The sequence below is a fragment of the Nuphar pumila genome, chromosome 8 (assembly GCF_984573655.1).
Source record: "Nuphar pumila chromosome 8, dmNupPumi1.hap1.1, whole genome shotgun sequence".
NCBI lineage: Eukaryota > Viridiplantae > Streptophyta > Magnoliopsida > Nymphaeales > Nymphaeaceae > Nuphar > Nuphar pumila.
This window is the reverse complement of record NC_143256.1, coordinates 70,961,910-71,033,998: the sequence shown is the minus strand read 5'-3', so window position 1 is coordinate 71,033,998 and position 72,089 is coordinate 70,961,910.

The following is a 72,089-nucleotide window of genomic DNA, read 5'->3' as shown; positions in this document are numbered from 1 at the left end:
CTATCTATACGTATGTGTATATATGTATATATATATATCTATATATATATACATGTATATATACTTATATATATATATATCCCTTCATGTGCACTTGTTATCACATAAATTTTCTTTTCTTTTATTTTTTTGTGAATATATCTTCATTACTATATATCATTTATCATAAATTCAAATATTTCTATGTCTACATATATATCTTCGTTGTATATAGTATATATACCCATTTTCTGGGTTATCTTGTACTAACTCTCATTTTGCAGGAAAATATAGAAGATGCTGATTCCTTGGCTCCATTTCATTTTTTTTTTTACTTTATGATATGCAATGTAATAATCCAATGTAAACCTTGGAATACGATTTAATTTTACTGCTTAGATTAGGCCGCATCTCATATAGTTTTGATTTCAGTAATATCTTGATTCTATGATGCATATATCTCAATTTTTCAAAATTCACCGTGGATGAACACGAATGGCACGTGCACCAACTCTTAGAGAGTTGATGAACTCGGTGGAGTCCATATTTACGGCCCTAGTCGGAATATGGACGAGACCCAGATCCATCATCTCTCTACCAGTCACATTGAGCCTACACTCTTAGGCTATCTTGAAAATGCACCTCATATTTCCAATGTTTTCAAAATATTGTGAATTAATTCAAATAAACCCTGAATATATTCATGGTCACAGTCAGAATATGTGAAGGATTTACTTTGGTTTAATTCACATTTTTTCAACAAATTTTTCAGAAAGTTTTTCAAAGTGCATTCATTCATTCAAATCATCTGCATCATTCGTTTTTCTCATGATTTTCTCAAGAAATTTTTCACTTCATGGGAATCGATTTCTCAAGAAACTATGATGATATTCGGAGTTGGATTTTCCAAATCAAAGTTTTCCTGTGATTTTCCTTGGAAATGTTATTTTCTTAAGATTCTTTTCAAAAGGAATTTCTCATCTTTCTCAAGAATCAAAGTTGATTTTTAGACATTTCAAAGACAAAATTCTCAGGATTTCAATTTCCTTAGGTCTAAGTTTTCTTCTCCAATGAATTTTTTTATAAATTTTCTATCCTTTTCTTAAAAAAATTCTCAAAATCCGAGTTTTTCCAACAAGTGCTTTCCTTTTCAAATGTTCATTTTTTTCAAGAATTCTTACAGTTTTCCTGAGATTCTCATTTCTTTAGGGTTTTCTAAGTCTTTCTAAACTTTCTCAAAATTTTCCTGAGATTCTCATTTCTTCATGGTTTTCCAAGCCTTTATCAACTTTCTCAAAATTTTCCTGAGATTCTCATTTCTTCATGGTTTTCCAAGTCTTTATCAACTTTCTCAAAATTTTCCCGAGATTATCATTTCTTCATGGTTTTCCAAGTTTTTATAAACTTTCTCAAGATTTTCTCGAGATTCTTACTTCTTCAAGATTTTCCAACTCTTTATAAACTTTCTCGAGATTTCAAACCTTCTTCGTCTGAGTTTTCCTGAGAGATTGATTTTCATCTTTTCCTGATAAATGCTTTTCAACTCCAAATGTTTTCTAATCATACATCATATTTTCCAATTTACATTTTCCAAAATTCTCATAGCACATGCCTGAATTCTCTGTGCATTTAGGATAGAACACAATTTCAATGATTTTACTAAGTTAAGCACAATTTTGGTCCTTGGTTCGATTACCCCTGTTAAAGGCGGCAGGAACGGTCGAACCTCATACCGACAAGTCGAGCCCCATCCCATGGATTTTCCCGTAATTTTCAAAACGGAGGCGAGTATTTCAAAACCATTTTCCAAAATCTGGTCAAGTTTGAATCGCGAAAGCCTTTCCATCTCTCTTCCGCAAGGAAGGGAAGACGGAAAAAATTTCGCGACGATAACACATATGCAGGCAGGATTAGACGAAAGCTCTTTTTCTCAAATTCTGTTAATTCTCAATTGATCTTGCGGTCTTTTCATTTCATTTGGTTTACTTTTTTGTTTGACTGAATTTTCATCAAGCTATTGCTCATCTCTGTCAAGTTTTAACAAATTTTTCAATCTTATTAAAATTTCATCTACCGTTATCTTTAAAATTACCCCTTCAGGTTAAGGGATAAACCTGATGCCTCCTGTCAATGAGGTATTCTCTTTTTTATTTCCCCCGTTCAGGACAAGGGAACAAAATCCTAAAAGTCGACCACATGCAATTAAACTATGATGGTCCATTAATTTTTACCAAAGAATCTTTATTCTCTGAAAAATTCACTTTGTTTAGCTCATCTTTACAACCCAATCCTCGCACTAGGGTATTTCCCAAAATCTTCAAACATACATTAAGCTCATTTGGAGGATCCGACCCTCGCACCAATAACTTTCTACATTCAATCTTTTGATCAAAATCTTTTCTTCTACAAAATTCAAGTTCTGATTTAAACCTCCCAAAAGTTGATGTATTTCAAACGTCCCAGTTTTTACTGGTCAGGTATTTCAAACGTTCCAGCTTTTTACTGGTCAGGTATTTCTGAAAAGATCCAACACTCGTTGGTCATATATTTTCAAACGTTTCAGCTTCTCGCTGGTCAGGTATTTCAAACGTCCCAGCTTTTGCTGGTCAGGTATTTCAAAAGATCCAACACTCGTTGGGCATGTATTTCAAACGTTTCAGCTTCTTGCTGGTCAGGTATTTCAAATGTTCCAGCTTTTTGCTGGTCAGATCCAACACTCGTTGGTTATGTATTTCAAACGTTCCAGCTTCTCGCTGGTCAGGTATTTCAAACGTCCCAGCTTTTGCTGGTCAGGTATTTCAAAAGATCCAATACTCGTTGGGCATATATTTCAAACGTTCCAGCATTTCGCTGGTCATGTATTTCGAACGTTCTAGCTTTCGCTGGTCAGGTATTTCCAAAAAAGATCCAACACTCGTTGGTCATGTATTTCAAACGTTTCAGCTTTTCGCTGGTCAGGTATTTCAAACGTTCCAGCTTTTCGCTGGTCACGCATTTCAAACGTTCCAGCTTTGCTGGTCATGCATTCCCAAAAAAGGACTCAGCTTTTGGTCGTGTATTTCCAAAAGACCCAGCTCTCGCTGGTCATGTATTTCAAAAAGTCCCAGCTCACAATTGTCGAGCTCCCAAAATCAACCTATTCCATAAATCAAACCTTCAGGTTGTAATTTCTCCATTCGCTGATTACCAAACCTACGGGTTTCAATCTCTCAAAATCTATCCTTTCAAAAACCTTCATATCTCTAAATCTCTCAATTCTATCAATTCTCCAAACCTCTGGGTGCAATATTTTCAAAATTTTACCATTTTCTCAACCCTCGGGTTATAATCTCCCAATCTCGATTATCCTCAAAACCTTCAAACCCTTTTTATTAAAACCTAGTTTTTCATAACCATTCGTGTATTTCCCAAAAGACACAACACTCGTTGGTCTTGTATTTCCAAAATGTTTCAGCATTATTGCTGGTCATGTATTTTAAACGTTCCAGTTTTACTGGTCAAGTATTTCAAAAGGTTTCAGCTTCTCGTTGGTCACGTATTTCAAAGGTTCCAGCTTTTGCTGGACAGGTATTTCAAAAGATTTCAAACATCTATTGGTCAGGTATTTCAAAGGCTCCAGTTTTCGCTGGTAATGTATTTAAAAAAGATTCCAGCTTTTGCTGGTCATGTATTTCTAAAATCAAAAGATTGCAACTCAAGGTCTCATCAAAATCTATATTGAGTGATTACTTCACAAAGAATTCGTGAAAACTTTGCCAATTTGCTAAAAGCATTTGTTGATTCTAAAAAGTCTGACTACACAAAAAGAATTTCCTCAGATTACCTTCTGTATTTTCTTCCAAAAGGTGAAACTTTTTGGGAAAAAGAGGTAAAATTCAAATCTTTTCCTGTTGATCAACCAAAAGGATATAAGAAATGTCCTCGATATGATCAATGAAAGAAATCTTCAATGATGTTGAAAAGCCAGAAGCGAATTGATATTGATCGTGGCTATGGCGCATGTTTTAAAATGACTTTCTGGCAATCAGGCAGTGGAAATATCTTGAGCTATAAAAAGAATCCACTCAATCCATATCTTCTCATTTTCGTTTAAAAAGTTGCAATCAAATATCCGCAAAAAGGATCTCTCAATTGTCGTCAAGATGAAGGCGAATTAAGCGAGTAGACCCCCGGGGCCAAAGAAGATTTGAAACATCTCCAAGATGACGGAATTTGTGACGGATCCTTCCAGGGAAAGTTCAGATCACCGTCGAGATGAAGGCGAGTGTGATGAGCCTACCAACAAACCCTAAAAGATATTTGATTTCTGCTATCATCTAAAGACCTTTTTCGAGCCAATGTCATTAATAGAATCCCTGAGATGAAAGAAGGATCAGAACATCTCCAAGATGAAGGAGTTTGTGACATACCCTTCCCTAAAAAAGAGAGAAAAGTTAGGACACATCCAAATGAAGGATGATGTGAAAAACCGAGAAAGTGCAACGACTCAAAAAGAGTGCAAATAGATCATCATGGGAAACACCCAGATATCAAACTGCCAAAGTTGCCAAAAGTCATCTTTTCTCATGAAAAATTCTTTTATCAATATCTCTTCATTTCCTGCTTTTATGAAATTAAGAATATTTCTTCTATTCTCATATCAAGGAAATAAATAGCTTCCTTGAAGAAAATCATCAGCGCTAAAAATTTTGAATCTGACTCTTAAAACTGAGGAGTTAACCTCATTTGGGGAAAATACTCTAGGTAAAAGAAGGAATATCTTCTGCACATACGCGCACATTTCCAAGCATTTGAATCAGCTACAATTTTATCTCATTGACAAAATTTTTCTAGCTATTTCAAGAATGAAATAAACATTCAATATCCATTCTGATGCAACCTAGCGTTGTTTATATCTTCCAGAAGAGTTGCCTCATTCAGTCGAAGTATCTCTTCCTGTCCCATCGCGGTTCCTTCAGTCAAGGATTCCGTATGGTGGTTCCCGCTCAAGTTAAGGGTCAAAACCTGAATTTTCTGCGAGAGGTCATTGATTTCAAAAAGCTATTTCAGTCTCAGCAAATGAGACGCCCAAAATCATTCCTTTTTTCAAGCTTTAGGGAACCCTATATTTTCCTCCTTTCGCAAACCCCTTTCGGATTTGTTCATCCAAATTCCGAAGGTCCCATTATGGTTTCTCCATTTGAGAAATTCGTATGGTAGATTTCCTATCCAGGTTAAAAGTTAACCCGGAACCTCGCTTCGCTAGGTATCTGTTGAGAAACTCGGTTTTGATGTCACATAATATGATACACTGTCTCATTTGATTTTATATGATATGATAATATGTTCTCTTGAAATAATGTTATATTATGACTGAATATGTTTTGCCTTAAATCTAACGAGTATTTGATGCAAGGATATCTCACCCAATAAGGATGGAGACTTCCTGTTCAAGTACAACTATGGTGCAATCATACTCCTTGAAGAAAAGCTTGATGAGCCATGCTTTCCTAAAGTTCAAATGAAGAAATCGGCTACCTCAAGATGAAGATTTTTTTCTTCTTTAGATTCATATATAACAGAACCTTCAGGAACTTGCATATTGCATATTACATACTCATTCATAAAAACTATATCATAAAAGTATACAATAGTTTCAAAAAGCTCCTTTTTTGAAAACCAATAAGTGTACCTTCTTACAACCTTTTATGAAAAAGATATTTTGTCATATAATAATTGTACCTTCTTACAACCTTTTATGAAAAAGACATTTTGTCATTGTACCTTACACTATATACAAGACAACCTAAAAAAAGGAATGTAGGAAAAAGACAAAAAAACATAACATCGACTATATGGAGAAAACAAATAAAAACGACTACAAATAAAATATGTTTTTGAAAAGACTTTAGTTATCCTCTTTAATGAAATGTTTCTTAATACAAGAAGAAGACAAACATAAATCGGCTACACATAAGAAAAACAAATATTATATGTTTTTAAAAGGACTCTAGTTACCTTTTTTCATAACCATAGAATGTCGACTTACTTGAAGTCATCATTCTCTCTACAAAGCATTAAATGCCTTCTGTAACAAATCCTTACTAAATATCCTTCTCAAAGAATGTCGACCTTCTTTTGGTCCTCATTCTCTCTGGAGACTTTAAAATACACAACATAAAGAAAACACTTGACATGACTATGTACAAATAAATATCTCAAAGCACTCATAGTACTTACACTCATTTAAAGTAAAGAAGTACTAATGTACCTCAAATCATTAATTAGAATAAAGACAAAACTACAACCCAACGTTCAATGTACTATTATAAGAAATAGACTTTTTACATAAAATATGTATTACCTAAAAATAATACAACGACTAGTGTACCCTCTATTTCACCTTTATGGAAAAAGGCATTCTCGAACTTCTCTAAAAAATGTTTTTGAAATGACCTAACATTTCACATTTCAAAAAGTTACAATTCCAAAATGTAACGACTACTTTTTATAAGCTATATAAACACACACAAACAAACTATTCAAAACAATGGAATGAAATAGACGTGTGAGCATACAAAGAGAAAAATTTCTATTCGAGATTTGAAAAGAGAGCCTTGAAAAAGAAAGAGAAAAAGAAAAAGAAAGAAAAGAGAAAAAGTCAAGTCCAGCTCTTTGACAAAGAGTATCCTCTGAGTGACAAACAGGACATTCTTAGAATCCTTCATTCGTGCATTCATATCATTCTGAAGGTTCTATAGGAAGTATTGTAACTCTGTTGTTCACTGTATTCCTTCTTTGTTTAAAGAAGTAGACCTCTGTGAAAGAGGGTGTTGCCCTTCTCTGTTGAGAAAAGAAGACCTCTTGGGAAGAGGGTGTGCCCCTTCTCTGTTGAGAGAAGAAGACCTCTTGGGAAGAGGGTGTTGTACTATTTATCCGGTGACTCGGATGTTATAGTGGAAATCTCAAGTGGTTTGCTTGGGGACTGGATGTAGGTCTGGATATTGACCGAACCAGTATAACTTCTGTGTTTTATGTATTGTGCCTTATTGCTCAATTATTTTATTTTATCGATCATTATCATATTTCACTATTCACCCCCCCTCTAGTGGAATTTCATTTGGTATCAGAGCAGGTTTGCTGGTTTCGACGTAACAAGTCTTCCAGCACAAATGACATCTACCTCTTATGCTCGTGATATTGAAGGTCAACACGCATCTCGTCCTTCTTTCTTCAATGGCTCCAACTATGGATATTGGAAGTGCAGAATGGCTATCTTTCTCAAATCCATAGACTTTGCTGTATGAAAAATTGTTGAGCATCCATACACATCTCTATCCGCAGACTATAACTTATGGTCTGATGAAGAAAAGAAAATGGCAAACCTAAATGCAAAGGCTATGAATGTCTTATATTGTGCCATTGATCAGAATGAATTTAACAGAATATCTATATGTGAATCTGCATATGACATTTGGCATTCTTTGGAGGTTATTCATGAAGGAACCAACAAAGTTAAAGAAGCCAAAATATCATCTCTTGTTAGAAAATATGAGTTGTTCAAAATGAACAAAGATGAACCCATCACAGAGATGTTTACCAGCTTCACCAACATCACCAATGATCTAAAATCTCTGGGTGTAACATATTCCCAGACTGAAAAGGTGAAGAAAATCTTGAGATCTCTCACAACTGATTGGGAGAAAAAGACTACTGCTATTGAAGAAGCTCAAGATTTATCTAAACTTACATTGGACGACTTAATAGGCAATCTTATGGCCTATGAAGTCCATATGAAAGAAAGAAGGGAAGAAGAGCAACCAGTAAAGAAAACTCTAGCTTTCCCAGCCCTATCTGAGAATGAAGACTCAGATAAAGAATCAGAAATTGCGCTACTTACCAGAAAATTCCAGCGCTTCATGAGAAGGAACCAGCTTCCAAACAGGCACAAGGAAAGAAAAGATCTTAAAGAAGATCCCATGTGATTTCAGTGTAATAAGCCAGGCCACTTAAAACGTGACTGTCCCCTTCTCAAAAGAAAGTCCAAAACTGAGGAACCAAAGAAGAGGTTCTTCAAGAAAAAGGCTTTGCATGCTCAATGGGATGATTCAAAACCATCCACTAGTGAAGAGTCAAGTGATGATGAAGCCAAAACTGCAAATATGTGCTTCATGGCAAACGAAAGTTCGGTAAGTGAAATCTCTGATTTTTTCTTTGAAGAACTTTTAGATGCTTTTCAAGAATTATTTGAAGAATCTAGAAAATTAAGTTTCAAAAATAAAGTTTTAAAATCTGAAAATTTAAAGCTTTCTCAAGAGAATGAAAAACTCAACAGTGAAAATTCCGAGTTGAAAAAGAAAAATCTTATGCTTATATCTGAAATTTCTTCTACTAGCTCCAAAACTAAAAATATGCAAGTAGAAATTTCAGAGCTAAAAAGTAAAACTGAGAACCTCATGAAAACGGTTTTCAAGTTTACTAAAGGTAAAGAGAACTTGGATAAACTCTTATCCTCTCAGAAGGTCTCTTTTTACAAGAATGGTATTGGCTATTCTCATTTCAAAAAACCTTCTTGTATAAATCAAAAGACCACGTTTGTGAAAAGTTCATCTGAACCAAATAAGGAATATTATAGTGATAATCTTTTTAACTCCTCTAAAGAGATAGACAAACCCAAATCCAAATGGATATGGGTTCCAAAGTCTAACAAAAAAGGACCCGATTGGGTACCAAAAAGGAGATTTACTTAATGTTTTGCAGGCTCCAAAGAAGAAGAACAGATGGATACTAGATAGTGGATGTTCAAAGCACATGACAGGACATCCAGACCTTTTTGTTGTTCTTCATCATAAAGAAGGAGGAACCGTCACCTTTGGAGATAACAACAAAGGTTTGATAATTGGTATTGGAAATATTGGTAACATAGACACACCTCTTATCAAAGACGTTCTCCTTGTTAAAGGCTTAAAACATAACCTACTAAGTATCAGTCAAATGTGTGACACAGGTTATAATGTTAGCTTTAATCATGATGCATGCCTCATAGCTGACACCAATGAAAACATCATCCTAAAAGGTATAAGAAAGAATAATATATATGAACTATACCTAGAAAACATCACAGAACATTGCCTTATAGCTAATAATGACACTCAACATCTATGGCACATGAGAATGGGCCATGTCAATTCTAAATACATGTCTAAACTAGCTAAAGATAAGTTAGTACGTGGGTTACCCAACATATCTTTTAAAAAGGATTATTTTTGTGATGCTTGTCAATTAGGAAAATTGTCAAAATCTTCTTTCAAATCAAAAAATGTCATTTCAAGTAAAAGACCTTTAGAGCTTCTCCACCTAGACCTTTTTGGTCCTTCTAGGGTAGCTAGCCTTAATCATAATAGATATGCTTTTGTCATTGTAGATGATTACTCAAGATTTACTTGGGTAATATTTTTGAAAAACAAAAGTGACACGTTTTGTCAGTTTGAAATCTTTTGTAACAAATTACAAAACGAAAAATCTTGTTCTATTATTAAAATCCGTAGTGACCATGGAGGAGAATTTGAAAATGAACTCTTCGAAAATTTTTGTAACTTGCATGGTATTTCTCATAACTTTGCCTTTCCTAGAGCTGCACCTCAAAATGGTGTAGTAGAAAGAAAGAATAGAACCCTTCAAGAATCTGCCAGGACTATGCTCCAACACAATAATCTTGCAAAATCTTTTTGGGCAGAAGCTGTTAATACTGCATGCTACATAACAAATAGAGTTCTCATTAGACTCTTATTAAATAAAACTCCCTATGAACTATTCTATGACAGAACTCCAAGAATAGACTATTTCAAAGTCTTTGGATGTAAATGCATTATCCTAAACACAAACGATAGCCTGGATAAGTTTGATGCTAAATCTGTTGAAGGTATATTCTTAGGATATTCAAGTCATAGTAAAGCATACAGAGTTTTCAATAAGAGTCATAATACTATTGAAGAATCTATGCATGTTAGTTTTTGTGAATCTATTGATCAATCTGTTCATATACAAACTAATGATGATGATGTTGAAAGTACAGATTTATTTTTAGATAACACAGCTAAGTCTAATGAAGATGATCACCAAAGAACCTTTGTCGATATCAAAGATCATCCTCAAAAGCAGATTTTGGGAGAACTAACAAAGGGGGTTCAAACTAGAGCTCAGCTAGAACGGATTGCAAACATGGCATTCATTTCTCAACTTGAACCAAAGAAGATTGATGAAGCCATCATTGATGAGTTCTGGATGCTAGCCATGACTGAAGAACTGAATCAATTCTAAAGAAATGACGTTTGGGATCTTGTACCTAGACCAAAGGATCATCCAATCGTTGGGACAAGATGGATCTTCAGAAACAAGCTAGACGAAACAGGTAATGTTATAAGAAACAAGGCCAGACTAGTAGCTCAAGGATACAACCAGGAGGAAGGTATTGACTTTGATGAAACATTTGCTCCTGTTGCTAGACTTGAATCTATTAGAATGCTCTTAGCATATGCAAGCTATATGGATTTCAAATTATTTCAAATGGATGTTAAAAGTGCTTTCTTAAATGGTTTTATAAATGAAGAAGTTTATGTAAAACAACCTCCAGGATTTGAAAATGAACAATACCCAGATCATGTTTTTAAACTCAAACGTGCTTTATATGGTTTAAAACAAGCACCTCGTGCTTGGTACGAAAGACTTAAAACCTTTTTATTAAAAACTGGTTTTTCTGTTGGCAAAGTAGATTCTACACTATTTGTCAAAGTAGTGAATAATCATACCCTAATTGTTCAAATTTATGTCGACGACATCATCTTTGGATCTTCTAACAGCACTCTCTGTGAAGATTTTTCTAAGTCCATGCAGAATGAATTCGAAATGAGTATGATGGGAGAACTCACCTACTTTCTTGGACTGCATATTAAGCAAACCAAGGATGGAGTTTTCATCAATCAATCTAAGTATGCTCGTGAACTTCTGAAGAGGTTCAACATGAACTCAACTGCTTCAAAATCTACTCCTATGAGCACTACTACTGTATTGGACAAAGATGAAGATGGTAAGTCTGTTGATACAAAGGTATACCGAGGTATGATAGGATCACTTCTTTATTTAACTGCTAGCCGTCTAGATATAATGTTTAGTGTTTGCTTGTGTGCTAGATTTCAGTCAAATCCAAAAGAATCACATCTTAAAGCTGTAAAAAGAATAATGAGATATTTAAAAGACACAGTTGGTTTTGGATTATTCTATTCAAAATCCTCTACATTTGATCTAATCACATACAGCGATGCTGACTTTGCTGGAAGTAAATCTGACAGAAAAAGCACAAGTGGAACATGTCACATGCTAGGGCACTCACTAGTATCATGGTTCAGTAAGAAACAAAACTGTGTATCATTATCTACTACTGAAGCCGAATACATTGCTGCTAGCCTAGCTTGTACTCAAGTCATCTGGATGAAACAAACTTTAAAAGATTTTGGTTTAAATTTTGAAAATACAACTATTTTCTGTGATAATACGAGTGCTATAAACCTATCTAAGAATCCTATTTTACACTCACGAACTAAGCACATTCAAATAAGACACCACTTCTTAAGAGAACAAGTCTTAAACAACATAATTAAATTAGAATTCATACCCACTAATCAACAGTTAGCAGACATATTCACTAAACCATTAAAACATGAAGACTTCACACGAATTAGAAGAGAACTAGGAATATGCAAACTAAGTGACTTATAAATTAATCACACTTATTATAATACTTCTTATAAGTCTTGTTTAAATCTTATTTTAATTTGCTTTCCTTCTTATCGATTTTAGTTAGTCAAACTAAGTTTCCATATTCACGTATTCTTATAAGACTCATTCTTTATGTCATTTAACTTGTCATCTTTCAAGTACACATCCATTATAACTCCTTGTCCTATCTCCTTTCTCTCATATCCATAAGAACTAATTATATTAAAAGCCATCATAACAATGTTCACATCACTCAACTCCTTTATTATTTTTGTCCTTTTATAAAAACTTTTCTTACGGTAAATGGTCCTACTTAGTTTATGAGAACTCATACTCTTCATTAGTTAAAATCGAATGACTATTTAGTTCCTTTAAAAGATCTAGTTGCTATATTCTCACGTAAATTTTTTTTTTTTTTACTATATCATCTGTTATATCATAGCCCTACAAACTATCTATTATCGTCTCTTTCGTATACAAATTAAGCCTCCATTCTTGTCAACTCTTGTTTAAAACTTAACCTTGTCGAGTTTCTTTAAGAATATAAATAATAATTCATATCAATCATAACTTCATGTCTTTCATCAACCTTTTTTTTACTTCTTTATCCTTCACAAAAATCCATATATGTCATCTCACTTCTCTCTATGACAACTCACATTTATTACTCTTCATTCATAAATATTTCTTTGTCTCCTCATTTCATCTCTCGAATACGTTTTTTTTTATTATACATTTTTGAATCTGACTCCTACATGTCTATTCTTATTTCAATTCTTATATATTTTTAACTCTTTCTCCTTCTTGTCTCATCATTTCTCTTACCACTAGTCAAAGTCAAAATGTGTCCTTCTCATATCCACGTATACTCATAAAAATTACAAATATTAATCATGAAACATTTAAAAAAAAAAAAGGCACTCTTTTCTTTAAAATGTCATATCTTTCAAAGTACACATCACATGATCACCCTATGACCTTTCTTTCCATCCGTGACCTTGCTTCTCTCTTATTGTATATCCCTCTAAAATCAAGAACCTTTAAAGTCTTGTCTCCAAGCAAACCTTTATTCTAACTTTACTTTATGTCATATATAAATCAAGTAAATATTGTCCTTTATCATCTTTCTCTCATCTCTAGATATCCACACCATCTTTTTATCTTCATTCACGAATTTAGAATCCCTCCACATAGAGTAACAAGTTGTTTGTTTTGTTAGGCCATTATTTTCAAGATCAATCATTTTTTTTATTCAACATGACACCCCATACTCTATTAATGGTTTCCCTCACTAGTCGATAAACTTATCCATAGTAAAATCTATATTTTTCAATAACTATGTCCTCCTCAATCTAATATAATACACTATCCTCAAACATTGATTTGATTTGTCATTCACAAGTCTCTTAACTTACTCCTCACGGATTTCTTTATTTAGCTAAAATCTAAAAATCACTCTCTTCCAATGTCATTCATTTCATATCAACAATTATTTTCTTCCTTCTATTTAATCAACTGGTTCATCTCTTACCATTCCATTCGAACTTTTCTATCCTTATACAAACTTTCTCTCTGTTCTAGCTCCTTTCTCTCCTAGTGATTTATTTTCAAGGCATTCGATAATGGCTTCCTCCTCCACCAATCTGATCACCTCTGCCGATCTAAGGTATCCTGATTTGTTTCACACCTACAACTCACTCTGCTCTCGCCCCATTCATGAAGGAAAATTGATCAACTTTGACGACTTCATGTTCTTCGACTTAGACACCTATCTCCCCGAACTCAAACCTCTCATAGGATCTTCATCCCCAGCTGCCTATTATCCCGAACTAGTCCGACTGTTTTATACCAACTTCTCTTCTGATCATGAACAAACCTCAATCACCAGCAAAGTTCGAGGACAACTGATGATTTTCGATGCTTCCGACCTAGGTAGAATTCTAAATCTACCTTCCACCGGTACCGACCTTAACACCATAGTACCAATCGACCGATCGGTACTTCGAAAAATACTTCTCTGCACCAACTGCTACCAACTTCCGTGGCACATGAGGAATCTCCAACCTCATGCTCAGCTACTTGCCCAGATTCTTCTCCACAACATCTATCCCAAGCATCCCCGCCAGGGATTAGTTCCTCGAAAAATCTCTCTTCTTATCTACGCAATCCTTTCTTCTCTTCCGATAAATTGGTCATCCATTATTTTCGACCTCTTTATTCGTTATCAGAAATTTGAGCCTCTTCTTTTTGGGTGTTTTATAACTCCCATTCTCAAATACTTCCAAGTACCACTTCACAACGAAGTCATCCTCCGTCCCTCTCACGTCCTCGATGGTACCACCTTCAATCTACGGTCCCTGCACATGCCCGGCTCTGATGAAGCATATCCAATGTCCTCCTTCAATTACTTTTCTGCTATGATGGATATCAAACAAACTCAGGATCGAATCCTTCGTAATCAAGCCCTGTTGCAGCAGACTCGCAAGCGGAATCGTGCCAACCGGACACCTTCACCTTCTCCACCTTCGAGATAGACTCATTTTTTATTATATTTGGTCTGTAATAACTTTTAAATACTTTCGGTCTGTAATATTTTTTTTACTCTACTCCCTCCTTTTTGTCCATGACAAAGGGGGAGAAAACCTGTCTCCATTATTGGAGAAATATTCTCTCTTTAAACATTATTTCACTTTTTTATCATATTATTATTTCTATGCATAATGTCTTTTTGACAGGGGGAGTATATTTTGTCATCATAAAAAAGGGGGAGAATGTTGAGAAACTTGGTTTTGATGTCACATAATATGATACACTGTCTCATTTGATTTTATATGATATGATAATATGTTCTCTTGAAATAATGTTATATTATGACTGAATATGTTTTGCCTTAAATCTAACGAGTATTTGATGCAAGGATATCTCACCCAATAAGGATGGAGACTTCCTGTTCAAGTACAACTATGGTGCAATCATACTCCTTGAAGAAAAGCTTGATGAGCCATGCTTTCCTAAAGTTCAAATGAAGAAATCGGCTACCTCAAGATGAAGATTTTTTTCTTCTTTAGAGTCATATGTAACAGAACCTTCAGGAACTTGCATATTGCATATTACATACTCATTCATAAAAACTATATCATAAAAGTATACGATAGTTTCAAAAAGCTCCTTTTTTGAAAACCAATAAGTGTACCTTCTTACAACCTTTTATGAAAAAGATATTTTGTCATATAATAATTGTACCTTCTTACAACCTTTTATGAAAAAGACATTTTGTCATTGTACCTTACACTATATACAAGATAACCTAAAAAAAGGAATGTAGGAAAAAGACAAAAAAACATAACATCGACTATATGGAGAAAACAAATAAAAACGACTACAAATAAAATATGTTTTTGAAAAGACTTTAGTTATCCTCTTTAATGAAATGTTTCTTAATACAAGAAGAAGACAAACATAAATCAGCTACACATAAGAAAAACAAATATTATATGTTTTTAAAAGGACTCTAGTTACCTTTTTTCATAACCATAGAATGTCGACTTACTTGAAGTCATCATTCTCTCTACAAAGCATTAAATGCCTTCTGTAACAAATCCTTACTAAATATCCTTCTCAAAGAATGTCGACCTTCTTTTGGTCTTCATTCTCTCTGGAGACTTTGAAATACACAACATAAAGAAAACACTTGACATGACTATGTACAAATAAATATCTCAAAGCACTCATAGTACTTACACTCATTTAAAGTAAAGAAGTACTAATGTACCTCAAATCATTAATTAGAATAAAGACAAAACTACAACCCAACATTCAAGGTACTATTGTAAGAAATAGACTTTTTACATAAAATATGTATTACCTAAAAATAATACAACGACTAGTGTACCCTCTATTTCACCTTTATGGAAAAAGGCATTCTCGAACTTCTCTAAAAAATGTTTTTGAAATGACCTAACATTTCACATTTCAAAAAGTTATAATTCCAAAATGTAACGACTACTTTTTATAAGCTATATAAACACACACAAACAAACTATTCAAAACAATGGAATGAAATAGACGTGTGAGCTTACAAAGAGAAAAATTTCTATTGAGATTTGAAAAGAGAGCCTTGAAAAAGAAAGAGAAAAAGAAAAAGAAAGAAAAGAGAAAAAGTCAAGTCCAGCTCTTTGACAAAGAGTATCCTCTGAGTGACAAACAGAACATTCTTAGAATCCTTCATTCGTGCATTCATATCATTCTGAAGGTTCTATAGGAAGTATTGTAACTCTGTTGTTCACTGTATTTCTTCTTTGTTTAAAGAAGTAGACCTCTGTGAAAGAGGGTGTTGCCCTTCTCTGTTGAGAGAAGAAGACCTCTTGGGAAGAGGGTGTGCCCCTTCTCTGTTGAGAGAAGAAGACCTCTTGGGAAGAGGGTGTTGTACTATTTATCCGGTGACTCAGATGTTATAGTGGAAATTTCAAGTGGTTTGCTTGGGGACTGGATGTAGGTCTGGATATTGACCGAACCAGTATAACTTCTGTGTTTTATGTGTTGTGCCTTATTGCTCAATTATTTTATTTTATCGATCATTATCATATTTCACTATTCACCCCCCCTCTAGTGGAATTTCAGTATCTTCCTTGCAGGTTTGGGTTAAACCTGAGTCTCGTTCCAACGAGATTCCTCGTTTGGACGAGATGATTTCTTCCAGTCCCATCATGGCTCTTCCCATCAAGGAATCCATGCTTTGTATATCCATCCAGGATATGATTCCTACTTGAGCTTCATTTCACGAGGCATTTTTCAAAATGTCCCATCAAGGTTCTCATGTACTCCTTTTCTCATTCAAAACACTTTTTGATATATCTTCATCCCATCCAGGTTAAGGGCTAAACCTGAATCATTCCAAAAAGAGTATCTTGTCTCATCCATGAGACCTGATCAAAATTCTCATTTCCCACCATTTCGGGATTTTCACCCAAAGTCCTATCACGATTTTCTCATTTCTATCATTTGATCACACCATCTTCGAGGATTTCATCCCCCCAAAACCATTCAGGATAAGGTTTCAAAGCCTGAGAATCCATGTTTCCCAAACAAATTCTTCCACACCCAGTTCAGATCTGCTGACTAGGGCATTTTCAAAATTTGGAGTGTTATCTTTGCCACTAAGCTCGGCTTTCAACTGGCTTAGTAGCAAAGAGGGGCATCTGTGAACACCCCAATTTTTTCAAAAATTTGTAAAAATGACCTTTTTGCCCCTGGCTTCATTTTCTGAGAAAACCAAAGCTAAATTTTGATCATTCTTCAGATTTTCTGAATTAAAATCCATATTGATATATTCAAAATCAACTCTGGATCCGAATCCAGTGTTTTAAATCCATATTTCCTCAAAATCTGGATTCAAACTCATTTTCTGAAGAAATTTTCTCAAAATAGCTTTTAAATTCTCAGAAAAATTCCCTTTTGTAAATATTTTTGCAAAAACACAAAAAATTAGTTTTAATCTTCGTCTTCTCGTAAGATTTTAGGATTTTATTCTAAAAATGCAAAAAAAATAGAAAAATAACATAAAAACTAAAAAAATTGAGAAAAGCTACAAGGAAAATGGATGATTTTCAAGCTTTTGAAGCCGTTTTTACCAAAAACCTCATTCCTTAACCATTTTTCAAAAATTTCTTAAAAGGGGAACCACCTTTTTGAAATAGGCAAAAGCTGCAACGGACTCCTCCCGCGCTTCCCTCTTCTTCTCTCACCACCGTCCAATCTGCAACAGCCTGCCCATTCTTCACCTTCCATCTCCAACGAGCTTTTCACTCGAACCTTCCACCTCTTCTTTAAGAAGAGGTCTTCACCCATGATCGAGGCATCCATTGTTTTCCTTGGGATCGATCGACTTTCTCTCCTCTGGTGTCGATCATCCATCTTTGTTATTAGCATCTCTTCATCTCCATTATCGATCGAGTTTTTTTTCTGCAAAAATCCATTAACATCCATTTTCCATCCCATTATCAAGGCTTTGCTGAAGGATCCATTGCCGATATCCATCCCTCACTTGATCAAGGAAGTTTCGGCTCACCCATCATCCATTGTCGACCATTGATTCCAACATAGCCAGAAGGCCTTGTAGCAGAGGACTCAATCACCTTGCCTCTTCTGATAGACGGTAAAGGACCAGGCTGATTTCCTCTGTCAGTGGCTTCCTGCAAAACCAAGCATCCACTGATTCTTACAATCAGGTTGGACTTCTGAAGGATTGGTCATCTCAGCCACCATTGATCCAGGATTGGATATCGAGCATCCCACCTTCATCCCTCTCCTCCATTTTCTCGGCTAAACTCGGAAATCCTCGCAAGAAGAAAAGCCCCTTTCTACTCCTGCAAAACGCAAAGTGATCAGGTAAGGCATCCACAACCCCTCTGATTTTTCCTTTCATCGCAATTTCGTTTAACAGCATTGCTTATTTCACTACTCTTCCTTCTATTATATTTCTTATTTTCTCTCTTTCTTCTTTTTTTTTTCTCTTTCTTTTCTTCTTTCTCTATCCATCTTTTTCGGTTTCTTTTAAACTATCTGTTTCTTGCACCATCAGAGCATCAGCGGTAGCATTGATTTGCTTATAGCAAATCAATCTACCGGAATGCAACATTGACGGGAGGTATTCCAACATTTTGGGTTTTTCCTTTTGTCTTTTTTTTTACTTCCTACTCAATGGTCGGCCCATCAGTTACTCATGGATGGTCGGCTTCTCGGTTGTTCTGATCATCTGCCGATTGGAGGATCGAGGACCAGCCAATCTTGATGGTTGCGATGATCTGGCTCTCCTGTCCTGCCATGAGAAATCCGCTCTTACTTAAGTTTCTAGCCCTTCTGATAAGTCTGGTTGGGTTTCCCGCTCTATAGTGGATAACTCACATCGGATTTGAAAAGAAGGTTTCTCATAGATCACCCATCTAGATATTCTAATTCAAATTCCTCCTGCATAATCGTTGCAGAAGCTAAGACTGCCTGTAATGGAATGAGTGTCATCATGTGCATCATTCTTATTTTTTCTTATTTTTTTTGTTTTTGTTTACAAGGGTCTCGTTCAGGGCATAGGTTTCATGTTTCTCGGTTATAAAGAGTCCATTGCATTAGATAGTCTCTCTGAGATTGTTCTCTACTTGGATTTTAAATCTATGATTCCTTCTTTTGGTTCATGTTAAGCATTGGAGTGGTTACTAAGCCCCCAATATTCTAATAATCATTTGTCACCCCTCCCATTGTTGAAAATATCCCTGGCCTTAGCTACTCTGTATCAAAATTCACATAACCATATGACCCTTCATCTGCAACATTGTATGATATTCTCAAATGAAAGCTTAGCTGGAGGACTAGTATAATACAGGAAATATACTTCTAGACCTAATGCCCCTGTAAGCAAAAGCCTTCTCTACAGATGAAAATTTACAGATAACAAGTTGAAAGAATGTGATATAGAGTCAGACTAGCCTCTTTGGTGTAAGAAACACTCCCATAAAGCTAAAAGTTCTGGAACTGGCATCGGAGGTGCATTGTTCCCTCTTGATGCTACACGAGCGGTAGCTCTTTTAGACCAATCGACAAACCATAAAGGAGAGTCTCTGAATTTTGTCATGAGTCTCGTTGAAGAGATCTTGAATGGAAATGCTTCCTTGGATGTCCTTCACGTTGAGAATAATAGCCAGAATGGTTCTAAGGGGGATGCTCAATTGATTAGGGAATTTATATACAAGCAATGTGATATTCTTAGAGGCAGAGGAGGGTTGTCTACAAATCCAAGTAGTGGCTCTACTATATTGGTGATTTGGCTCGTTACTAAGGATTTTGTCATGTCCATTCAGTTACTATTAAATGTACAGTCTGCACTGGTAGCAAAGGTTGCTTGAGGAAATTAATGTGCTTTGTCTAACGGAGGTCATCTTCAGTCGTTCTTCAGGAGATGGAGCTATCTCCTTAAGTGTCATTGCTCAGTAAACTAGGCTTTCCACAAGAAGCCATGAAGTGTTTACTTATGAAGAGTCTCTCTAATTGGAAGCATGGATCAGCAGGATGCTGGACCCTGAAAGCAAAAGCCACCCATGGTCTGAAGCAGAAATGTAATTGCCCATACTGAAAGAAGAGAAGGACTAGCAAGGGATTTTTCAGGCGGCATCCACTGCAAGCGCTGTTAGCAAATTACAGGCGGTAATCTAGCGAGAAGTCATAATCTAGATGGGTCAATGGCAAATGAGCACGAAGAATCCTCGGGGTTCCTATCATCTCCCTCATTCCAAGTAAGCTCCCAAACTTGATCTAATGTATTTTTCATTATCTCATTATGGTATAACCTGTAACAAGAGAGGTGACGAAGAATCATGTACATATAATGGAAAAGCTAAGCAGAATAGAGCAGATATTAATATTGCACCAGATCTTACTAGTTCTGAGGGTGGATTGCGAAATCCTTGTCCAAGATTTTGATAAAGCTATGGTTCTCCTTTCCAAACTTTTTGAAGTATTTGAAAATCGGTTGCAAAATTTAAACACTACCAGGAGATATGGACATAGCAGAGCAGGTTGTTAATCCTGTAGAGATATTCCGCCATCTTACAATTGCTAGTCATGCAGCCCGAATGCTGATATCTCCTCATTTCTTCCAATTGGGATTGAAATTTGTGAAAACCTTCAGCTTTTGAAGTTTGCCAGATCATTCTGATGGTCACGTGATGATGATCCTTTCAGATATGTGGATTCCACTTTAGTTAAAGAATCGAAACTGAAAGAAATATGTTACTGGGCCCCCAAGAGGAGCGTTATGAGGAAAATCACTATATAGTTTGATTTGATAAGCTGGTTGAAGAAGTATTTTCAGGACCAAGTATAAAATTGAGACTTGTGGGCAGTAAGGTCGTCTAGGTTATGCAGCTGTGATGTCCCAGAAGATGGTGCCAAAGGTGATCTTGGTTAAAACCTGTTGGGGGTATTATTAAGTCAAATTTTAATTAACTCAGCCAAAGTTATGCTTCTTATGTCTGTGCCCCACTTCCTAGTTCTCCTACCTATTGTTTTCTATACAAAGTCCCACTCATCATCATCCTTTCAATCTTCACAGCTCACCTTATAGATACCTATAGACCCCTGTATACCAGTTCTTCACAGCAGCATTTAGTATTTCATTTCATTATGTATGTTTCCTGCAAAACCTGCATATCATCTATAGATCATGTTAAATTTCACATATTCATCTTGACACTCACCTAACATACTTAAGAGGTCATTCAATATATGCCTGTGTTTTATCATATTAGCATTTATCCTTCATAGTCATCTCCAAAAGTGTTGACTATTAAAGACCCATTTCATTTCCAACACTTTTCATTGGCTTTACCCATTTACCTTGAATGTATGTTATACTCGAACATATGTATGTATGTGTATAAACTCTCATGTCTATATATATATACGTATATATAGGTATGTATGTCTCTTTCTATCCTTTTTATCTTAACATATGAGCCTTTTCACTATTGATTTTCATATGATATAGGTGATTTTCCTTCTCTTTTCATTACTAACCCGTTTGTTTTGTAGGAAATATGTGAAAGATATCACTACTTGGGGGTTGTAAAATTGATCTTATATGTTGTAATAGCTTGATTTGAATGAAAATTTACGTTTCCTGCTTTAGGTAGAATGAATGAGCATTGTAAATATCATGAATTACTTGTTTTTCATGCATTTTGGCCTTTATTTCTCAAATTCTCACAAATGGCAACACGAATGACACGTACACCATTTCGTAAGAGGTAATTGATACTAAGTTGATGATCCACATCAATGGCCATAGTCAGGGTGTGGACAAAACTTAGTATTTTTATATTTTACAAAATAACACTGGATCCGTTTCCAAAATTCATCATATTTTCCTTAAATATTTTCCCCTTTTATCAGAATTTAACTTAAAATTAACTCAAAATTTATACCAATGGCCATAGTCAGGGTATATTGAGAGTTCATTTCATTTTAAATTCTATAAAAGCACCAAATGTATTTCATTCTTATCTTGAATTTAAATACAGATTGTTATATAATACATTCAATGACCATAGTCAAGGATGTATTATATCTTCAATCTTATTTTAATTCATCTAAAGAATGAAATAGCTTTTCAAAATCCAATTTCAAAAAAATTCTTTAAATTCATTCATCATTTAGGATAGAATTGCATCATATTTTCAAAAATTCATTTTTCAAAAAAACTCCAAGTAATGTAAATATCTTCCTCAATCTATCTTCAATCCTTATCAAATCCGATCCATCCTTTCATTTTTCAAAATTCTATCTTATTTTTCAATCTCAAAGTTTCAATTTAACTTTGAGATTTCAAATTCATTCTATATTCAAATTCAAATCAGATTTCAAAATCCAAATGTGACTTTGAAATTCCAAATTCATTCAAAATTCCAAACCAATTCAAAGTTCAATTTAACTTTTGAGATTCTTGATTCATTTTCTAAAAAAATCGAATCCAAATTCAAATTCAAAGTCCAATTTGACTTTGAAATTCATCCTCAAAACCAATTTTGAAATTCCAAAATCCAAAGTTAAATCCTAATCCCAACTTGGATCCAGATTTTCAAGTATGAATCCAACTTCACTTTGGATCTCAGACTTCAGATCCAAAATCCCTTTTAGGATCCAGATCCCCATTCCACTTTGGATCTCAGGTTTAAGATCCAAATTCCATTTAGGGTCTAGATCCCAATCCTACATTGGATCTCAGATTAGAGATCCAAATTCCATTTAGGATCCAGATCTCAATTCTACATTGGATCTTAGATTACAGATCCAAATTCCACTTAGGATCCAGAATCTAATTCTACTTTGGATCTCAGACTTCAGATCCAAATCCATTCTAGGATCCAGAACTCAATCCCATTTGGATCTCGGATTCAGATCCAAAATCCATCTTAAAATCCAGAACCCAATTCTACCTTGGATCTCAGACTTCAGATCCAAAATCCGTTCTAGGATCCAGAATCTAATCTCATTTTGGATCTCAGATTTCAGATCCAAAATCCATTTCTAGGCTTCAGTATCTAATTCCATCTCAGATCTCCAATTCTTAAATCCAATTCCATTCAAAATTTCAGATTCAAATTCCATTTCATTCCAAAAATTCAAATCCAATTCCCATTTAGGATTCTAAATTCAGAATTCAATCTCCTCCTGAATTTCAACTCTATTTTTTTCCAGACTTTGGATTCAGATTCCATCTTGAATTCTAACTTTCAAATCAATTCTATTTAGATTTCCCACATTTCATTTTGATTTCAAACCTCAAAGTTAGAATTCAACTCCATTCCAAATATTCATCCAACTTCAAACTTCTAGATTCAAAGTCCATTTATGACTTTGAAATTTCCTTCTTCTCTTTTATCTCAGTTTCAAGATCATTCCTTTCGAAATCCAGATTTATTTTCCCAAAACTCTTGATTATTCTAAAACTTAGAACTTTAAATCTTAAGTTCTAAGTTAGAAACCATTTCTTCACTTTATCAGATTCATCTCAGAAACACTTGGGAATTTTTCAAAATATTTTCAAAAAGAGCATACATCCTTGCATTTGCACAAGCATGATTCTTTGTGCATTTAGACTTAGGATAAATTCTTAGATAATTTCTTAGCAAAGCAAAAGGCATAAATTCGACCCTTGGTTCGATTACCCCTGGTAAAGGCACCAGGAACGGTCGAACCTCGTACCAACGAGCGGATCCCGTCTCCCAGTTTTCCCGCAAATATTAAAAAAACAGAGGCGAGTTATTTTCTAAATGTTTTCAAATTAAGCTCAAGTGAGACCCCGCAAAAGGATTCCTCTTCTCTTCTTTTCTTTTCTTTTCTTTTCTCTTCTCTCCTTCTTTCCGTCTTTTTATTTTCTCCCTTCAAAAAGGAGGAAATAGAGGTTGGAAAGGAAAAGAGAAGGAAAAAAGAGAACATTACGAGAGGAAAAATTTTGCGATGATCACATGTCGCAAAATTTTTCCTGTCTTCCCTTCCTTGCGGAAGAGAGAGAGAAAATGCTTTCGCGAATCAAACTTGACCGGATTTTGGAAATTGTTTTGAAATACTCACCTCCGTTTTTGAAAATTTGTGGGAAAATCCATGGGATGGTGCTCGACCTGTCGGTACGAGGTTCGACCGTTCCTGCCGCCTTTAACAGGGGTAATTGAACCAAGGACCAAAATTGTGCTTGACTTAGTTAAATCATCAAAATCGTGTTCTATCCTAAATACACAGAGAATTCAGGCATGTGCTATGAGATTTTAGAAAATGTAACTTGGAAAAACATGATGTATGCTCAGAAAACATTTGGAGTTGAAAGATATTTTTCAAGGAAAGTCAATTTCTCAGGAAACTCAGATGAAAGGGGTTTTGAAATCACGAGAAAGTTCATGAATGGATGAAAATCCTGAGAAAATGGAAAGAATTCTTGAGAAAAGGGTACACATTTAAAGGGAAAATGCTTGTTAGAAAAAACTTCAAGTTTTGAAAGCTTTCTTTGGAAAATGATTAAAATTCATGGGAAAATTCTTTGGAAAGGGAGAATTGAAACTCGGGAAACTGAAATCCTGAGAATCTTAGCCTTGAAACACTTGAAAATCGATTTTGATCTTTGAGAAAGGTGAGAGACTTCTTTTGAAAATCTTGAGAAAATAACCTTTTCCATGGAAAACTGTGGAAAAACTTGACTTGGGAAGACCAATTTTGAAAAATCCTCAGAGTTTCTTGAGAAATCGATTTCTTGAGAATGAAATTTTCTTAAGAAAATCGTGGGAAAACCAATGATTTCATGATGCAAATGATATGAGTGAATGAATGCACTTTGAAAAGATTTTCTGAGAAATTATTTGGAAAAATGTGTACTAAGTCAAAATAAATCCTTCACATATTCTGACTGTGGCCATGAATATGTTGAGAGTTTATTAGATTTAATTCACAATACTTTATAAAATTGGAAATATGATGTGCATTTTAAGATAGCCTAAGAGTGTAGGCTCAGTGTGACTGGTAGAAAGATGATGGATCTGGGTCTCGTCCATATTCCGAGTAGGGCCGTAAATATGGACTCCACCGAGTTCATCAACTCGCTAAGAGTTGGTGCATGTGCCATCCGTGTACATCCATAGTGCTTTTGAAATAAAATGCATAAATCACATAAACAGGATATTGCAGGAATTTAAACTATATGATATGCATCATAGTCTAAGCAGAAAATTAAATCTCTTATTCCAAAATTTACATTATTACATCACTAATTAAATGAAATAAAAGGAAATTGCAGACTTCAACTCCTTCCTTTGAATGTCTCTGCCAAACTTGAAATGGGGTTAGCTCAAATATGTGTGTTTTTCCAAGATTTTCCAATAATATTCTGAAACTATTGGACTTAGTTGGATATAAACCCTATTTTCATGCTTTCTTGATATTTGAAATGATGTAAATGCAAGAAATTCAGTAAGAAATAGTTTGAAATTCGAAATTGTGGTCAAAATGACCAAAATACCCCTAATATTAAAGTTATACCTTTAAAATCAGGGTTTTTTGAAGGAAATTTTGGTAAAATCGAGATTTTGAAATTTGAATTGGACCAAATGATGATGAAATGCAAGATGAGACATGATGACATGCTGTTAAACACCTTAGGACTGTAAAACAAGAATTTGACATTTTGCAATTCATCCAAAATAATGAATTTCGCTTATTTTTCGCTTGGATCTGGGTCCTGCGGGACCCTGTTTTGATGATACGGCTAAACTGAGCATCAAACGAATTCCAAATGCTGTCAAATTCGGCATGGAACATCTACCTATTCTGATAAATATCCTAGAATGATAAAACTCACGAAATGACATGGTTTAGATGCTAAACTTTAAAGAAAATCCTAAAAAAGGCGAATTTAGCCTACGGACCCGAATCAAATGCAACACTTAATGCAGTAATACGAGAATTCCACCATAGAAACATCTGAGATTTTGAAGAATTCTAAATCACATGAAAATAAGCAATTTTGTATTTTACAGCCTCTGGATTTGAACCACGGTGAGTTCAAAAATAGGGATTTGGTTCTGACGGAGGTAAAATCACTCTGTTCTGATGTAAAATTACATACAAAATAGCATATTACCATAGAAATTTCTGATATTTAACTGAGGAACTAACAACACACACAGAAACAACTTTCATGTTTATGATTTTGGCATTTGATCAACAGGAACAGAGATAAAAATATGACTTTTCATGCCTAAACCACCAGAGCAGACGAATATGAAAAAATAGAAGACTGACAAGAAAAATCCTAAACAGATATTAATACTGTTCTAAAAATCAAAATCTTTCATATTCAAACAAATGACATCTCGAATATGACATTCACTTTTTACACATTTGGATTTGGAGCAATACCCAAAGAGAACCCATCGCCTTACGTCGATCCAAAATCTCAGAGACCCAAATCAGGCTCTGACACGTGTCCCTAACTCTTAGATTTTTGTCAAACATAAAAAAAAATCATAAAAATCGGGGAAAATTAAATTAAATACTAGACATCATCCCGAGTTAAGGACATTTTTTGGATTGAAAATTGAATCACATATGAAAGAGATCTTGATTTTACAAGTAGAAAGTAAATTTTCAAAACGTATCCCGGGTAACAAAACCCGACCCAGCATTTCGAACATTTACTGCAGTAACTAAATTCAAATCATTCTGAATTTTTGGAAGATTACTATGAACACCTAGGGACGCGTACTGTGATTGTTTTGGCATTTGTAAAGAAAAATAAGTACATGAAATGATGAGTGGACTGACTAACAAAAACAGAGAATCACTTAAATAACACAGGACACATGAAACATCAAATAAATTCCTAAACGATGCTATTTTAATGAAATAAGACATAAATCTACCTTATTTTAATGTATGAACGTGATGAAATGCTAAAATTTGAATCAAGAAAGCATGAAAAACTCGTTTGCTATATGTCATTTTACGAGAATAGCTCGATCCATACTTTGGATAAGCCTTTTTCTCAAAACGACAATACGAATTTAATAAAGATATTACTATAATGAAATCAATAGGGATAGAAGTGCACCTTGTGTTTTCCCGCAACTTTGGAACTCCCGAAATGAGTGGGTATGAATGGCTTCTCTCATCCTTCGATCCGAGCTTCGGAAGGTTCACGAAATTCGATCCACACGCTTAGATCGAGTTGGAATTGATGCAAGCAAGCTTGGTGCTTAAATGCACCCTCTCAACTGAGCCCAAGAAGGGCGTGAACTCAGAAAATCAAAATCGTGTACTAGAGGAAATCTAAGTTGAAATGCAAAATCAAAAGGAGCTCCCTTAGGCTGGGCGTGGGGCCTTGTATTTATAGAAATTTTTCGAAAATTTTGAAATTCAAAGAGGCTTAATCTGAGTCCTTCATGTGGCGTCATCTCAAAGGGTGTTGTCTTGGAGTTTGAAATTCAAATTCTGCTTTATTCTGAAAGGAGGAGAGACTGCCATGTGGCGCCATCTCAGAGCATCAACATTGACATGTGTCAGAAGGAAAGGCAGAGGATTTAGATGGTGCCACCTCAAAGAGAGTTTGAAATTTAAATTTCTGCTTTTTCTAGAGGAGAGGAGAGACTGACATGTGGCGCCACCTCAGGGTGGCTCCACATTGACATGTGTCAGGAGGCAAGAGCTGAAGAAGCAGAAGACGCCACCTCAGGGGAGACAAGCTCTACTTTTTCTGGACAGGGAAGCACATGACACGTGGCATCTGAGGGTGAACTTGGAATGACACATGGCACAGGGTGAAGATGGTGGACACTGACACGTGGCATGGAATGAAGAGGATGTCTAATGACATGTGGCGGCATCTTAAGGTTGCCCCACACTGACATGTGTCGGAGGATGGAAGGAGAGAGAAAATGACATGTGGCACCACCCCTAGGTGAACCCCACGCTGACACCTGGCAGGGCAATGGGAGGAGAGAGAAAATGGTCCAGTGGCACCAATCCAAGGACAAGGCTCCTATATTTTTGGGTTTTTCAAAATTCAGGTTTTTCAAAAGAAAAGCCTATGTGACACCACCTCAATGTGGGCCCCACATTGCTTCTTTATTGAAAGACAGTAAAACCTCTTTTTGGAATTTTCAAAAAAATCTTGACTAATTGGCAAAACAGAAATTTTGAAAAGAGTTGGCCACTGTAGGGCGATTTTGTAAAAGGAAGATATTTGAAATTGTTTGACAAAAGGGCAAAATCTGAGATGAAATTTATTGAAAATTATCCAGATTGTTTTCCTGATAAAATATTTTGAAATTCAGAGTCCTAGGGGTAAAATGGGAAGAATTGATAATTTTGAAGACCCAGGGTTTTGAAATTGATTTTAAAAAGAGTTGAAATTCAAATCTGGATTGAAAATTTTGAAATCGAGAGTTCTGGATCTCGAAATGACATGCTGTGCAGTTCAGTGATATGAAATGCTCATGCAATGCTATGCAATGACATATTTTATGAAATGCAATCATGAACCCGGATTTGGAGTTTCCCGTCTCTTGTTAGGAGTAGAATTTTGAACATCTGAGCTAAAATAAAGAAATTTTGAGAGTTGCAGATGAAATTTGGACTTTTGCGGGTTCCAGGCTTAGAAAATGATCATTTTGCCCTCTGGCGATCTCCGGGGAGGAGTTGTGATGTTTGGTGGAAATGTTGGGGAAGTGAGTGAAAATTTGGGGTGTTTACAGATGCCCCTCTTTGCTACTAAGCCGGCTTGTGGCCGAGCTTAGTGGCAAAGAAAAACACACCAAATTTGGGCTATATAAAAAAATGCCCAGTAAGAAGGATCTGACTGGGTGTGAGAAAATTAGCCCGGTGATCATGGTAGATATGAAATGGAGAATGAAGAGGAAAGATTCACTCTGTGAGAGTGAAATTCAGGTTTTTGCCCCTTAACCTGGATGGTACAGAAATACCTCGCATGGAATGAAGCTCAGGTTTGACCCTTGACCTGATTGGGGAATCAAATATCTCATAAAATGAGATTTAGGTTTGTACCCTTATCCTGATCGGGCGGAAAATGGAATACCTCTTTGATTGAGGCTCAGGTTTGTACCCTTATCCTGATCGGGCGAAAAATGGAATACCTCTTTGAATGAGGCTCAGGTTTGTACCCTTATCCTGATCGGGCCGAAAATGGAATACCTCTTTGAATAAGGCTTAGGTTTATACCCTTATTCTGATCGGGCAGAAAATGGAATACCTTAAGAGGGATTTAAAATTGGTGTCTGGATGTATCAAAAACGGACATCAAGCTCTCACTCTGCGTCCGGATAGCTAGAAAATATTGTCAAAATGTTGAGAATTTTGTTGTTGATCCAAAATATATCTGAAAATGATGCATATTGTGGCAAAAACATTCTTTCTTTTCTACCTGAAGCACTACCTCCAAACGAGATTCACTTCGTAGAATCGAGATTGGGAATCCAAATTACTTGTGATTGACCTTCTTCAAGGAAGCTATCAATTTCCTTGATATGAACAAGAAAGAGAATTTGATATTATGAAAGCAATTGATGAAAGAGTATTGATAATAGAATTTCACAAATTTAAAGAAGATTCTTGATAGATGTGGCAATTTGATATCATGCGAGCTTCTCTCATGATAATCTTTCTGCACTCTTTTGGCTCTCTTGAGTTTTTGCTGCATTCTCCTTCATTTTGGAGATGTTCTGACTTTTCTCTCTTTCTTTTTCCTCTCTTTCTCTCTTTTGGAAGGGTACGTCGCAAACTCCTTCAACTTGGAGATGTTTCGATCCTTCTTTGACGATATTGGCTCATGGGTTAGCGATCTTTGGATGATAGCTGAAATTAAATATCTTTTAGGAATTGTCGGTAGGTTCATCGCATCTGTCTTCATCTCGACAGTGCTTTGGACTTTCCCTGGAAGGATCCGTCACAAACTCCGTCATCTTGGAGATGTTTTAAATCTTCTTTGGCCCCGGGGGGGTCTACTCGTTTAATTCGCCTTCATCTTGACGACAATTGAGAGATCCCTTTTTCGGATATTTAATTACAACTTAGGTGATTTTGAGGAGACAAGGCTTGGGTGAATTCTCTCTTTTTCTAGTGCTCAGGATATTTTCACTGCCTCATCTTTACAAGAATAATCTTTAAAAATATGTCATAACTGCGATCAATATCAATCATCTATGGCTTTTCAATAAAATTGAATCTTCTTTTCTGGCTATATCGAGGATTTATCCTTCATTCTTTTGGTTGGCCAATAGAAAGAATTTGAAGTTTGAATCTCTTTTCACAAAAGCTTCACTCTCTTGGGAGTAATGCTGAAGGTGAAATGAGGTAAATATTTATGCAATAAAAATTCTGAAATCAACAAATAATTTGATTGACAAATTGACAAAATTTTCTTGAAATCCTTGGTGAAAGAGAGTACTTGAGGTCCGGCTCAACACATTCGTGACAAAAATTATCCTTTCTTTTCCCCAAAGGAGGCGACTATCAGTTTACTGAGAACAATATCAGTTCAATTAATAACGACCATTGGTTCATTGGAAACAATATCAGTTCAATTAAGAACGTCCATCGGTTCGCTGGAAACAATATCAGTTCAATTAATAAACCATCGGTGGGAATAATATCAGTTCAATTAAGAACGACTATCAGTTTACTTGGGAACACTATCAGTTCAATGAAGAACGACTATCAGTTCACTTGGGAACACTATTAGTTCAATGAAGAACGACTATCAGTTCACTTGGGAACACTATCAGTTCAATGAAGAATGACTATCAGTTCACTTGGGAACACTATCAGTTTAATGAAAAACGACTATCAGTTCACTTGGGAACACTATCAGTTCAATGAAGAATGACTATCAGTTCACTTGGGAACACTATCAGTTCAATGAAGAACGACTATGAGTTCGCGGGGAACAGTATCAGTTCAATGAAGAACGACTATCAGTTCGCTGAAAACAACTATCAGTTCACTTAGAACACTATCAGTTCAATGAAGAACGACTATCAGTTCACTTGGAACACTATCAGTTCAATGAAGAACGACTATCAGTTCACTTGGAACACTATCAGTTCGATGAAGAACGACTATCAGTTCACTTAGAACACTATCAGTTCAATGAAGAACGATTATCAGTTCACTTGGAACACTATCAGTTCGATGAAGAACGACTATTAGTTCACTTGGAACACTATGAGTTCAATGAAGAATGACTATCAGTTCGCTTAGAGAACGACTATCAGTTCACTTAGAACACTATCAGTTCAATGAAGAACGACTATCAGTTCACTTGGAACACTATCAGTTCAATGAAGAACGACTATCAGTTCACTTGGAACACTATCAGTTCGATGAAGAACGACTATCAGTTCACTTAGAACACTATCAGTTCAATGAAGAACGATTATCAGTTCACTTGGAACACTATCAGTTCGATGAAGACCGACTATTAGTTCACTTGGAACACTATCAGTTCAATGAAGAATGACTATCAGTTTGCTTAGAACACTATCAGTTCGATGAAGAACGACTATCAGTTCACTTGGAACACGTATCAGTTCACTTGGAACACTATCAGTTCAACGAAGAATGACTATCAGTTCACTTGGAACACTATCAGTTCGATGAAGAACAACTATCAGTTCTCTTGAAACACTATCAGTTCGATGAAGAACGACTATCAGTTCATTGAAGAACGAGGACCATTATAGAGAGTTGGATCGCTTCTATGAATGGTTTCAGGATTATCTCCTTATCCTGAACGGGGAATGGAAATTGGATGACCTGGCGGTCGAAATTGAAAATTTTGGTAATTTAAAAATTGAAAATTGGGTGACCCGGAAGTCGAAATTGAAGAATTGAATGACCCGAGGATTTGAATTGGAATTGGTGGACAAAATATCAAATTTGAGAAATCGACTGACCCTTGAATCAATGCAGAAGAATGATCAAGTCAGAGCTCGAATAAAGTAAAGAGATCACGAGTCGGAACCGGGATCAACAAAAGAAAATAAAGAGCTCGAGTCAGAGCTCGAGTAAATAAAGAGATCTCGAGTCGGAACCCGGATCAGCAAAAGAAAAATGAAGAGCTCGAGTTAGAGCTCGAATAAAGTAGAGAGATCACGAGTCGGAACTCGGATCAATAGAGAAAAATGAAGAGCTCGAGTTAGAGCTCGAATAAGGTAAAGAGATCACGAGTCGAAACCCGGATCAACAAAAGAAAATAAAGAGCTCGAGTCAGGGCTCGAGTAAATAAAGAGATCTCGAGTCGGAACCCGGATCAACAAAAGAAAAATGAAAAGCTCTAGTTAGAGCTCGAATAAATAAAGAGATCTCGAGTCGGAACTCGGATCAACAAAAGAAAAATGAAGAGCTCGAGTTAGAGCTCGAATAAGGTAAAGAGATCACGAGTCGGAACTCGGATCAATAGAGAAAATAAAGAGCTCGAGTCAGGGATCGAGTAAATAAAGAGATCTCGAGTCGGAACCCGGATCAACAAAAGAAAAATGAAGAGCTCGGGTTAGAGCTCGAATAAGGTAAAGAGATCACGAGTCGAAACTCGGATCAACAGAGAAAATAAAGAGCTCGAGTCAGGGCTCGAGTAAATAAAGAGATCTCGAGTCGGAACCCTGATCAACAAAAGAAAAATGAAGAGCTTGAGTTAGAGCTTGAATAAATAAAGAGATCTCGAGTCGGAACCCGGATCAACAAAAGAAAAATGAAGAGCTCGAATAAGGTAAAGAGATCACGAGTCGGAACTCGGATCAATAGAGAAAATGAAGAGCTTGGATCAGAGCTCGAATAAGATAAAGAGATCTCGAGTAAGAACCCGGATCAACAAAAGGAAATGAAGAGCTCAAATCAGAGCTTGAATAAGATAAAGAGATCTCGAGTCGGAACTCGAATCAACAAAAGAAAATGAAGATCTCGAATCAGAGCTCGAATAAGATAAAGAGATCTCGAGTCGGAACTCGGATCAACAAAAGAAAAATATGGACCAACTTGAAAGTTGGAGTTTGAAGGAAAAGGTACTTGGATCAGAATTCAGATCTTCAGAGGAGAACCCGGTTAGGGGATCAAAATTTTGCAAATTGTCAGTGCAGGAGCTGGATTTTTGAAAAGAGGATTCTATCTGCAGAATTTTGAGGAGAAATCAACAGAGATTGTAAACTGGAGTCAGAGATTGATGATTAGGATGAGAAATCATTCATGGCCTCAAGATTTATCTCTTCTCCTGAATGGGAAGTGAATTGGGTGCATAATTAGTGCAAATGAAATGCACATGCACATGAAAATGCAAATGAAGTGCAAATGAATGCTGAGGGATTTTATTTGATCCTGCCTGTATACAGAATGTTTGAAAACAAATTTTTAAAAAGGTGCCCCAGTGTAACTGGGAAGAGGGAATAAAATTTAAAGAAGGCTCTCTGCAGGGCAAAGTCTTGATTAGACTTTGAGGAAAATTTTGGATTGGGAGAAAAATGATATGGTAGACAATTGAAAGAATATCTCACTACTAGGGATTGAGTCGTCATAAAGATTATGACAATTGTGTTGTCATCCTTTCGCAAGGGAAATAAACAACGGAAAATGTGTCTTGTTACCTAGGCGAGGTCGTCAACCACGAGGAAAACACCATTTTGAAGGAAAGAGGTATCTCTTGGAAAAACAATCCGCAAACGGATTTAGAATAAGGAGAAGGCAAGTGGGTAAACAATTTCCACCGCAATAATCAAGGTATTCACGAGGAAAATCAGGCGAAGAATTTTGTGAATAGACAAAAGGATTGATAATCCAATGAGAGAAAACATATGATTTTTGAAAATTGCAGGTTGGATAAAAAAATGCAGCTGGAAATTCAAGATCCAGTAGAACGGGAGAATAGAAAATCACCTAAAGTTTTGAAAGAGATTGGATATTTTAAAAAGTCATCCAGGGTTTGAGAAAATAAAAGGAAAAGATGAGAATATGGATATTTGGAAAAATATTTTTGGGAAAATATGAGAGAAATAAAAGTAGCATACAATCACATCCTGCACAAACATTTATACACATACAACACTCCCTAAAAGGCTGACTCTAGATGCATCATTTTGAAAAACAGTTATAGGACCTTAATCCTAACTCTAGGTTCAGATCATCTTTGTCCAATCCAGTTACACCGATATACCTGAATTGAAATCCGAGGTTCGTGGCATATAATTTCAACCCTGGTTCTAAGATAAGGTTTTCCAACATCCCTGAGCGCCTATCGATATACTTCAGACTGTGGCCCGCGGTACGTGGTAGGGGGGCGTTAACCCAAATAAGTGGCACAGTTGTGAGGCTCTGTCTCAAACTAGGGTTCTGGAAGAGAGCCCAACAACGTGAGGACCGGGTAATGATAGGTAATGGAGATTTTGAAAAATGATCACATGCAAGAAATAAAGGGCTCTAAATCCTAGAGAGATAGATTTTGAAAACTTTGAAGAAGCATACATTGTTTGCATTCAGATCCTAAATTGAGGAGAGTTGTATTTAGACCTAAGTCAATGTGAGCATGAAAATTTCTCCTCAATCTGGTCCTACCAAACCATGCCTAGTCTATATGCAGTCAATGTCATCTAGGTCAGAATCTAGGCTCCTAGGTTCGCATGATATCAATAGTAAAAGAGCTGACATTTGGTGAACATAATTTCGATAATTGAACTAAGTAAAGCACAATTCTGATCAGACAAGGACAGATCCCATCACGGTCGCCAAACCTGTTATCATCGCAAAATTTTTCCCGTCTTCCCTTCCTTGCGGAAGAGAGAGAGAAAATGATTTCGCGATTCAAACTTGACCGGATTTTGGAAATTGTTTTGAAATACTCGCCTCCGTTTTTTAAAATTTGCGGGAAAATCCATGGGATGGGGCTCGACCTGTCGGTACGAGATTCGACCGTTCCTGCCGCCTTTAATAGAGGTAATCAAACCAAGGACCAAAATTGTTCTAGACTCAGTTAAATCATCAAAATCATGTTTTATCCTAAATGCACAGAGAATTCAGGCATGTGCTATGAGATTTTAGAAAATGTAACTTGGAAAAACATGATATATGCTCAGAAAACATTTGGAGTTGAAAGATATTTCTCAAGGAAAGTCAATTTCTCAGGAAACTCAGATGAAAGGGGTTTTGAAATCACGAGAAAGTTCATGAATGGATGAAAAGCCTGAGAAAATGGAAAGAATTCTTGAGAAAAGGGTAAACATTTGAAGGGAAAATGCTTGTCAGGAAAAGCTTCAAATTTTGAAAGCTTTCTTTGGAAAATAATTGAAATTCATGAAAAAATTCTTTGGAGAGGGAGAATTGAAACTCGAGAAACTGAAATCCTGAGAATCTTAGCCTTGAAACACTTGGAAATCGATTTTGATCTTTGAGAAAGGTGAGAGACTTCTTTTGAAAATCTTGAGAAAATAACCTTTTCCATGGAAAACTGTGGAAAAACTTGACTTGGGAAGACCAATTTTGAAAAATCCTCAGAGTTTCTTGAGAAATCGATTTGTTGAGAATGAAATTTTCTTAAGAAAATCGTGGGAAAACCAATGATTTCATGATGCAAATGATATGAGTGAATGAATGCACTTTGAAAAGATTTTCTGAGAAATTATTTGGAAAAATGTGTACTAAGTCAAAATAAATCCTTCATATATTCTGACTGTGGCCATGAATATGTTGAGAGTTTATTTGATTTAATTCACAATACTTTACAAAATTGGAAATATGATGTGCATTTTAAGATAGCCTAAGAGTGTAGGCTCAGTGTGACTGGTAGAAAGATGATGGATCTGGGTCTCGTCCATATTCCGAGTAGGGCCGTAAATATGGACTCCACCGAGTTCATCAACTCGCTAAGAGTTGATGCATGTGCCATCCGTGTACATCCATAGTGCTTTTGAAATAAAATGCATAAATCACATAAACAGGATATTGCAGGAATTTAAACTATATGATATGCATCCTAGTCTAAGCAGAAAATTAAATCTCTTATTCCAAAATTTACATTATTATATCACTAATTAAATGAAATAAAAGGAAATTGCAGACTTCAACTCCTTCCTTTGAATGTCCCTACCAAACTTGAAATGGGGTTAGCTCAAATATGTGGGTTTTCCCAAGATTTTCCAATAATATTCTGAAATTATTGGACTTAGTTGGATATAAACCCTATTTTCATGCTTTCTTGATATTTGAAATGATGTAAATGCAAGAAACTCAGTAAGAAATAGTTTGAAATTCAAAAGTGTGGTCAAAATGACCAAAATACCCCTAATATTAAAGTTATACCTTTAAAATCAGGGTTTTTTGAAGGAAATTTTGGTAAAATTGAGATTTAGAAATTTGAATTGGACCAAATGATGATGAAATGCAAGATGAGACATGATGACATGCTGTTAAACACCTTAGGACTGTAAAACAAGAATTTGACATTTTGCAATTCATCCAAAATAATGATTTTCGCTTGGATCCAGGTCCCGCGGGGCCCTGTTTTGATGATACGGCTAAATCGAGCATCAAACGAATTCCAAATGCTGTCAAATTCGGTATGGAGCATATACCTATTCTTATAAATAGCCTAGAATTCTAAAACACACGAAATGACATGGTTTAGATGCTAAAATTTAAAGAAAATGCTAAAAAGGGCGAATTTAGCCTCCGGACCCGAACCAAATGCAACACTTAATGCAGTAATACAAGAATTTCACTATAGAAACATCTGAGATTTTGCCGAATGCTAAATCACATGAAAATAAGCAATTTTGTTTTTTACAGCCTCTGGATTTGAACCACGGTGAGTTCAAAAATAGGGATTTGGTTCTGACGGAGGTAAAATCACTCTGTTCTGATGTAAAATTGCATTAAAAATAGCATCCGACCATAGACATTTCTGATATTTAACTGGGAAACTAACAACACACACAGGAACAACTTTCATGTTTATTATTTTGGCATTTGATCAACAGGAACAAAGATAAAAATATGACTTTTCATGCCTAAACCAACAGAGCAGACGAATATGACAAAACAGGAGACTCACAAGAAAAATCCTAAACAGATATTAATACTATTCTAAAAATCATAATCTTTAAGATTAAAACAAATAACATCCCAAACATGACATTCACTTATTACAGATTTGGATTTTGAGCAATACCCAAAGAGAACCCAAAGCCTTACGTCGATCCAAAATCTCAGAGACCCAAATCAGGCTCTAACATGTGTCCCTAACTCTCGGATTTGCGTCAGACATAACAAGAAATCGTAAAAATTGGAGAAAATTATATTAAATACTAGACATAATCCCGAGTTTAGGACATTTTTCGGATCGAAAATCGAATCTTATATGAAAGAGATCTCGATTTTACAAGTAGAAAGTAATTTTTCAAAACGTATCCCGGGTAACAAAACCCGATCCACCATTTCGAACATTTACTGTAGTAAATAAATTGAAATCATTCCGAATTTTTGGCAGATTACTAGGGACACCTACGGACACGTAATGTGATTTTTTTGGCATTTTTAAAGAAAAATAAATACATGAAATGATGAGTGGACTGACTGACAAAAACAGAGAATCACTGAAATAACACAGGACACATGAAACATCAAATAAATTCCTAAACGATGCTATTTTAATGAAATAAGACATAAATCTACCTTATTTTAATGTATGAACGTGATGAAATGCTAAAATTTGAATCAAGAAAGCATGAAAAACTCATTTGCTATATGTCATTTTACGAGAATAGCTCGATCCATACTTCGGATGAGCCTTTTTCTCAAAACGACAATACGAATTTAATAAAGATATTACTATAATGAAATAAATAGGGATAGAAGTGCACCTTGTGTTTTCCCGCAACTTTGGAAGTCCCAAAATGAGTGGGTATGAATGGCTTCTCTCGTCCTTCGATCCGAGCTTCAGAAGGTTCACGAAATTCGATCCACATGCTTAGATCGAGTTGGAATTGATACGAGCAAGATTGGTGCTTCAATGCACCCTCTCAACTGAGCCCAAGGGGGGCGTGAACACAGAAAATCAAAATCATGTACTAGAGGAAATCTAAGTTGAAATGCAAAATCAAAAGGAGCTCCTTTAGGTTGGGTGTGGGGCCCTTATTTATAGAAATTTTTGGAAAATTTTGAAATTCAAAGAGGCTTAATCTGAGTCCTCCATGTGGCGCCATCTCAGAGGGTGTTGTCTTGGAGTTTGAAATTCAAATTCTGCTTTATTCTGGAAGGAGGAGAGACTGCTATGTGGCGCCATCTCAGAGCATCAACATTGACATGTGTCAGAAGGAAAGGCAGAGGATTCAGATGGTGCCACCTCAGAGAGAGTTTGAAATTTAAATTTCTGCTTTTTCTAGAGGAGAGGAGAGACTGACATGTGGCGCCACCTCAGAGTGGCTCCACATTGACATGTGTCAGGTAGCAGGAGCTGAAGAAGCAGAAGACGCCACCTCAGGGGAGACAAGCTCTATTTTTTCTGGACAGGGCAGCACATGAGAGGTGGCATCTCAGGGTGACCTTGAAATGACACATGGCACAGGGTGAAGATGGTGGACACTGACACGTGGCATGGAATGAAGAGGATGTCTAATGACATGTGGCAGCATCTTAAGGTGGCCCCACACTGACATGTGTCGGAGGATGGAAGGAGAGAGAAAATGACATGTGGCACCACCCCTAGGTGAACCCCACATTGACACATGGCAGGGCAATGGGAGGAGAGAGAAAATGGTCCAGTGGCGCCAATCCAGGGACAAGGCTCCTATATTTTTGGGTTTTTCAAAATTCAGGTTTTTCAAAAGAAAAGCCTATGTGACACCACCTCAAAGTGGGCCCCACATTGTTTCTTTATTGAAAGACAGTAAAACCTCTTTTTGGAATTTTCAAAAAAATCTTGACTAATTAGCAAAACAGAAATTTTGAAAAGAGTTGGCCCCTGTAGGGCGATTTTGTAAAAGGAAGATATTTGAAATTGTTTGACAAACGGGTAAATTCTGAGATGAAATTTATTGAAAATTATCTAGATTGTTTTCCTGATAAAATATTTTGAAATTCAGAGTCCTGGGGGTAAAATGGGAAGAATTGATAATTTTGAAGACCCAGGGTTTTGAAATTGATTTTAAAAAGAGTTGAAATTCAAATCTGGATTGAAAATTTTGAAATCGAGAGTTCTCGATCTCGAAATGACATGCTGTGCAGTTCAGTGATATGAAATGCTCATGCAATGCTATGCAATGACATATTTTATGAAATGCAATCATGAACCAGGATTTGGAGATTCCCGTCTCCTGTTAGGAGTAGAATTTTGAACATCTGAGCTAAAATAGAAAATTTTTGAGAGTTGCAGATGAAATTTGGACTTTTGCGGGTTCGAGGCTCAGAAAATGACCATTTTGCCCTCTGGCGATCTCCGGGGAGGAGTTGTGATGTTTGGTGGAAATGTCGGGGAGGTGAGTGAAAATTTGGGGTGTTTACAGTCACTCAGAAAGAGAAGGCTTGGTACCAAGACATTAAAAACTTTATTGAGACTGGTGAATTCCCATCGGAAATGCCAAGAAAGGAGCAACGTGCGATCCAACGCATGTCAGCCTGTTATTTCATCCTTGCCAATACTCTTTACCATCGTGGGTTCAGTTTTGAGTACGCCAGATGCTTAGATAAGGATGAAGCCATGGAAATTGTCTGAGAGGCACACGAGGGAATTTGTAGTGGCCACGTCGGCTACCAAACGCTCGTCAAGCAGATTATCCGTGCCGGATATTACTGGAAAACCATGCAGCAGGATTGCCATCAATTTGTAAGAAAGTGCGTCGATTGTCAAATGCACACACCTTCCATTCATGCACCAGCTGCATATTTGCAGTCCGTGGTTTCTCCTTGGCCTTTTTCGATGTGGGCCTTAGACGTGGTAGGTCCGATCACTCCTTCAGCTTCTAATGGCCACAGATATTTCCTCGCAGCTACAAAATACTTCACCAAATGGGTCAAAGTTGTAACTCTGTGAATGGTAGAAGGCCGATATGTGGTTTCTTTTATTCATAAAAATATTCTTTGTCGCGTCTGCGTCCCACATGATATTATGTCAGACAATGGCAGTCACTTCAAAAGTGAGAAGATGAAGACCTTCTGCTCGAAGTTCAGGATTCATCACCACTTCTCAGCTCCTTATTGTCCTCAAGGGAATGGCCAGGCAGAGGCCACCAACAAGATTTTGATCCGCATTCTAGAAAGAACTGTGGAAAAAGGAAGCGATTTGCACGAGAAGATGCATGATGCACTCTGAGCCTACCGAACCACCATTCGGACCCCAACCAACGCTACTTCTTCGGAGCTTGTTTATGGAACTGAAGTAGTATTACCTCTTCACGTTCAAAAGCCTGCATTCAAGTTCACATCGCTCATCGAACTCCCGCTCGATCAGTATCAACAACAGAGGTTGGTACAACTCGATCTTTTGGACGAGAAAAGACTTAAGGCGGCAGAGCATGCTCAAGCTTATCGGCGGAGGATAGCCAGGCATTATGCCAAGTCAGTTATTGAAAGAAGATTTCGAGTTAATGATCTTGTGCTTAAATCAACAGATCATCTCAAGCATCGACCACGGGGCAAGTGGTCACCCAATTGGGAAGGCCCTTATGTGGTTAAGGAAGCACTGCCTCAAAATTCATACCGTCTGATCAACGCAGATGGGGTGGAACTGCCAGATCCTATCAATGCTCTGCATTTGAAGAGATTTTACACTTGAATTGTTCATCCTAGCCTTTTGTACTCTTCAAAACGCCTCTTGCAATTAAGCAATGATCTTCTATCAAATTCCCACATTCTTCTCCATGATACTGGGGCATTTTATTTTGATCTATACTTGTCTTCCTTCATCATATGCAGGCAGGATCAGACAAACTCGTTTCTAAAAGTCTTACCAATTTTTTTAGTTAGTCTTGATTTTCTCGTTAATTACATTCATTTTATTTTTCGATTTAATCAAATTTTTATCAATTTATTATCCATTTTATCAATTTTTGTCAAGTTTTTATCAAATCTTATTACATTTTTTATCAATCTTTTATACCCCTTTCAGGTTAAGGGATAAACTTGATGCCTCTTTTCAATGAGGTACTCCTTTATTCTTTTCCCCTTTCAGGTTAAGGGATAAACTTGAACCTCGTCTAGCGAGGCTCCTTTTATTTTCTTTCGAGACAGGGGATAGTCTTGAAATCTTTTTATCATCAATTTTTTCCTCAAATTTCTACCTATTTCTACCAATCCTTTTCAATTTTTTATTGTCAAATTTCATTGATTCTTCTTTTTTCTCAATCTCCCACCAATCTTCTTTGATTTTGTCAACTTCTCTTCTAGATCAGGGATAATCCTGGAGACCATCATAAATAAAATTCAAATCTTAGGCCATCTTGGGTCGAGGATCTTGAATGAGTTTCTCATCTTCATCATCGGAATTTATTCCTGCCTTTTTGTCAATTTTTCCAGAATCTGACTCTCGGGTAGGAATTATTTCCTTCCCATCTGAGTTCCGACTCAGGTTTTTGTTTTCATTCCATTTTTATTATTTTTCTGGGTTCCGACTCGAGTTTTCTCCTTTTATATATATTTTTATTTCTGGAGTTTCGAGTTCCGACTCGGGCTTCCTTTTGGATCCGATGTTCGCATTGGGCCAATTGTTACGTCGAGAATTGGAGTTCTCAAACTCGATTTTCTCATTTATTCTTTTATTTTGAAAAATCGGGTTCCGACTCGGGTTTTCTCCTTTTTTATATATATTCTTGTTTCCAGAGTTGCGAGTTTCGACTCGGGCTTCCTTTTTGGTTCCGATGTTCGCATTGGACCAATTGTTACGTCGAGAATTCGAGTTCTGAAACTCGATTTTCTCATTCATTCTTTTATTTTGAAAAAATCCGGTTCTGACTCAGGTTTTCCCTTTTTGTATATATTCTTATTTTCGGAGTTACGAGTTTCGACTCAGACTTCCTATCGGATTCAACGCTCGTGTTGGAACCGATCGTTCCTTTGAAAATTCGAGTTTTCAAAAATTTGATTTTCTCTTTTATCTTTATTTTGAAAAATCGGGTTCTGACTCGGGTTTTCCCCTTTTATATATATTTCTTATTTTCGGAATTCCGAGTTCGGACTCAGACTTCCTATTGGATTCAACGCTCGTGTTGGAACTGATCGTTCTTGTGAAAATTTGAGTTCTCAAAACTTGATTTTTCTCAATCATTCTTTTATTTCGAAAAACCGGGTTCTGACTCGGGTTTTCCCCTTTTATCTTCCATTTTTGCGATTTTCGAGTTCGGACTCGAATTTCCTCTTATTGATCCAATGCTTGTATTGGACCAAAATTCTCCTTACCTTTCCCTTTCAGGTTAATGGAATAACCTAAACTTCCCCTTCAGGATAAGAGATAATCCTGAAGCATCGACAATCATTCTCGTTTAATTCTCAAGTATCTTCGAATGTCGGTCTCTTCCTCAAATTCTCCATTGAGAAACCAGTGCTCATACTGGTGCATTTTCAAAACCCAGTGTTCGTGCTGGTGCATCTTCAAAATCCAGTGCTCGTACCGGTATGCAATTTTGAAACCCAGTGCTCGTACTGGTGTGCACTTTCGAAAACCAAGTGCCCATGCTGGTGTGCATTTTCGAAAACCCAATGCTCGTGCTGGTATGCATTTTCGAAAAACCCAGTGCTCGTGCTGGTGTGCACTTTCGAAAACCCAGTGCTCGTACTGGTGTGCAATTTCGAAACCCAGTGCTCGTACTGGTGCGCACTTTCAAAAACCCAATGCTAGTACTGGTGTGCAATTTCGAAATATAGTGCTCGTACTAGTGTATTTTTCAAAACCCAGTGCTCGTACTGGTACATCTTCAAATCCAATGCTCGGGCCGGTACATCTAGTGCTCGTGCTAGTGTCGGGGTGACTGATCAGTTAGCCCTCCAGGTTCAGTCTTTGTACTAACCAATCATCAACAACTCAAGCTCTAAATTCTCAAATTCAACCTTCGGGTTATCATTTTGTCAAAAATCAATCTTTTTCTCTTGCGAAGGACCCTCTTCAGGGAGAGTTCGAGGGAGCTCGTTCCTTTCGCATGCAACCATCTTTCGTTCGCAAGAACCCTCTTCTAGGGAGAGTTTGAAGAGACTCGTTTTCTTCGCGAACAATTTGCAAAACAACAACCAACTTTACACAAAAAAACCTTTTTTCCAAGGAGAGCTTCAACGAAAGCTCGTTTCTTTTGTGGCCCCCATTTTTCTCATCTTTCGCCAACCCCTTCACAGAGGACCCTCTTCTAGGGAGAGTGTGATGGACTCGTTCCTCTGTGATACTTTCTCAACTTTGTTTTTCGATCGCCTTTCCATAAGAGAAGCCTAGAGATAGGGAGTTTTGACGAAAACTTAATTTCTCTTCGAAAGTTCCGTTTTGCAAACGCTTCCTCTTTGGGGAAGAGAGGAGTATTTCCAACTTCCCATTCAGGTAAGGGCTAAGTCTGAGTCTCTCTTTTTGGGGAAAAGGAGAGGAGAATTTTGTCATGGACGTGTCGATTCGATATCGAGCGATTTCTTTCATCAAGGATTTCTAGAATACTTTGCCAATTTGCTATCAAAAAACCATTGTTGATCTCAAAGCTTTCATTGCACAAAGAATTTTCTCAAACTATCTTTAGTATTATTTCCAAAAGAGCAAGACTTTTGCGAAATAAGAACTGAATTCAAACTTTTTCTGTTGGTCAACCAAGAGGATGAAGAAAAATCTTCGATATGACCAGCAAAGGAAAAATTCAATGATGTTGAAAAGTCATAAGCGAACTGATATTGATCATAGATATGGCACATTCTTAAAGATCATTCTGTTGGCAGTAAGACAGTGGAAATATCCTGGGTAGTAAAAGGGACCTACCCAATCCATATATCCTCAATCACTTAAGCTGCAATCAAATATCTGCAAAAAGGATCTCTCAATTGTCGTCAAGATGAATGCGAATATGCGAGCTAGATCTCTGGGGCAAAAGAAGATTTAGATCATCTCCGAGATGAAAGAGTTTGTGATGGATCCTTCCAGGGAACGTTTTGAGCACCGTCAAGATGAAGGCGACTGCAATGAACCTCCCGACAAACCCTAAAAGATATTTGATTTCTGCTATCATCTAGAGATTTCAACCCAAGAAACAATGTCATCAATATAATTTTTGAGAGAAAGAAGGATCAAAACATCTCCAAGATGAAGGAGTTTGTGACGTACCTTTCGCCGAAAAGAGAAAAAAGTCAGGACATCTCCAAAATGAATGATGATGTAATAAGAAGCCCAAGAAAGCTCCATGACTCAAAAGAGTGCAAAAAGATCATCATGGGAAAAGCCCCAAGATATCAAACTTCCCGAAATTGCCAGGAATCATCTTTATCTATGTGAAACTCTTTTATCAATGTCTTTTCATTCAATTGCTTTTATGAAGATATAAATATTTCCTTCATTTTCATATCAAGGAAATTGATATCTTCCTTGAAGAAACTCAACAGCAACAAATTTGAATTTGACTCTTGATTCTACAGAGTTAGCCCAATTGGAGTTAATACTCTAGGTAGAAAGAGGTGATATTTTTACACATATGAGCACAATTCAATCATTCTGAATCAACTATAATGTTTGACATCTTATTAGCAATATTTTATCGTTATCCCAACATAGAGTAAGAACTTGATGTTCATTTTGACGTATCCTGACATCATCCCTCCTTAGGACTGAAAAGTTCTTTCCTTCTGTCTAATCTGAGCGCTCTCAGATCTGCACAATTCCCTATGTTCCCCACTGTCCCACCATAGACCGTTCCCGCTCAGGATATGGGTTAAACCTGAACTTTCTGCAAAAGGTCTGTTATTGTCAAAAGCTATTTTCAGTCTCAGCAATGAGGCACCCCTTTATTAACCTTTTTTCAAGCTTTAGGGACCCCCATTTTCATCATTTTGCAAACCCCTCTTGGACTTGTTGTGTGTGAACACCCCAAATTTTTCAAAATGTTGTAAATATTCCCTTTTTGCCCCTGACCCCATTTTCTAAGTAATTTACTTAGTTTTAAATCTAAATACCATTTTGTTTCTCAAGTTTTATTGAAATTAAATCCATTTTATATATCTGACTCGATCTCGGATCCGGATCCAGATCCAGTGCTAAAATCCAAATCTGAGCTTCAATATCCAATTTTCATATTAAATTTTACAAAAATACAAAAAATAAATTCTAAAATATTCAGATAGTCGATCCAGTATCCACTTGGATTCGAGACTATATATTCCTCGGTTCGAGGTTCAAAACTTTGGATATTTCTTCAAAACCCTGGATCTAAACCCGTTTTCTGAAGAAAATTTCAAAAATAAACCCGAAATATCAGAAAACCCTTCCTTTGTAAATATTCCTCAAAAATTATAAAATGATTTTTTTTATTTCTCCCTAGTTTCATAGTTTTATTTCAAAAAAGAAAATACCAAAAAAATGAAAAATACAAAGAAAAAGAAAAAATATATATATAATAGAAAAGAGACAAAATCGGTTTTTGAAAAAAAAAACTCTTTTTGAAAAAAAAAATCTTTTAACTAAAACCACTTTTTTGCAAAAACTTTTTGAAAAAGACCACCCTTTTGAAAAACCGTAAAAAAAAAAACAGGGATTTCAACGAAGATTTTCTTTTTAGGTTTTCAGAAACCCCATTTCTCTCGCTCTCATTCTCCTTCTCGAAACATCCTGAACCACCATCCTCCTCCTACTCCGCCTCAACCCCCCATGTGCGTCCGACTTCCTCATCTCCCCCTCATTTCCACCATGCGATTCTCCTCCCTCCATCTGCAACAACCTTTCTTTCTCTCCTCCATCCATCTGCAATGGAAGCCCTTCCAGACTCTTCTTCCCCATCTTCTTTAAATCGGCAAAGGGAAAAATCCATGGACCATCGCCTCTCACCCGCGCACCTTCTTCCTTCTTAATCATCGTCTTCACCCATCCATCCTTCTGATTTCTGGATTTTTTTTTCGCCTCTTCTGGCACTCGATCCCCTTCTCTTCCTTTACTCTTCTTCTTATTCCCCTGGCTTTCCCCTGAACAGTTGAAGGAAGCCGACGAATCCCACAGCAAAACCACGTGTTGTTGCAGATTGGTGGTCTATGCTTGAGGAGATGAGTTACGAAGCACAGGCCTTGATTGACAAATCATGCCATCTCTAAGGGAGAAGTACGATGAGTTCATGCTAGGGGAGCTTGTTAGAAGGAGATTGTAAACACCCCAAAATTTCCACATCCATTCTCAAACAACCCTCCTCGTGCAATGCCAACCTTGTTAGGTCAGTGTAGGAGTCAAACCCCGAGTCAGTTTCAGAAAATCACCATCTTACCCATTTTCATTAAGAAAATTACCATTTTACCCCTAGGACATCCCAGACCCCAGTCAGTCAGAGTCAACCAAGCTTGTTGGTCAGTTCAGAATAGTTAGAATATCAGTCATTTCAAGCTCATCTGAGCTCACAATGAACAGACTATTTCCATTTCTGTCCATTCCTGCCAAAATGGAATCATTTCTTCAGAAATGAGCTTATTTCTCACTCAAATCCAAGCCAATTGTCTCCGAGTCAGTCATTCATAGTCAGTCATACTCACCAGAGTCGAACTTGAGCTCACCACGAGTTCGAGTGCTCCAGTTTCAGTTCAAAATGATTTTCAAGTGTTCAAGAGCCCATTTTAGTCCATTTCAACTCTTTCAGTTGAAATTGACCTGAGTTCAGTCAATTGAGCTAGGGTTTGAGCTTCGATTTTAGTTCATGTAAGTATTATTGACCCTTTTTTTTAGTTCAAAGCTGGCTCAAGTCCATAATTCACTTCACTCCAGTGACCATTCCGTACCATTTCTCTAAAAATGGCAGCTTTTCTTGAAAATTCAGTCGGAAAGGTCAGTTGAGTCAGTGTCTGGTCAGTTCATTTGAGTTCTGAAACCCTAAAACCCAACTCAACCTAGCTCATCTCAGTTCAATCCAGCTCGAACCCCAATTTTCAGTGTCACTCTGACCCAATAGAGTCCCGAAAACCATTTCTTGAGCTATTTTGAAAATTTTATCAATTTTAATGCTTTTTGAACTGGTACAAGTGTCAATCGGGGTCTGACATCCAAAATTCTTCATTCAGGGTCTGCATTTCGCATGTCATTTCTCATCATTTCATATCATTTATCAGCATTTCATAACATTTCATCACATTTCATTTCATTTTCGAAGTCCAGAACTCCAGTTTTATAAATTTCAATCCAGATTGAATTTTAAAAGTTTTCAGAAATCAATTTCAAACCCCGGGTTTCCAAAATTAACATTTTTACCCCTGGGAGTCTAAATTTGGAAATATTTTCTCAAGAGCAATAATCTAGATTTATTTCAAACTCAAAATTTTGAATTCTACACTAGATTTGCTTCGCAACGAGGTATTGCACTTTAAAATCCGAGCTCGTTTCAAAAACTGTCAAAAATAGCTCGTTTCGTCTGAAATTTTTTTGAAAAGACAATTTTACCTTTCTAATCGTCAAAATGAATTTCAAAATAAGAATTTGGACCCGCTCTGAGATGGCCTACTCATTTACATTTTTGTTTTATTAAAAAAAATATTCTTTTATTCCTTTCAATTTTCTTTTATTTCTTTATTTTTTTTATTTTATTTATTTATTTTGCATTTTAGAGAGGTGGGACCCACAAGGTGGTCACCCAAACCTCCAGCCCTCTCTCCTTTCCTTTTTCTTTTTCCCTTTCTCTTTCCCTTTCTTCTTCCTTTCTTTCCTTTTCTTTTTCTTCTTTCTTTCTTTTTTCCTTTTCCTTCTTTCCTTCTTCCCTTCTTTTCCCTCTTCTCCAGCCATTCACGTAAACTCATTCCCCTCTCTTTCATTATCCCCTCTAAAACCCTAAGTCCACTCTCATTAAAGACCTAAGTTTAAAACCAAAAAAAAAAAGAGGAAAAGACTCATACGGCTGGCCTACCTAGGCCCCTCTCTCTCTCTCTCTTTCTCTCTCTATTGAGTTGCAGCCTCCATGGCTGCATTTTCAACCTTTCTTTAAACAGTCCAGCCACTCCCTCTTGCAGCCCTTTGAAGTCCAGCATCTACTTCCTTGAAGCCCCCACGTCAAGGTGCAGCCATCTTCAGCCTTCAACAAGGCAGCCAGTGCCATCACCACCAAAATCAGCAACCTCCTTCACGCCCAGCTGCTGCCCATCTCTTCATCACCATCAGCTGCAGCTCCACTAGCTCCAGCAACAGCACTGCAGCCAACGCACACCAGCATGCCACCACCTGCAGCCGGTCCATCCTTGCAACCAAACCATCCAGCCCTCCAATAGTGCAGCCACATCGCCATCTTCAAAGCAGCCATCATCTTCAATCTTCCTCAATTCTCAGCAACTTGCAGCAACATCTCCAACCGTGCACCAAGATCCCAAGGTAAAGCATCCTTTTATCCCTATTTTTTTTAGTTAAATCCATAGGTTAATTTCTGGTTGTATTATGTCATGAGGCTACATTGAGGAAAAGGATCCGTCTGATCTATGGATCGGATCCTTTCTCACCAATGGTCAACAACAAAAAAAAAATCAAACATACCTCTTTGATTTCATTGTTTCTCATCATCATCATATAGGTTTTTGTGTTTATAGGTTCTGCATTTAGTTAATTTCATAGGTTCATAATCGTTTTGTTCAGTTAATTTTAACTCGTATTGATATTCGTAGTTTTCTAATTCATGCACAATCGTATCTTTATTTCATGCAATTTGCTTTATCAATAAAATCCTAAAAAAAACATTTTTATGAATACCTTGCTTCTTTATGATATCCTGCCAAAAATTAGAGTCGATTTGAGTTCTTCAACCCTATTGATTAAATAAAAACAAAACTCGGGTTTTGAACCCTCCAGAAATTCCAGTTTATGCTTTAGCAGACAAAAACCTCCAGCACCACCCTTGTGGGAGATTCGGATCATCCTCCAAAAATTACAGTAGATTTATAATTGAATCTACTAGTGATCTGGAAATTTTGAGGTTTTTTCAATTAATTTTGACCTCTGTAAAAAATTGGAGTTCTCAGACCTCTGGGAAAATATTGATTTTCTTTCGTCAGGGTATAGACAGACCCTAATGCACCAATTCCGCCCAATCCGTAGCCCGTCTGCAAAAACTGTCAACATGAAAGTTGTTTTTAACATAATTTACTGTCATTTCCCAAACTTTGGGAATTTGTGGATCTGTTTCATTATTTTTCCAGGATTTTCTCTTTCTGTCTAACAGATTTCAATGTCTAGAAATCTCAGAGATTTAGGTCTTTGAAAACAGTATGGCCTTTTCCAAACCATATCCTAAATCCCAATGGTGTCAAAAGATTAAATCTTCCTATATTTGTTAGGGACCTGTTCCCACATATTCAGACTTTTTTCCATCTGTATTTTGTTTTTCCTATGTTTTCTACCGAAACCTGTCTGTTTCCCCTAAATCCTAGAGTCGCCGGATTCCGATCCGACTTGCCGGAGTGTTACAGCTCCGACCATAGGTCAAAACCAGAAAATGTTAAAGGAAAAAATTCTTGCATTACTGTCCCCTGTCACCCCATAAAATTTGGGAAATTTTTATGGAAGTTTGATATCCTAAATCTCCTTTAGAATCAACATTTTAGGCAAAAATCATAAAATTTAGGGTTTTTATTTGAATTTCCATATTTTAAAATATAAAAAAATAGATTTTCGAGCTCCATTCTGTTTCTAGGGTTATTTTAAGTGTCCATGCCAAATTTTGTTTAATTTCAAGTTCATTTGCTCCATGTGTTAGTTTATCTTTAAATTCAGAAGCGAAAAGGAGGCGAAAATCAGGTTAAATTTGATTTTTTATGATATTTTCGCCATTTTAGGGTTTTTATCATGTACATAAGCATGTAGAATCATATTAGGGTTAATTTCAATCTCATTTGCATTTCATATTTTTCAATTTTGCAAAATTTATTTCAGAACACCCTGGTTTCAAGGCCATAGTCTTGTTATCGGGGGTATTTTGGTCATTTTGACCTAAATTTCGAAATTTCAATTTCTAATTCTCCAAAATTTCATGCATATCATCATATTTCATCATATTATGTTTGATTTATTTTATTTAATTTTCAAAATTCCAAATTTTACAAAAATTCTTTCATAAAACCCTAATTTCAAGGTCATCAGGGGTATTTTGGTCATTTTGACCCCAATTTCGAATTTTCAAGTTATTTTCAAAATTTATTCATTATTTCTTATGTTTATATCAAAGGGGGTATGAATTTGGGTTTATATCTGAATAATATCCGATAGTTTCCCATATTTTCGGATAAATTCAGAAAAACCTACATTTTTGTGCTAACACTGTTTTCTAGTTTTGCAGAAACATTCAAGAAGAAGACTTAGTTATTTTATTTCTTTATTTTATTCAATTCAATGTAAAAAGCAATGTAATATTTGGAATAAGAGTTACATTTCTGCTTAGAATAGGGCTGCATTGCATATAGTTTAATTTCTGCAAATTTCGATATTTGATGTATGATTCATGCACATTTATTCCAAAATCACTATGGTTTACACGAATGGCACGTGCACAAGCTCTTATGGAGTTTCTAAACTCGGTGGAATTCGTATTTATGGCCATAGTCAGAATACGAAGAAAACCAAGATTTATGATCTTCGTATTAGCCACATTCAGCCTACACTCTTAGGCTAACTTCAAAATGCACTGCATTTTTCAAAGTTTTAAAAGGATTTTCCAATTCTTCAATGAAATTCCATTTTCAAATTCATATTCATTCATTCATATCATTCAAATTGCATTATTTTCAAATTCATTTTCCAATTTCAATTTCAGAAAAATCAATTTTCTCAAGGATTTACCAAGTCTTTCTCAGGATCTGGTTTTCTCAAAATTCTAAGTTTTCAAATGACATTTAAAAGCATTTACCAAGTTCAAATCAAGATTTTCCTATGCTTTAAAATTCTCAAATTTCAAAATCCCAAGTTTTCAGAAATCCATCTTCTTAGAATTCCCATTTTCCTGAGAATCCAGTTTCTTGAGAATCCATTTTTCATTTCAAAAGTCATTTTCCAATGAATTTCTTAGATTTTCTCAGAATTCTCAAATCCATTTTCTCAGAAAAGCAATTCCAAATTTCAAAATCAATTTTTCAAGATTCAAGTTTCCTGAGAATTCATTTTCCTATCCAATTTCTCATTTCCAATGAAATTCAATGGTTTTCCCAGGAATTCCATTTTCAAGCATTTTCCAGTCATTTTCCAAATGCATTTCAATTTTCCAAAGCAAACATCATATTTTCTCAAACTTGCATTATTTTCAAAATTTCATAGCACAAGCCTGATTCTCTGTGCATTCTAGAAAAAATAGAACATCATTTAGATATTTGAGTCAAGTTAGAGCGCATAATTGATCCTTGGTTCAATTACCCCTGGTAAAGGCGCCAGGAACGGTTGAACCTCGTACCGACAGGCAGATCCCATTCTACGGAATTTTCCCGCAAATTTTCAAAACGGAGGCGAGTTAATTTTCAAAACCAATTTTCAAAACTTTGGTCGAGTTTGACTCGCGAAATTCGTTTCTCTCTCGCAAGGGAGGGGAAAATTTTTGCGATGATAACAGGTTTGGCGACCGTGATGGGACCTGTCTTCGTCTGATCAATGTTGTGCTTTGACTTACCTCAATTATCAAAATCGTGCTCTATGAACTGTCAGCTTTAATTTCTGATATCATGTGAACCTAGGAGCCTAGACTTGAACCCAGCTGACATGGATTGCATATAGATTAGGCATGGTTTGGTAGGACCATATTGAGGAGAATTATGCATGCTCACATAGACTTAGGTCTGAAATACAACACTCCTCAATCTACGACTTGTATGAAAACAATGTTTGCTTCTTCAAAAAATTTCAAAATTCTCTCTCTTTAGGATTTAGAGCCCTCTGTTTGCCTGCATGTGATCATATTTCAAAAACCACCCCACCTATGTCTACCCGGTCTTCACGTTGCTGGGCTCTCTTCTACAACCATAGTTCGGGACAGAGCCTCACAACTGGGCCACTTATTTGGGCTAACGCCCCCCTGCCACGTACCAAGGGCCATAGTCCAACGTATATCGGCAGGTGCTCAAGGATGTTGGGAAAACACAAGCCTAGAACCGGAGATGAATTTTTATGCCACGTACATCAAGCCTCGGTTCGAGTATATCGACATAGCATGGTTGGACACAGATGATCTGAGCCTAGAGTCAGGATTAGGGTCCTACAGATCTTTCAAAATTGATGCATTTAGAGTCAGCTTCTTAGGGAATGTTGTATGTGCATAATTGTTTGTGTAGGATGTGATTGAATGCATTCTTCTTTTATTTCTCAATTCTCTTTTATTTTCCTTTTACAAATTTCATCTATTTTTCTTCAACAATTTTATCAAAAACCCTGGACGATTTTCAAAACCTCATATTTTTCCTCAAAAGTCCAGGCGATTTTCCTTTTCCTACCTTTCCTCTGGACTTCGAATTTCTAACCTTATTTTGATCCTGCCTGCAATTTTTCAAATGTTCAAATCTTGTCAAACTTCTCTTCTTCATATATGTCTTCCAAATTCTATTCAGAAGTTTTGTCTCTTTCCAAGTCCTTAGATATCTCCTTCATCATCTCTATTTTTCCCAAAAATCCTTCAGTCTAAACTATTCCTTTATTCTGCAGAAAGTATTGGCATTTCACTACAGTTCAAACAAGGTTGGGAAAGAGAACAACACCAAGCAATATCGAAGAGATGAGTTCTTCGAGGCCAGTCAAGAAGCAGGACAAGACAAGTAAAGATGAGATTGATCCAGTCATGTACAAAATGTTTCAAAAAATGATGACAAAGATGCTATTAGAGCTACCCGAGTCGAGCACCAGAAAGGAACCAGCCAAGCGGAATGATCAACCTCTCCAGTCCAGTACCCAGCATAAAGGGAAAGAGAAAGAAAAACCAAAATACAAAGACTGGAGCGCTGATCGAAAGTTCACCCCTCTGGATCAGAAGCTCGAGACTATTTTAGAAAATTTGCTTGCAAAAGGCATGGTCCATTTACCAAAAGTCGTTGATCCTCCGTCAATCATGGGCAGATTCAAAGAGCAATTTTGCAAGTTTCACCGTGCAATAGGACACGCTACAGAAAATTGTTTTGTCCTCAAGAATATCGTTCAGGATCATCTTGATAATAATATTTTAGGAGAAAGCAAAATAGCAGACCAGCCGGCTGTCCTAGCCAAACCCCTTCAATCCCGCTCCCAGCAGAAAGCAAGCAGTCAAAAGAAGCCAAAACATGACGGTTGGGGTTACGATCGCGAATTTACTCCTCTAGATCAGCCCCTCGAAGAGGTCCTTGAATACATGCTGAGCAAAGGAATGGTTAAACTTCCAAGAATTGCTAATCCTCCGGTCGCCCTAGGGAAATGGAAAGATCGCTTCTGCAAATTTCACCGAGCTACAGTGCATGATACTGAGCGATGCTTCGTCTTCAAAAATATCGTTCAAGACTGCGTTGACAAGAATCTCCCTATTAAAGAGGAAGACCAGTCGGTCGTTCTGACCGAGCCTTTCCTTGATCATTCATGAAGACGACAAATGTCAATGCTTTCTCATTTCCATCATTTCTGCTTTTTGCTTCTCTAAATAAATGTAGTCTCTAGTTGCTTTCTTTAAATTTGTCATCCTTCCTCCAAGACATCAATAAAATCATCAGTTTTCCTTATATTTGGAGGTCATTTTCTGAACTCTCATGCAATATTCCCTTTGTGATGAATGCTTTTCCCTGAAAAAAAAATCTTCCTGCCTTCCTTCTCAGATAATCTCCCAAGTTTGTAGAGAAGTTCATTACCAATTATGCATTACTTTGTTATATTCCTTCAAAAATATTTTTTTTCTTCATGGTTGACGGCCTCGCCTAGGTAACAAGACATATCTCAGTTGTTTATTTCCTCTCATGGAATAACAATGCAATTGTCGCAATCCCAGCAATAATCCCATCCCTGGTAAAGGGATATCCTTTAAACTGTCAACCCAATTTCAGATCTTCATCCATTATTTTCATTCTATTCTCCAAGTCATTGCCTTCACGAATTTTCTCTCATTCTAATCATCCTATTTGTCTTACAGAGAGTTTCGGCATCGTGGAATGGTTCAGACCAGATCCAAGAAGAAAATAGTGTCGCTTCAGTACCCTAACAGTAGTAGCGAGCAAGAGATGGATTCTCCGCGATCTGCTAGGAACCAAAGTCAACAAGCCAATGATGATATCGATCCTCAGATGTATGCCATGTTTCGAAAGATGTTGAATATGATGATGGCAGAGCAAACAGGGGACAGTTCCGACAAGATTCCTACCAAGAAAAGATCAAGGGCCGAACATTGAAGAAACAACTGAAGATATCCAAGAAGTGTATCCAACATGAGGATACATCTGATGAAGCAGAATCAGGAGGTGGCACCGATGAAGAGTGTGAGGCTCAGCAAGCTTTTCAGAAGATGACACAGGGGCAGGGGTCAGACAATAAGCTAAAAGATCATTCTGCTAATAACTCTGACCAGTCACAACTCAAAGATGTGGTCAAAATGGTTAAGGATCTGCAAGCCCGCGACAAGGGCAAAAAGATTTTTACAAGCGAAGATTTCTATGATGGTTTAGATGGTGATGACAACCTAGAAGATCTCCCCCGTAAATTTGTCAAATTTGATGGGACTGACGATCCCAAGGCTCACCTGGCTATGTTCTTTGCGGAGTGCAATCGATTCAAGAGAGACAATCGTGCTTTGTTTAGATGTTTTCCTCACAGTCTGGAGGGCACCGCCGCCAAGTGGTACTCAGAGCATATCAATCCCATCGAATTGAAGGAATTCGATAAAGTGGTCAATCTGTTCATTGAACGATTCCTTTTAAACACCAAAGCGCCGCCAACGCTAAACCATCTCTATAATACAAAGCAAAGAGATAATGAGAAAGCCAGAAACTTCATCCGCGGATGGAGGGGCACTTGCAATAAAATGAGAAATCCCATCTTAGAGGAGCACGCACTCCAGATTATTCTAAACAATTTCTCACAACCTTTGAGAGGTCTTATCTCCACCTCACCTTCCAAATCTTTCATTGAGCTTACTGAACGGGCCGAGTGGCTCGAGATGGGAATAGAGAATGGGGTCTATGATGGCATCACCCTTGTCAAGAATAATCAAGATTCAAAGAAGAAGGAAAATTTCATCTTCTCTGCCAATGTCGGCCGCAGTGGCCACAAAAATAGCAAGAGCAATCATGCAGGTAAAAAAGAAAAGTCTTCAAAGAAGAATGAAAAATTGAGTCAGCAGAAAGAAAAGATAAAACGTGATGGTTGGGGTGACGATCGTCAGTTTACTCCTCTTGAGCAACCTCTCGATGAAATCCTTGAATATATGTTGACCAAAGAAATGGTAAAGCTCCCAAGAGCCACAGATCCTCCCACGATCATGGGAAGGTTCATGGACCAATTCTGCAAATTCCATCGGGCAGTAGGACACGATACTGACCACTGTTTTGTCTTCAAGAACATTATTCAAGATTACATTGATAAGAATATCCTCGTTGAAGATAAAAAGAAGGACTAGCCATCTTTCCTCGATTACTCAAAAAGCCGACGATGCTAGCATTTTCCCATTTCTCATTTTGCCTTCAAAGGATGATGTAATCTGGTCTATCTTTCCTTGATTTGTCATTTTCCTTCAATGCATCAATAAAATTATCAATTTCTCCTTCTCTGCACCATGTCCTTTTGCGAGAAGTGATATTTTTCAGAGTCTCTCCTGAATCAATCAAAAGTCAGAAAGTATTCTTCAAATATCAATTACTTATCCTTTCATCCAACTTCTCACTCCCCAGTTATACTGGGGCATTATTTTGAAAATTGTCTTCAAAACATCCTGTATGCAGGCAGGGTCAAATAAATCTCTCATTTTGCATGCATTTGCATTCATTTACATACATTTGCATTCATTTGCATTTGCATGCATTCATTCGCATTCATTCGCATTCATTTGCATCCATATGTATCGAATTCATTTCCCCTTCAGGTTAAGGGATAAACCTGAGTTTCCCCTTCAGGTTAAGGGATAAACCTGAACTTCCCCTTCAGGTTAAGGGATAAACCTGAACTACCCATTCAGGATAAGGGATAAATCCTGAGACCCCGACAGTTGTCTAAGTCATCGTAAGGATGAAGACTGAAAATCTCTCATCAGAATCAGTTGGGTAAGATTTTTAAAAACCAGTGTTCGTGCTGGTAAAATTTTTTAAATCCAGTGTTTGTGCTGGTAAATCTTCAAAATCCAGTATTCGTACTGATCCATTTTCAAAAATTCAGTACTTATATTGGTTCATTTCCAAAATCCAGTATTCACACTGGTACATCTTTCAAAATCCAATTGTTATTGGTCGGACTTTCAAAATCCAATTTTTATTGGTCAAACTTTCTAAATCTGGTTTACTGGTTAAAGTTTTTAAACCTAATCCATGCTAGTCTAGTTTTCCTTCGGGATTCGAGTTCCGACTCGAATTTTCTTTCCTTCTAATTAGTCTAGTTTTCCTTCGGGATTCGAGTTCCGAATCGAATTTTCTTTCCTTCTAATTAGTCTAGTTTTCCTTCGGGATTCGAGTTCCGACTTGAATTTTCTTTCCTTCTAACCGGTCTAGTTTTCCTTCGGGATTCGAGTTCCGACTCGAATTTTCTTTCCTTCTAATTAGTGTAGTTTTCCTTCGGGATTCGAGTTCCGACTCGAATTTTCTTTCCTTCTAACCGATCTAGTTTTTCTTCGGGATTCGAGTTCCGACTCGAATTTTCTTTCCTTCTAATTAGTCTAGTTTTCCTTCGGGATTCGAGTTCCAACTTGAATTTCCTTTCCTTCTGACCAGTCTAGTTTTCCTTCAGGATTCGAGTTCCGACTCGAATTTTCTTTCCTTCCAATGGATCTAGTTTTCCTTCGAAGATTCGAGTTCCAACCTGAGTTTTCTTTTCCTAAAATTGGTCTAGAAGATTAGAGTTCCGACTCGAATTTTTCTTCCAAATTCCAATTTCAAATATCAAATTTCAAATATCAAATTTCAAATTTCAAAATTTCAAAATTTCAATTTCTAATTTCGGTCCTTGGGCCACCCAATTACCAATTTCAGACCTCCGGGTCAACCAATTTCTAAATTTTTAATTTCGACCTTCGGGTCAATCAATTTCCGAATTTCCAATTTCGACCTTTTGGTCACTCAATACCAATTTCAATCATTTTCACTTGCGAGAGACCCTTTTTATAGGGAGAGTTCAACGGAGCTCGTTCTTTTCGCATGCTATTCTTTGTTCACGGAGCCCCTTTTCAGGGAGAGTTTGAAGGGACTCGTGTCTATGTGAACCGTTTGCAAAACAAATTTCCAATTTCATACAAGGAACCCTTAGTTCAGGGAGAGCTTCGACGGAAGTTCGCTTTCTTTGTGACCGCAATTTCAAACTAGGCCATTTCATCATGAAGGACCCTCTTTTCAAGGAGAGTGTGATGGACTCGTTCCTTCATGACCAATTCATCGACCTCACCATTACCGGCCCCCTTTCCATAAGAGAAACCTAATGTTAGGAAGTTTTGACGAAAGCTTAATTTCTCTTCGAAAGTTCATTTTGCAAACACCTCCTCTTCAGGGAAGAGAGGAGTAATTCCTATTTCCAATTTCTGAATCTTCTTCTTTGGGGAAAGGAGAAGAAAATTTCTGTCATGGATGCGTTGTGTTGTGCTTTAAATGCTTGCTCTCACCAAGGATTTCAAGAAAATTTTGCCAATTTGTCATTAAATATTTGTTGATTTCAAAATCTTTATTGCACAAAAACATTACCTCAGAATACCTTCAGTATTACTTCCGAAAGGACAAAGCTTTCGCGAAAAAGGATTTAAAATTCAGAATCTTTCTATTGGCCGACCAAAAGGATGAAGAATAAATCCTCGATATGGCCAACAAAGGAAATTCAATGTTGTTCCAAAGCCATAAGTGATCGGTATTGATCGCAGTCAATGGCACATTTTTAAAGATCATTCTTGGAAAATAAAGCAGTCGAAATATCCTGGGTGATACAGAAAAATCCATTCAATCCCTATATCTCCTAAATCACCTAAAGCTGCAATTAAATATATGCAAAAGGGATCTCTCAACTGTCGTCAAGATGAAGGCGAATTAGGCGAGTAGACCCTCGGGGCCAAAGAAGATTTGGATCATCTCCAAGATGAAGGAGTTTGTGACGGATCCTTCCAGGGAAGTTCAGAGCACCGTCAAGATGAAGGCGACTGTGATGAGCCTCCTGACAAACCCTAAAGGATATTTAATTTCTGCTATCATCAAGAGATTTCCAACCAAAGAGCCAGTAACCGTCAATATAATCCCTGAGAGAAAAGAAGGATCAGAGCATCTCTGAGATGAAGGAGTTTGTGACGTACCCTTCCAAAAAAAAAAAGAGAGAAAAGTCAGGACATCTCCAAAATGAAGGATGATGTAATCCCCAAAAACCCAAGAGAGCTCTAATTCTGCCAAAAAAAAAAAGAGTAGGCAGAAAGATCGTCATGAGAAAAGAATCCCAGGATATCAGACTGCCGAATCTGTCAAGAATCTTCTTTAAAATTTGTGAAATTCTATTATCAATATTCTTTCACGAATTGCTTTCACAATATCAAGAATACTCGCTTTTCTGTTCATATCGAGGAAATTGATAGCTTCCTTGAAAGAAAGCCAATTGCAAGCAATTTGAATTCGAATCTTGATTCTACGGAGTTAAGCCCAGTCAAAGGTAATACTTCAGGTAGAAAAGAAGAAAGATTTTCATACCAATATACATCAATTTCAAGCATTTTGAATCAACACACAATTTTTAACATTTTGGCAATATTTTCTTACTATCTTGACATGAAGTGAAGAGCTCAATGTCCATCTTGACACATCCTGATATCACCTTTTACCTCCTTGAGAGAGTAATCTTTACCATCTTTCGCGTTGTAGAAAGAATTCATCTTTTGCGTTGACAAAAGAATCGCCTTGCTCCTTTGGATCGCCTTGTCGTCTTTCGCGTTGTTGAAAGAATCACCTTGTTCCTTTGGATCGCCTTTTTCTATCTTTCGCGTTGTCGAAAGAATTCATCTTTTGCGTTGTCAAAAGAATCGCCTTGCTCCTTTGGATCGCCTTTCCCATCTTTCGCGTTGTCGAAAGAATTCATCTTTTGCATTGTCAAAAGAATCGCCTTGTTCCTTTGGATCGCCTTTATCATCTTTCGTGTTGACGAAAGAATCCATCTTTCGCGTTGTCAAAAGAATTCATCTTTTGCGTTGTCAAGAGCATCGCCTTGTTCCTTTGGATCGCCTATTTCCATCTTTCGCGTTGTCGAAAGAATTCATCTTTTGCGTTGTCAAAAGAATCGCCTTGCTTCTTTGGATCGCCATGCCATCTTTCATGTTGTCAAAAGAATTCATCTTTTGCGTTGACAAAAGAATCGCCTTGCTCCTTTGGATAGCCTTGTCGCCTTTCGCGTTGTTGAAAGAATCGCCCTGTTCCTTTGGATCGCCTTTTTCTATCTTTCACGTTGTCGAAAGAATTCATCTTTTGCGTTGTCAAAAGAATCGCCTTGCTCCTTTGGATCGCCTTTCCCATCTTTCGCGTTGTCGAAAGAATTCATCTTTTGCGTTGTCAAAAGAATCGCCTTGTTCCTTTGGATCGCCTTTATTATCTTTCGTGTTGACGAAAGAATCCATCTTTCGCGTTGTCGAAAGAATTCATCTTTTGCGTTGTCAAGAGAATCGCCTTGTTCCTTTGGATCACCTTTTTCCATCTTTCGCGTTGTCGAAAGAATTCATCTTTTGCGTTGTCAAAAGAATTGCCTTGTTCCTTTGGATCGCCTTTATTATCTTTCGTGTTGACGAAAGAATCCATCTTTCGCGTTGTCGAAAGAATTCATCTTTTGCGTTGTCAAAAGAATCGCCTTGCTCCTTTAGATCGCCATGTCATCTTTCGCGTTGTTGAAAGAATCGCCGTGTTCCTTTGGATCGCCTTTATTATCTTTCATGTTGACGAAAGAATCCATCTTTCGCATTGTCAAAAGAATTCATCTTTTGCGTTGTCAAAAGAATCGCCTTGCTCCTTTGGATCGCCATGTCATCTTTCGCGTTGTTGAAAGAATCGCCTTGTTCCTTTGGATCGCCTTTATTATCTTTCGTGTTGATGAAAGAATCCATCTTTCGCGTTGTCGAAAGAATTCATCTTTTGCGTTGTCAAAAGAATCTCCTTATTCCTTTGGATCGCCTTGTCATCTTTCGCGTTGTTGAAAGAATCGTCTTGTTCCTTTGGATCGCCTTGTTATCTTTCGCATTGTCGAAAGAATTCATCTTTCGTGTTGTTGAAAGAATCACCTTATTCCTCTTCAAGAAAATTGTCTTATTCACCATCCAACTTACCATTTTCATCGCCCAATCAGGATAAGGGTACAAATCTGAGCCTCCTTTGATGAGGTATTTCATTTTCCGCCCAATCAGGATAAGGGTACAAACCTGAGCCTCCTTTGATGAGGTATTTCATTCCCCGATCAGGTTAAGGGTTAAACCTGAGCCTCATTTTAATGAGGTATTTCATTCCCCGATCAAGTTAAGGGTTAAACGTGAGCTTCTTTTGATGAGGTATTTCATTTTCCGGTAAGGTTAAGGGTTAAACCTGAGCTTCGTTTCTACACGAGGTATTTTCTGTCCCATCCAGGTTAAGGGCAAAAACCTGAATCTCACTTCTTTTGAGGCAAATTTTTTCTTCTTTATTCCCCATTTCATATCTATCATTTTCATCAGGGCTAATCTCTTCATAACCAGTCAGATCCTTCTAACTGGGGCATTTTTATAGCCCAAATTTGGTGTGTTTTTCTTTGCCACTAAGCTCGTCTTCAAGCCGGCTTAGTAGCAAAAAGGGGCATCTGTAAACACCCCAAATTTTCCACATCCATTCTCAAACAACCCTGCTCGTGCAATGCCAACCTTGTTAGGTCAGTGTAGGAGTCAAACCCCGAGTCAGTTTCAGAAAATCACCATCTTACCCATTTTCATTAAGAAAATTACCATTTTACCCCTAGGACATCCCAGACCCCAGTCAGTCAGAGTCAACCAAGCTTGTTGGTCAGTTCAGAATAGTTAGAATATCAGTCATTTCAAGCTCATCTGAGCTCACAATGAACAGACTATTTCCATTTCTGACCATTCCTGCCAAAATGGGATCATTTCTTCAGAAATGAGCTTATTTCTCACTCAAATCCAAGTCAATTGTCTCTGAGTCAGTCATTCATAGTCAGTCATACTCCCCAGAGTCTAACTTGAGCACACCACGAGTTTGAGTGCTCCAGTTTCAGTTCAAAACGATTTTCAAGTGTCCAAGAGCCCATTTTAGTCCATTTCAGCTCTTTCAGCTGAAATTGAGCTGTGTTCAGTCAATTGAGCTAGGGTTCGAGCTTCGATTTTAGTTCATGTAAGTATTATTGACCCTTTTTTTTTAGTTCAAAGCCGGCTCAAGTTCGTAATTCACTTCACTCTAGTGACCATTCCGTACCATTTCTCTAAAAATGGCAGTTTTTCTTGAAAATTCAGTCGGAAAGGTCAGTTGAGTCAGTGTCTGGTCAGTTCATTTGAGTTCTGAAACCCTAAAACCCAACTCAATCTAGCTTATCTCAGTTCAATCCAGCTCGAACCCCAATTTTCAGTGTCACTCTGACCCAATAGAGTCCCGAAAACCATTTCTTGAGCTATTTTGAAAATTTTATCAATTTTAATGCTTTTTGAACTGGTACAAGTGTCAATCGGGGTCTGACATCCAAAATTCTTCATTCAGGGTCTGCATTTCACATGTCATTTCTCATCATTTCATATCATTTCTCAGCATTTCATCACATTTCATTTCATTTTCGAAGTCCAGAACTCCAGTTTTATAAATTTCAATCCAGATTGAATTTTAAAAGTTTTCAGAAATCAATTTCAAACCTCGGGTTTCCAAAATTAACATTTTAACCCCCGAGAGTCTAAATTTGGAAATATTTTCTTAAAAGAAATAATCTGGATTTATTTCAAACTCAAATTTTTGAATTCTACACTAGATTTGCTTCGCAATGAGGTATTGAACTTTAAAATCCGAGCTCGTTTCAAAAACTGCCAAAAATAGTTCGTTTCGTTTGAATTTTTTTTGAAAAGACTATTTTACCCCTCTAATCGTCAAAATGAATTTCAAAATAGGAATTTGGACCCGCTCTGAGATGGCCTACTCATTTACATTTCTGTTTTATTAAAAAAAAAATCTTTTATTCCTTTCAATTTTCTTTTATTTCTTTATTTATTTTATTTTATTTATTTTTTTTGCATTTTAGAGAGGTGGGACCCACAAGGTGGTCACCCAAACCTCCAGCCCTCTCTCCTTTCCTTCCTTTCCTTTTTCTTTTTCCCTTTCTCTTTCCCTTTCTTCTTCCTTTCTTTCCTTTTCTTTTTCTTCTTTCTTTCTTTTTTCCTCCTTCTTTCCTTCTTCCCTTCCTTCCTCCCTTCTTTTCCCTCTTCTCCATCCATTCACGTAAACTCATTCCCCTCTCTTTCATTATCCCCTCTAAAACTCTAAGTCCACTCTCATTAAAGACCTAAGTTTAAAACCAAAAAAAAAAAGAGGAAAAGACTCATACGGCTGGCCTACCTAGGCCCCTCTCTCTCTCTCTGTCTCTCTCTCTCTCTCTCTCTCTCTTTCTCTCTCTTTTGAGTTTCAGCCTCCATGGCTGCATTTTCAACCTTTCTTCAAACAGTCCAGCCACTCCCTCTTGCAGCCCTTTGAAGTCCAGCATCTACTTCCTTGAAGCCCTCATGTCAAGGTGCAGCCATCTTCAGCCTTCAACAAGGCAGCCAATGCCATCACCACCAAAATCAGCAACCTCCTTCACGCCCAGCTGCTGCCCATCTCTTCATCACCATCAGCTGCAGTTCCACTAGCTCCAGCAACAGCACTACAGCCAACGCACACCAGCATGCCACCACCTGCAGCCGGTCCATCCTTGCAACCAAACCATCCAGCCCTCCAATAGTGCAACCACATCGCCATCTTCAAAGCAGCCATCATCTTCAATCTTCCTCAATTCTCAGCAACTTGCTGCAACATCTTCAACTGTGCACCAAGATCCCAAGGTAAAGCATCCTTTTATCCCTATTTTTTTTAGTTAAATCCATAGGTTAATTTCTGGTTGTATTATGTCATGAGGCTACATTGAGGAAAAGGATCCGTCTGATCTATGGATCGGATCCTTTCTCACCAATGGTCAACAACAAAAAAAAAAATCAAACATACCTCTTTGATTTCATTGTTTCTCATCATCATCATATAGGTTTTTGTGTTTATAGGTTCTGCATTTAGTTAATTTCATAGGTTCATAATTGTTTTGTTCAGTTAATTTTAACTCGTATTGATATTCGTAGTTTTCTAATTCATGCACAATCGTATCTTTATTTCATGCAATTTGCTTTATCAATAAAATCCTAAAAAAAAATTTGTTATGAATACCTTGCTTGTTTATGATATCCTGCCAAAAATTGGAGTCGATTTGAGTTCTTCAACCCTATTGATTAAATAAAAACAAAACTCGGGTTTTGAACCCTCCAGAAATTCCAGTTTATGCTTTAGCAGACAAAAACCTCCGACACCACCCTTGTGGGAGATTCGGATCATCCTACAAAAATCACAGTAGATTTATAATTGAATCTACTAGTGATCTGGAAATTTTGAGGTTTTTTCAATTAATTTTGACCTCTGTAAAAAATCGGATTTCTCAGACCCCTAAGAAAATATCGATTTTCTTTCGTCAGGGTATAGACAGACTCTAATGCACCAATTCCGCCCAATCCGTAGCCCGTCTGCAAAGACTTTCAACATAAAAGTTGTTTATAACATAATTTATTGTCATTTCCCAAAATTTGGGAATTTTTGGATCTGTTTCATTATTTTTCCAGGATTTTCGCTTTCTGTCTAACAGATTTCAATGTCCAGAAATCTCAGAGATTTAGGTCTCTGATAACAGTATGGCTTTTTACAAACCATAGCCCGAATTCCAATGGTGTCAAAAGATAAAATCTTACTATATTTGTTAGGGACCTTTTCCCACAATTTCAGACTTTTTTCCATCTGTATTTTATTTTTCCCATGTTTTCTACCGAAACCTGTCTGTTTCCCCTAAATCCTAGAGTCGCCGGATTCCGATCCGACTTGCTGGAGTGGTACAGATCGGACCATAGGTCAAAACCAGAAAGTGTTAAGGGAAAAAATCCTTGCCTTACTGTCCCCTGTCACCCCATAAAATTTGGGAAATTTTTATGGAAGTTTGGTATCCTAAATCTCCTTTAGAATCAACATTTTAGGCAAAAATCATAAAATTTAGGGTTTTTATTTGAATTTACATATTTTAAAATATAAAAAAATAGATTTTCGAGCTCCATTTTGTTTCTAGGGTTCTTTTAGGTGTCCATGCAAATTTTTGTTTAATTCCAAGTTCATTTGCTCCATGTGTTAGTTTATCTTTAAATTCAAAAGCGAAAATGAGGCGAAAATCAGGTTAAATTTGATTTTTTTATGATATTTTTGCCATTTTAGGGTTTTTATCAAGTACATAAGAATGTAGAATCATATTAGGGTTAATTTCAATCTCATTTGCATTTCATATTTTTCAATTTTGCAAAATTTATTTCAGAAAACCCTGGTTTCAAGGCCATAGTCTTGTTATCGGGGGTATTTTGGTCATTTTGACCTAAATTTCGAAATTTCAATTTCTAATTCTCCAAAATTTCATGCATATCATCATATTTCATCATATTATGTTTGATTTATTTCATTTGATTTTCAAAATTCCAAAATTTACAAAAATTCTTTCATAAAACCCTGATTTCAAGGTCATCAGGGGTATTTTGGTCATTTTGACCCCAATTTCGAATTTTCAAGTTATTTTCAAAGTTTATTCATTATTTCTTATGTTTATATCAAAGGGGGTATGAATTTGGGTTTATATCTGAATAATATCCGATAGTTTCCCATATTTTCGTATAAATTCAGAAAAACCTACATTTTTATGCTAACACTGTTTTCTAGTTTTGCAGAAACATTCAAGAAGAAGACTTAGTTATTTTATTTCTTTATTTTATTCAATTCAATGTAATATTTGGAATAAGAGTTACATTTCTGCTTAGAATAGGGCTGCATTGCATATAGTTTAATTTCTGCAAATTTCGATATTTGATGTATGATTCATGCACATTTATTCCAAAATCACTATGGTTTACACGAATGGCACGTGCACAAGCTCTTATGGAGTTTCTAAACTCGGTGGGATTCGTATTTATGGCCATAGTCAGAATACGAAGAAAACCAAGATTTATGATCTTCGTATTAGCCACATTCAGCCTACACTCTTAGGCTAACTGCAAAATGCACTGCATTTTTCAAAGTTTTAAAAGGATTTCCCAATTCTTTAATGAAATTCCATTTTCAAATTCATATTCATTCATTCATATCATTCAAATTGCATTATTTTCAAATTCATTTTCCAATTTCAATTTCAGAAAAATCAATTTTCTCAAGGATTTACCAAGTCTTTCTCAGGATCTGGTTTTCTCAAAATTCTAAGTTTTCAAATGACATTTAAAAGCATTTACCAAGTTCAAATCAAGATTTTCCTATGCTTTAAAATTCTCAAATTTCAAAATCCCAAGTTTTCAGAAATCCATCTTCTTAGAATTTCCATTTTCCTGAGAATCCAGTTTCCTGAGAATCCATTTTTCATTTCAAAAGTCATTTTCCAATGAATTTCTTAGATTTTCTCAGAATTCTCAAATCCATTTTCTCAGAAAAGCAATTCCAAATTTCAAAATCGATTTTCCAAGATTCAAGTTTCCTGAGAATTCATTTTCCTATCCAATTTCTCATTTCCAATGAAATTCAATGGTTTTCCCAGGAATTTCATTTTCAAGCATTTTCCAGACATTTTTCAAATGCATTTCAATTTTCCAAAGCAAACATCATATTTTCTCAAACTTGCATTATTTTCAAAATTTCATAGCACAAGCCTGATTCTCTGTGCATTCTAGAAAAAATAGAACATCATTTAGATATTTGAGTCAAGTTAGAGCGCATAATTGATCCTTGGTTCAATTACCCCTGGTAAAGGCGTCAGGAACGGTTGAACCTCGTACCGACAGACGGATCCCATTCTACGGAATTTTCCCGCAAATTTTCAAAACGAAGGCGAGTTAATTTTCAAAACCAATTTTCAAAACTTTGGTCGAGTTTGACTCGCGAAATTCGTTTCTCTCTCTCAAGGGAGGGGAAAAATTTTGCGATGATAACAGAGATGAACATCAAAGGGCTCTGTAATTGCTTTGATTAATCAAGAACGTGAAGGGGAACAAATTGACAGAAGCCTTGTTAAAAAAAAATTGACTGGACGTTTTTGTGGAAATTGGAATGGGTAGCATGGATTGATACGTGACTGATTTTGAAGATGCCACGCTCAATAATTCTGCTGCTTACTACTCGTTAAAGGCTTCCAATGGGATTTTGGAAGATTCTTGTCCAGATTACATGTAAAAGGCTGAGGAGTGCTTAAAACGAGAGAAAGATAGGGTGGTACATTACCTGTGTGCAAACAGTGAGCCGAAGTTGTTAGAGAAGGAAACATGAGTTGTTGTTTGTGTATGCAAGTCAACTTCTTGAAAAGGAACATTCTGAATGTCACACTCTACTGAGGGACGACAAGAAGGAAGATCTGTCAAGAAGGTTCAAACTTTCCTTTAGAATGAAGAAGGGTTTGGACCCAATTTCTCAGATATAAGCAAGGATGGCCTTCGTAAAGCAAGCTGAAAATGCTGCAAGCAACAAGAAGGTATGGCCCTAAAAAGAACTGTGGTTCTATCTTGTTCTATAGAATGCATGTAATAATCATGTTAATATCATGGTTTTAATGAAGTTTATATATATATATATATATATATATATATATATATATATATATATATATATATCTTACAGGTATAATTTTTTTATTTTTTTTATGAGAAGGGTTAACTCATTTTTTTTTCTTTTTTTTCTTTCTATACCAATCGTCTCCTTTTCTCTATGTTTAGCCAATCTAGCTACTGATGATATTTCACTGTATTATACAAATACTCCATTGTTGGTCATTTTCATTCATGAGGTGATACACATGAAGGATTGCACCCCTTATCTAGTCTATCTATCTATGCTTAAAGAGGATTCAATGCGTGTTAATCAGGGAATCGTCATGAAACTTTCAAATTCTCATCGAATTAAAGCAATCTGAATATTCATTATGATGAATATGTTTGTAGTGTTGGAGTCTTCTACCCTGTTGGTTCTTCCAATTCTTGTTTTTTGTTGCAATGATCAACAATTGTTATGTGCTTTTCCCTTTTGGGGAAAAATTTCTTATCTATAGAAATGGTTAGTTATTTGAATTTTTTTTTTATGGAACACCTCCCCACACCTTATGCACACACCCACATTATATTTATCCCCCGCCATATATCTACATTGCATTTACTTCCTACATGTCATAACCACTGCATTACATCATCACACTCATACAGTTTTCACAACAATTGTGTTTTGTATTTTTAGCATGCCATCTCAACACTATTCACTATAACTCACACAACCCTTCCCTGCCCCAATTCTCTGCATTTTTCATGTACTCTCCTGTCACTAACCACCTTTGCACTACAGCATTCTCCCAACTCCAGCATCATCACCGTCCTGCATATCCACCATCTACACATATTGTACACTAATCCCTTCATATGCACACAACACTCTCACCCTCCTGCATATCCACCACTACTCACTGCTACACAACACCTGTTATTCATTAGCAAGTCCCTGCGCACCAGCCATCAGTCTCAATACTGAGAATCTATAGCCGAGTCACGACAATGAATGTTGTAGGCCTCACTACATGTGTCCTGTTACATTCATTCGCTATAGGCATAGTATCCAGCTGATTGTAAAGCATTTTTAGCATCCACCATTTCACTTCTCACTGTATTGCACCATCATTGCAATTGCAGCAATACACTGCATTGCCATCACATTCCTATCATTTGTTGTTCAAATGTGGGAATATCATACGGTTTCAATATAGTTGGGCCCCATGCATTTAGAAATCATGTATGGCATTTGCATGATAATTAGGTAACATGCATTCAGGAGTTAGGTGGATAGGCACCACTCATTGGTGAGTCCACTTATATAGGTTTGTTGTAATAAGCTTCTCCATTACACGTATCTATCATAATACATCTCCATCAATATTAACCTTCTCTTTATATATATATATATATATATATATATATATATATATTTATAACTTAGCTCTTGCTTAGGTACTCTGTCTAGCCATACATCCATGTAACATTTTTGTAATAGATGTCCTACCTAATTATAAGCATTTGTGTTTCTGACATAATATTTTCCATCATTTACTATATCTCATATTTTCTTCTGTTTTACTACTAACTCAACTTCTGCAAGGGAAATGTAGAAGATCTTGTTTTATCTTCCTAGATTAAGATTTTTCATTCCAAATTCAATTCAATTCAATTCAATAAATAGCTAGATTACAATGAGAATTCACACTTTCTGTTTTAGATTAGAATGTATGGGCATGTACATCCTCTAGAATTGCTTGTTTCATGTCATTTCCTCTTTTATTTCAAAATTTCAAAATGGGCACACGAATGGTACGTGCACCATTTTATAAAAGGTGATTATTCTTAAGTTGATGATTTACATCAATGGCCATAGTTAGGATGTAAACAAGACTTAGGATTTTCATCTTTTATAGGATAACACTAGATCCACATTGGATCCTATTCAAAATTCATCATATTTTCTATAAATATTTTCCTCTTTTATCAGAGTTTAGTTTAAATTTAATTCAATATATATCAATAGCCATAGTCAGAATATATTGAGAGTTAATTTCATTTTAAACTCTATAAAAGCACCAAAAATGTTTCATTCTTCACCTGAATTTAAATATAGATTATTATATAATACATTCAATGACCATAGTCAGGAATGTATTATATCTTCAATCTTATTTTTAATTCATTTAAAGAATGAAATAGCTTTTCAAAATCCAAATTCAAATTCTTTAAATTCATTTAGGATAGAACTGCATCATATTTTCAAAATTCTTTTCAAAATCCAAGTGATCTTGAATATTTTTTTGTTCTCAATTTTCGTGTCAATTCATCAATTCTATCTTATTTCAAAGTCCAATTTGATTCTGAAATTTCGAATTCACTTTATATTCAAATTTCCATCAAAGTTCAAACTTCAAAGTTCAAATTAACTTTGAAGTTTCTAAATCATCTTCTGATTCAAAATCAAGTTTATTTTCTTATCTTCAAATTCAAAATCAAAGTTTGAGATTAATTCTGAATCTCAAAATTTGACTCTTCCTAAATTTTTAAATTCAATTTGGGTTTTTCAAAATCCAGACCCATCTTCAAAAAGTCCCATTTGGACTTTCAAAACCCAATTCCATCTTGGATTCAAGATCTTGGATTCAATTCCATTTAGGATCTAGAATCCAATTCCATCTTAGATTCCATATCTTGGATCCAATTCCATCTTAGATTCCATATCTTGGATCCAATTCCATTTAGGATCCAGAACTCAACTTCATCTTGGATCTCAGACTTCAGATCCAAAATCCATTTTAAGATCCAGAATCCAATTTCATCTTGGATCTCAGACTTCATATCCAAATTCCATTTAGGATCCAGAATTCAACTTCATCTTTGGATCCCCGATTTCAGATCCAATACCCATTTAGGATTCTAAATCCAGAATTCAACTTTCTCTTGGATCTCAGACTTCGGATCCAAATTCCATTTAGGATTTAGACTTTGGATTCAAAATCCATCTCGAATCTCAGATATCAAATCCAAATTCATTCCCAATTCCAGATTTCAAAACCGAATCTATCTTAATTTCCAGATTTCAAATCCAATTCCATTTTCAGATCTCATTTGGACTTTTTAAATCCATTTCTATTTCTAAATACCATTTGGATTGCTCAAGTCCAAATTCCATCCTGATTTCCAACCCTAAATCTAGAATTCAATTCCACTTCAAATATTCATTTTCTCTCCTAAATCCAAGTTTATAATTCAAATTCAAAGTCCATTTCTGACTTTGAAGCTTCATCTTTTAATCATTCTTTTTAAATTCAAAGATTTATTTTTCCCAACTTTGATCATTCCAAAGACTTAGAACTTCAAAATATCTTTCCTGATCTATCTCGAGTTCTAAGTTTGATTCAACTATTCAGAAATCATCTCTTCATTCCATCATCACATTTTCACTTGAAAAATGTCAGATTTCCAAAATCATTCTTTTCAAAAAGAACATACAATTCTGGATTTGCATTGCACAAGCATGATTCTTTGTGCATTTAGACTTAGGATAAATTCTTAGATAATATTTAGGCAAAGCAAAAAGGCATAAATTTGATCCTTGGTTCGATTACCCCTGGTAAAGGCGCCAGGAACGGTCGAACCTCGTACCGACGAGCGAATCTCGTCTCTCCATTTTCCTGTAAAATATTTCAAAATGAAGGCGATTTAAATTTTCTAAATATTTTCAAATCAAGGTCAAGTGAGACCCCGCAAAAGAGTTCATCTTCTCCCTTCTTTTCTTTTCTCTTCTCTCTTTTTTTCCGTCTTTTCATTTCCTCCCTCAAAAAAGAGAAATAGAGGTCAGAAAGGAAAAAGAGAAGGAAGAGAGAGAAACCACAAGAGAGGAAATTTTTTGCGATGATCATAGATTTTGGCGGCCGTGATGGGACTCATCTTCGTCCTGTTGAATCTATGCCTTTTACTTTGCTTGGATATTATCTAAGTCTTTATTCTATAAATGTCAGCTTCATTTTCATGCAAACCTTAGGAGCCTAGACTCTGTCCTAAGCTGACATCAATGCATATAGGATTTAAGTATGGTTTGGTAGGACCATATTGAGGAGATTATTCCATGTTCATATTAGATTTAGGACAGAAAATACAATTCTCCTCAATTTTAGGGATTGAATGCAAACAATGTATGCAAGTGTATGCTTCTTTTCATTTAAAATCTATCTTTTTAGGTGTAAGACCCGCAATTTTTCAGAAAATATCTGAATAAAATTCATGAGGCATTTACCAGTAAAAATAACATTTTTTTTCTCAAAATGCGAAACAAATCAATTTCTGCGAGCCAGTTATACTTAGGATATTCATCGATTTGCGAATATTTGCTCAAACACTCTGGAAGCCATAACTTCCTACTTGAACGAAATCAAGAGATTTTCTCGAGCCAACTTTCTTAGTTACGTCAATACGAAGGGAATGGCGTACTCAGAATTTTTCAGAAAAAAATCACCGAAAACCCAAAATTTTTGCAAGACCCATGAAAATATTGGTGGGACCCACAAAAATATCCCATGGAATATCCAAGTGGGCCCCACACCAAGGAACCTCTTGGTATTAAAAAGAAGCCAAGGGAAAACTGGTAAAGGAAAAACTTGGGGCCCAAGTTTCATTTTCTATAAATAGAGGCCCTCCCCCTTTAGAAAAATCGTCCCCCCCCCCTTTCAAGCCTCCTATTTCTCTCTCCTACTTCCTAAAACCTCCCCTACATAGCCCAGTAGATCTGAGCCTACCTGACTTAGCCTGAGCCTGCTTGATCTGGTCTTAGCCTGCCTGACCTGGTCCTAACCCACCTGACCTAGGTCTGAACCTACCTGACCTAAGTCCAAAGCCAGTTGACTTGACTTGAACCTGGTTTGGTTCAAAGTCAAAGTCCAAGTCCTTTTTCGTCCAAAGTTCGAAGTTGATCCTTTTTTAAGTCGAGCCTCGTTCGAAGTGTTCCAGAGCCGTTTCTTCCATGATTTGAAGTAAGTTCGCTTCGTTGATCCATCTCTCTCAAGTATTTGATTGTTTGTATATAGCATATACTTTCTGAAGTAGTATCTTGCTTTAGTTCTTGATTGAGCCCTTTTTGGACACTTCGGTGTTCACTCGCTCGTCTCGTAACTATCGTCGGATATATCTATGTTCAAA